General features: G+C 38.0%; 1 protein-coding gene across 3 annotated transcripts; it reads right to left on the reverse strand.

Moving 5' to 3' along the window:
• Positions 1 to 8,470: 8,470 nt before the first annotated feature.
• On the reverse strand, positions 8,471 to 49,323 carry LAMP2 (lysosomal associated membrane protein 2). 3 transcript variants are annotated; one of them, XM_019717660.2, is made up of 9 exons: positions 49,038 to 49,291; positions 37,928 to 38,046; positions 35,135 to 35,348; positions 31,392 to 31,550; positions 29,878 to 30,056; positions 28,970 to 29,092; positions 24,641 to 24,704; positions 23,916 to 24,080; positions 8,471 to 11,125 (listed from the first exon to the last, which is right to left on the reverse strand). In XM_019717660.2, the coding sequence occupies exons 1-9, from the start codon at positions 49,240 to 49,242 to the stop codon at positions 10,983 to 10,985; spliced, it is 1,371 nt and encodes a 456-aa protein (XP_019573219.2). In that variant the 5' UTR covers positions 49,243 to 49,291; the 3' UTR covers positions 8,471 to 10,982. The 3 variants fall into 3 exon arrangements, with proteins under 3 accessions (XP_019573219.2, XP_019573220.2, XP_019573221.2); XM_019717661.2 differs by lacking the exon at positions 8,471 to 11,125 and adding an exon at positions 13,484 to 14,003; XM_019717662.2 differs by lacking the exon at positions 8,471 to 11,125 and adding an exon at positions 19,013 to 21,417 and having other exon boundaries at positions 49,038 to 49,323.
• Between the last annotated feature and the right edge of the window lie 22,766 nt (positions 49,324 to 72,089).

A 72,089-nucleotide genomic window follows, 5' to 3' on the forward strand; every position in this document is an offset into this window, starting at 1 on the left:
TCTGCATCTTCCCTCCATCCCACTGAGGTGAAAGTGCTATCTCATTCTCTATTGAAGGGCCCCTCTTCTTCCCAAGAGTTACTCAAGAATGCCAGGGGGAGGTTCTGTTGGCCCTTCAATCCATTTCATCATTGTGCCTGCTAGCCTCGCTGTCCAAGTCCACATGATCTTTCAAAGGTGGGCGTGTCTGCTGCTCCTGGGCCTGTAAGGCATGAGAGGTGAGGTGGTGAGGGGGCTTCTGCCTAGGCTGGGAGACCTAATGCTTGGGGTCCAGCCTCCCTGTGTGCACCAAGAAGCCATTTCCTTGAAGCCCTGTCTCTCTGAGTAGAAATTTCCCTTCTGCGTGTCTGTTCTCCAAAGCACTGTCCCCTCCCTCCTGTGCATAATCCCATCAAGGTGCCCAGGATTCTGGAAAATAGCCAGGCTTAGACAGTCTGCTAACAAGACAAATGTTCCCTGAGGCAAAGTGGGGTGGCTGGCTACAAGCTTGGTATAGGGGCAGGGATGGGGCAGAGCACAGATGTGATCCTGCCCCACCAGCTTTCTCTCTTTCCTCAGAGGCCTGATTACTGGGAGGCCTTGGTTACTTGGGAGGACACTGAGAAGGAAGGGAACCATCAGGGACATCAAAGCATGGTTTTCTGGACTCGGGAGTTGGTTTTGTGATACTCTTGTGTGTGCTGCTGATAACACCCTGGAATTTTGGAAGGATGGGACACAAATGAGACTTGGGAATGTTGTAGTACATTTTAATCTGGTGGTTCTCAATGTGTGGTTTCTGGACCAGCACCATCAGGATCACCTGAGAACTTGTTACAATTGCAAATTTTCATGCTCCACCCCCGACCTGACTCTGGAAGTCCTGGGGGTTGGGCCTAACAGGTGTTTCTGATGTCCCCTGAAGTTCGAGAAACTTTGTTTATAATCCATAGTGTAATGTGAACAAATCACCCTAGATCATTATGGTTAGTTCATTTAGGGTTTCACAACACACTCTGATGTCCACTGGAATGTCTGTAGCTCTCTATGAAAGCAGACCCATCCCTGGGTATAGCTCTTCTATAGCGCAATATGATTACCCAATATTTCAGGGATGACTCTTTTCATAGCAACCTGCATGAATCTTTGGCCAGAATCATTGATGTTGGCTGTCAATTATCCCTTCATTCTGGGCTGGGCACATAGAGGTAAAGGCAGTAAAGTTATTTAAGAGAAGAGCCTGGGCTTTTGAGCCAGAGACCTGGGTTCATATTCCTGCTTTGCTATTCACCAGCTGTATGAACTTGAACAAGCTACTGAATTCCTCTGATCCTCCAAAAGTGTTGGCTCCTTTCCCCTACCCTCAGGTTTCTGCTTTGTGATGATTAGGTAATGGGTATAAAGGATACCCTTTGAGTGCCTACTTATACCACCGAGTCCCTTCTGTGTGACACTTTATGGCCATCATCCCATTGATGACTGTCGCAGATTTGTATAGATATAATAGATACCTCTATTAATAGTTATTTAAGAAGGATATTTTACTCCCATTTTACAGATGTGGCAACTCAATAACTTGCCCAAAGTCATTCAGGTGGGAGTTGGTGAAGCCTGGGTTCTAATCCCAATCTGCCTGGCACCAAACTCCATGCCCTTTCTGCTGTATCACAGTGCCTCAACCTCTTGCCCTTACCAATTAATAGCAGTTAACAGGGTCTATAAATACCTTGACTGATAGAATTGACTCTGAGTCAAGAGGCAGTCTGGGGGAGAGGGAAGTAGGTGGAAAAGGCAAAAGAGTCAGGTTTGGTAGCTGTGGAGCGTTGGTGCTAGAAAAGAAGGTGTTGGAATAAGAGGATTGTGGACATGACTTCTAGAGGTGTCAGCCAGTTGAAACCAGCAGAAATAGAGGAAATGGAGCAGCATGCTGTGATTGGTATGTTCCCTGCCCCACCTCCACAGAGCCCCTTGCCATCAACACCTTCCACTCCCATTCCTCTGGACTGCAGAAGTAGTGGCTCCAATCCAGACCTTTCTTGTGGCGGCCTCTGCAGGCAGCATGTGGAAAACTGTCCGGATGGGGAGAAGCACCTCTCAGGCGTCACAGGAGGCAACAACAGACTGATGGTAAGTGTGCCTCTGCATCTCTTTGGGGGTGAGAAAGCTGTGCATTATGCATGGTAAAGGCCAGGTGATGGGACTAATGAACAATGTAAGATACTTTTGCTTTAACAAAAACTTGTTTCAAATGAGGGGAGAGCCCTGATATCTATAGGAATGGAGGCTTCATCCTCATGGAGCGAGCTCTCATTTATGAGCAGAATGCAGGAGAGAGGCAAGGAAATTCAAAACCCACTCTCTTGGGAAATCATTTCCCTGAGGCCCTTTTTGATTATCAAAGTAAACTTGACTCACCAAACAGGAATATGAAAAGCAATTAGAACCACTCACAATCCCAAAACCTGGAGGTGACTGCTAATGCATTTACTTTATACACACACGCACACACACACACACACACACACACACACACACACACACACACACACATGCATATGTACCAAGACAGGATGAGGTCCATACTATTTTGTAGCCTCCTCAACTGTAGTAGTGGCTCCAATCTGGACTCCTCCTGTGGGGGGTGTAGGGACAGGGAGAAGCACCTCTTCGGTGGCAGAGAAGCAGTTATAGATATAGATATATCGATATAGATTTATTTACCAAAACAGAATAATGGTACATATTTCTTTCCAACATTCGTTTTTCACTTAACAGTAAGACACGAGCATAGTCTCATATTCGTGTTATTTGAGGATTTTAAGTGGCCATGTAACATTCTGTCATGTCAATGTTTCAATTTACTTAACTAGTTCTATTTTATTGGGCATTTAAATTGTTTTCAAATTTTTGTTTTCACTCTCAGCATTATGTTAGAATGCAGTTTTCTGTACCATGGCCAAGAATAAATATGATCATTTAAAATATCTTAACCAGTTTGAAGGATATCTTGTTTTAATTTATATTTCTTTGCTTACTAGGAAGGTGGAATATTTTTTCAAGGTGACCTTTATCCATCTGGATTTCTTCTATCATGATTCAGCTATTCATGTCCTTATTCAAGTTTACTCACGGAATATTCATCTTGTTTTGTATTTGATAGTAAGGATATTAACCTAACCTGTGTTACTCTTAAGATTGCAAGTATTTATCCTTGTTTGTACTTTATCTTTAACTTTGCGTCTCGTGCCATTTTGATGGTCAAAAGCATTGTTTTTATATATTGAGATTTTTCATCTTCCACTGTCATTTTTTCTTTTTCTTTTATTAATAATGAAAGGACTTTGTTTTGAGATAAGATATATAACCATTTATATTTGATTCTATATCTCATATAGTTTTAAAAATTTGAACTTTTTAATCATCCCTGAGTTTATTTTGGTACGTATTGTGACATAGGTATCTAAATGTATTTTCCCCCAAAATAATTAACCTTGTATCTCAGCATAACTTTTCTTTTTTTTTTTAATTAAAGTATATTGGGGTGACAATTGTTAGTAGTTACATAGACTTCAGGTGTACAATTCTGTATTACATCATCTATAAATCCCATTGTGTGTTCATCACCCAGAGTCAGTTCTCCTTCCATCACCATATATTTGATCCCCTTTACCCTCATCTCCCACCCCCCACCCCCTTACCCTCTGGTAACCACTAAACCATTGTCTGTGTCTATGAGTTTCTGTTTCTCACTTGTTTGTGTTGTTCTTTTGTTGTTTTTGGTTCATATACCACATATCAGCAAACTCATATGGTTCTCTGCTTTTTCTGTCTGACTTATTGTGCTTAGCATTATAATCTCAAGATCCATCCATGTTGTCACAAATGGTACTATTTCATCTTTTCTTATGGCCGAATAGTATTCCATTGTGTATATATACCACAACTTCTTTATCCATTCATCTATCGAAGGACATTTTGGTTGTTTCCATGCCTTGGCCACCGTAAATAAAGCTGCAGTGAACATTGGAGCACACGTGTCTTTATGGATAAATGTTTTCACATTTTTTGGGTAGATACCCAGGAGAGAGATTGCTGGGTCATATGGTAATTCTATTCATAATTTTTTGAGGAACATCCACACTGCCTTCCATAGCGGCTGCACCAGTCTGCATTCCCACCAACAGTGTATGAGGGTTCCTTTTTCTCCACAGCCTCTCCAACACTTGTTACTACTTGTCTTGTTGATGATAGCCATTCTGACTGGGGTGAGGGGATATCTCATTGTGGTTTTTATTTCTATTTCTCTGATGATTAGTGATGTTGAGGATTTTTTTATATGTCTATTTGCCATTTGTATGTCCTCTTTGGAGAAATGTCTCTTCAGGTCCTCTGCCCATTTTTCAATTGGGTTGTTTGCTTTTTTGTTGTTGAGGTGCATGAGTTCCTTGTATATTTTGGATATTAGCCCCTTATTGGAGGCACTGTTTGCAAAAATCTTCTCCCATTCAGTTGGTGGCCTCTTTATTTTGTCAATGGTTTCTTTTGCTGTGCAGAAGCTTTTAAGTTTCATATAGTCCCATTCATTTATTTTAGCTTTTACTTCCCTTGCCTTTGGAGTCAAATTCATAAAATGCTCTTTGAATCCAAGGCCCATAAGGTTAGTACGTATGTTTTCTTCTATGCAGTTTCAGCATAATTTTTCAATGTCCTATTCCCCCCCCATTTATATGAAAAGAACGTCTTTATCAAATATCAAATACACAACTGTGTGTGTGTGTGTGTGTGTGTGTGTGTGTGTGTCTTGTCCGTAAACTTTTGGTCTATTCTTATATCCATCTAACATTTGATTCTGGCTTTGTAGCATATTTTAGTAAATGCAGTACAAGATATCACTCATTATTCATCTTTTTCTAAACTTTCCTGTCATCACCTGTTTATTCTCTAAGTTAAAGCTTTATAATTTAACTCTATTCTTTAGAGTCCCGGATGTCCTTCCTTCAACTGGATTCTGTGAGACTTACTCTATAACTTCATAATTCATTCCTCTTTTTAAAAACTAGGTTGAGTTGATTTCTTCTCCTTAAGATTTTATCTCAGCCCTATTCTTGCTCTTCACTTCCTCCTTCCGTGATCTTGTCTAAACATTCGACTGTTGTCTTTAGGATAAAGATCCCAATCTATATCACTAAAAGAGCTCTAGTTTATTGCTTACTATGTATTTGGTGGCATTATGTTATTTAATTCTCTTTAAAACACTACAAGATGGGTAGTAGTATCATCTCCATTTTACAGATATAGAAACCTAGGCTTAGAGAGGTTAACAACTTGTCTAAGCTCACACTGCTACTGTGTAGTAAGATCCAGGATTCAAGTTCTGTTCTGACACACCTGCCATGCTATACTATATAGCATTTAAAAGAAGGAAAAATGAATACTAAAAATTCTGTCTGCTTTAAAGTTGAAAATTATAGCAACTAGTGACACAGACTTCTGTTTTGGAATTGAAACTAACACCAGAACCAATATGTCATAGTAAAGGGAGTCTGTAATGGCAGAGTGCTTAAAGACATCACCTCCAACTGCTGGGCTCTGAATCCCAGATACATTCAGTGGGTTAATAGCACTCTCCATGTACAGCACTCTCTACAGTGCCTGGCACACATCGATTCTAAGATGTACATTTTTTCACATTTTAACACCTTTGAAACCTGCAGGCCTCTCACAACCACATTTTAATCGGCAGTATTTATCTTACAGTTGATGGCATCTGAGATTTGATGAAACAAGGTATTAAGAGCTTAATAACAGTTTAGCTCTCTAACACATGATGACCACTCATCCATTCAGCAAATATTTATTCAGTGTGAACTATGTGCCAGGCACTGTTCTAGGGACTGGAACAGAGTAGTAAACAGCAAAAATGCCTGCTCTCATGAAGTTTACCTTCTAGTGGGAGAGATACATGAAACACAGATTAAGTAAAATATACAGTGCGTCAGAGAGGTGATAAGAAGTGAAACAGAGCAAGGGTAATGGACAGTGGTGGGGGCGGTGAGTGCAATTTTAAATAGAGTGGTCAGGGAATGCTTCACTGACTGGGTGACATTTGAAAAGACAAGTGAATGGAATGAGAGAGTGAGCCATGATTGTTACAGGAAGATCTTTCTAGGTAGAAGACAGGGCAAGTGCAAGAGCCTTAAAATGAGAGCACCCTCGGGATCGTTGAGGGGTAGCTAGAGGGCCAGTATGGCTGGAGTGGCGTGAGTACAGCAGAGCAGTAGATGAGGTGGGGAGGGGAACGCTGCAGATTAGGGCTAGACATTTGAAGTTTGTGGGTAAGGATTCTTTTAAATCCTTTAAAAAAGGATTTAGATCTGAATAGGAACTGCATATTGGGGCACAAAACCACCTAGCAAGAACTGCTGAGTGTCGTGGCTATACTGTACTTAAAACCAGGGGATAGCTCAGGGTAGGGATGGTGTTAATTTATGGAAAGTGAAGAAACAGTTCCATTGTGTATATATACCACAACTTCTTTATCCATACACAATGGAATACTATTCGGCAGTAAGAAAAGATGATATAGGAACATTTGTGACAACATGGATGGATCTTGAGAGAGTAATGCTGAGCAAAACAAGTCAGACAGAAAAAGCAGAGAACCATGTGATTTCACTGATATGTGGTATATAAACCAAAAACAACAAAAGAACAAGACAAACAAATGAGAAACAGAAACTCATAGACACAGACAATAGTTTAGTGGTTGCCAGAGGTTAAGGGGGGTGGGGTGTGGGGGGTGGGAGATGAGGGTAAGGGGGATCGAATATATGGTGATGGAAGGAGAACTGACTCTGGGTGATGAACACACAATGGGATTTATAGATGATGTAATACAGAATTGTACACCTGAAATCTATGTAATTTTACTAACAATTGTCACCCCAATAAATTTAATTAAAAAAAAATTAAAAAAAAAGAAACAGTTCCATTTAGTCTCTTAAACACATTAATGCAGTCAAAATGATTCATGGTGCAGAACAGTTTGAGGGCAGAATGATAATGATACGTGATCAGAATAACTAAATGAGAATACTCTGAAAAAAGTGACATTCAGGGCTTAAACATCACTGATGAGGTACAGCACAAACTGGCCTTGGTTTGATCTTTCAAAAGGCATGCTGCCACAGCATCCATCCACCCCTCAAGTGGGCTGGACAAAACTCAAGTTATTTTAAGACTATTGAAGAACATTTGCAGAGTGATTACATACAGAAGAGTACAGAAATCAGATTTCTATAACTACTTAATGTAAGGCGTGTCTTTTAAAAAAAATTCTGTCTTAGAAACCAGGATGCATAGTGGTTAAGAGCACAGTCTTTAAAGGCAGACAGAACTAGGCTCAAATGTCAGTGTTGTCACTTACTCCCTTGTGACTCTGGCTAAGTAACCAATTCAAGCCTCAGTTACTTCATCTGTAAACTAAGAATGATACCGCCCAAACTCAGTTGCTATGATTAAATGAAATAATTTATGTAAAGTTTATAGCACTGTAACTGCTCGATAAAACTACAGCTGCTTTTTCCTACTAAAAATGCATTGTATGCCAAGATTTCTCCTGTTCATTATGCATAGCTCTTGAAACAAAGGGACTCAAATTTACAGTCATCGAAATACAGACAGTACATAAGTCATTGGGATGTAACATACAGCATAGGGAATATAGTCAGTAATATTGTGATAGAGTGCTACAGTGTCAGATGGTTGCTGGACTTATCATAGTGATCAATTCTTTAGGTATATAAATGTTGAATAACTATTGTGTACACCTGAAACTAATATATTGTATGCTAACTATATTTTAATAAAAATCTTTTAAAATACAGATAGTAAAAGCGAAGAGAAAATAAAACATTTCTTCAGGATTCTAAAGACATTTCTAGCATTCAGAGTATACACTGAACTTAAAAAAGGCGAACCACCAAAATGACTTTTTAGATACACAGTAACCCTTACAGCAACATAAAGAACCACTCCTCTTGCTATCAGTAATCTTAAAGTGCTTCATTCAGAAGCCCTGTGAAGTGCAGAGTTGTGAAGTATATTCAATGAATTAGCTGAGACAATAAAAATAGGTTATATTGTGAACCCCCTCCTCAGTCCCACAAATGCAAGGTAAGGCCATTTTCCCCCCTTAACTAAAAGCTATTAAATGTCTAACAATCAGAATATGAAATCCTAGTACTCAGAAACTATAGAGAGATCCACTGTTTAATTCCTTCTGCCACCAAAAATCCCCCCCTATGTAAAATGGAGTGTTGTCATTTAATCCAATCATATAACAACTGAGCATCAAACTTTGTAAGGAATATGATGGAATTTTCAGAAAATGGATAGCTCCTCCTGTGCCCTGCAATATTGCTGAGGTGTATCTTGCTCAGAATGGCATGAACTTCAGTGAGTACAGTTCATTAATGCAGACAGACAGATGTATGCTAAAAGTACATTTATTAAGAAGCTCGTACATTTATTAAGAAGCTCTTACATTTGTTAGATCTCCATATTTTATTCACAATGTTTTCTTGGAATTTTCATGAACAGATAGGCCCCCACATATTTGAAGTGTCTGAACTTATGGTTCTAATGCCTTCATAACACACTTGGTTAATTTGCAGACCTATGAGATCATACGATTCCTATTGACAATTCAAGAGACTAGAATTTGAGGAACTTAGATTATACAAATCAATCCAAGCTCTTAAGGCTGAGCACATGGAATAAAAATGAAATTACCCATGGTGATATGGATTGTATGATCTTTATTACTTTTAATCCATTGATCTAAAAATCATACATATCAGATCAGATCAAACAGGAGTACCACAGTATGCTTTATTTTGCAGGTATTACTTAGTTCATTAAATTGATATATCCAAAACTTTAGTTAGCAGCAAGCATCAGTTCTTTCAAAGCTTAGGTAAAAAACAATTGTCTTTATTCATGAGCTCAAAGTCCTACTGTCTGATCCACTGTTGTACTAACATAAAAATGAATTCAGTGGGCAAAGCTAATTGAACACTCACTTCATAAATTTGGGGCTTCCTGTATTTTAGTGGAGTTGAAGCAGTGTTTGTTTTAACCCTCTGTTAGTATTTTGTATTTTAATCTTAATTCTCAAAGAAGATTAAGCACACATTTGCTAATTATCTAAGATAATGCCATGATACCTAATGAAGAATGTGATATTAGTCTCATACTTAAAAGGTAGAAGACTTTTAAATGAATCTGTAATTTTTAATGCATCTCAATTTCTAATTCATATACTTAGCAAGGTCACAACTGATATAAATAATCTAGCTTCTAGACAATCACCTCAAAAATATTTATTGAAATGAAGCCACTGTTCTTTATGGTGCCATCATTTTGACCAAATAATAAACAAGCAATTGTTTTCACAGGAGAACATTTAAAAAGAAAACATTTTTTATACACTTAGCAAATAGAGGAGAGCTTGAATCTGCAAGTCAGAACTAGAGTGTTCTAAGGGAGAAGTAATTGAGCAACCTGACTTTCTACTCATTTGGAATATGTGCTTTTGAGATGCATATATAGGTGAAATAGTTGATAAATTTTCTTTCTTTTTAACAAAATGTTCTAGTTCCAGTTATTGGCAAAGACTTCTGGCATCAGTTGATGGCAACAATACAGTGGTGAACATCTGCATTGTGCTGAGAGGTAGATGGGGACTTGATCCTTGCATTTAATAACAAACTAACTTAATCCTATGGAACATTTTTGAAGTGAAGGTAGATATTTGGAAACTTTTGTTTTTAGTTATATGGGGATAAAATTGCTTGATATAATAAACATCTGCTTTATGCTAATAACAGGTGTACAAAGCAGCCATTTGAGCCCTAGAGAAATACAACACTGTACTTCCAAATCAAAGGGCAATTCAACAGCCTAGCCAACCAATAAGATACTGGGATGAGTGGTCTCTAGTACCTTACTCCAAAAGCCAGAGCCACTAGACTATATATAGGTCTCTACCAGGATATGTCTATATTGAGATCAACACAAATAATCATAGTCCAGTTTTGGCTAGGCAGCCATCTGACAGATGACACTTCAGGGCCCACTAGAAGCTTTGAGAAGAAAGAAATCAATACTTAAAAATATCAGTTAGAACTTATTCATATAGGGAATGGGAGAGTGCAGGAGGTACACAAAGTATAGAAGTTTTGTTTTGTTTTTTAATGGAGGATGAATTAACTTTCTGTACAAGTTAAGGCTCTAAGGGGGAAAAAACACATTGTAAATCATAACCCTAAAAAACCATAACCTACCTACTCTATATCAATACCTTTTGAAAAAGCTGAAGATCTTACTTCATCCTGTCAAGTCTGAGATAATCAAAATATTCCAAACTCCAGAGGGAAAAAAATACATCTTTGTTAAGATATAGTAGCCACTCACAGTAATGAAGGAAACAGCCAGACTTTTGCTATTAAACACAGTATCATGAAGCCATTTCTTTCCTTCTTTTTTTAACTAACAGAAAAACACAGATTTAAATAATCCTGATCAGGAGGTTAGGAAAGTAAGTCTTATTATGAACCAAATTTTATGTTTGCCTCCATAACAGCTTTAATTTTGCAAATATCAAACAAAGTAGCAAAATACAAGTAATTGCAACATAAAATTATACTTCAAGTAGAAATACTTTCATAATTGGATCCAAAGGCTTAAAATTATTACTAAAAAACATATTCTAAGCCACAATTTTTTTCAATTACACTTTAACAAAGGAAGGAAAATAGAAAAACAAAAGAAACTGGTCCTAATACATTTTTTCTTAAGTAAGTGCTACTCATGCCCAAGTTAGCTAGCAATTCACTGAGGTTAGTCTGCATATCAAACAATCGATTGCGCAGCATTTCCTGGCTTTTAGCCAATGGAAACCTGATGGCAGATAACAAGAAGCACTCACTAAATTTAATTGACTACACAGACTGATATCCAGTACGACTTTTCCTTCTTCCAATCATATAAGAGATAAAGACAACAATTATAAGGAAGCCCAAGGCCACACCCACTGCAACAGGAATAAGAAAGCTGAGGTCAGAGTCACCAGAACATTCTTCAGCTGTTAGAAAAGAATAAACAGAAAGCAAGAAAATTAGTAAGGAATGCTATTAAGCAGAAACAAGCAACAAGAAACAAGCATTTTGAAAGTATACATAGGTTAGTTTTTTAGAGCATTACCCGGATTTTCTTATTTTCTCTATATCTACCGAAATATTTCTAAGCAACCGATCCTCTTACAGCTCTCATTATCACTTCATCTCAAATCACACCAAATTCCTCAGTGCAAAAAGCAGAAGTTAAGGGAAGAAAGGGAAAAGGTCCAAAACACAGAATTGTGCTTACCTAATATGGGTATTTTTTTATGTTTAAATGTCACTGGGGGAAAGAACTATCATCTACACTTAAGACCATTGCCTGCGTATTTCCACACTCCCTTTTTCCCTTGCCACAACTACTATTAAAATACAAATAAGAATTCTGTATGAGTAATAAAATTTAAGTTGATTGAAAAGAACTTAAGATCAAGAAAATGCAGTATAATTTTTTCACACAGGCAATAGGTTAACCATTGGGTTATACATAATTATTTTTAGCTGAGCAGTAGCCTGGAAGAATAATAGCAGAATCCAATATACATTGCAGTCCATTCCACTGGAGCACCAGGAAGGCAATGTTTGCAACATTGATTTTTAACTCTGGATTCAGACAGAACTGAGTTTGCATCTTGACTCCATCAGTTACTAGCTAACGGACCTTGGTCGTTATATAAACTGGGCTTCACTTTCCTCATCTGTAAAAGGGGGTAATAATATCTATATTATAATGTACTTGAGGATTAAATACAATTGTATTTCTAAAGCATCGGATACAAATCAGATGGTCAACAAGTGTTCATTCCCTTCTATTCTCCTCCCATGTTTGTGATCCTATCCAAGGAGGTTTAGGTTTTCAAGTAGCAAATAGAGATAAAAATAGGAATGTTTCAGTACATTATTATTGCAAAAGCCAATATTCAGTACTTTAAAAAATACTTAAACAAAATTGAGATCATGTGTTATTTATTGAAAGTAGTTAGTACAGAAGCTCATACTGCCACATTCTGATCTCATAATTTCAAGGTTAAATGAGTTTTATAATTGAGTGACTAGATTTCATTAGGACAATTTTTATCAAAATGCTAATAATGGTTTTGTTGCCCACTAGGTATGTAACCTTGGTGAAGTCACTTCCCTTTCTGTAAAGCTTTGGGTTAGAGTAAATAATCTTTAAGGTCCTTTCCAGTATAAGCCTAATGCAATTAACAAAATGTGATATTTGGTGTGATTTATAATTAAGTAATAATGTATTTTCCTCTAATTTTATCTTTTCTTCCTCTTGCACTTTTGTCATTCATAAAAAAAGAAAGCCAGCTGCTATGGTTCTAAGTATATGAATTTCGGTAATTACAGCAGCCTGTGTTGAAAGGCTTTACTGTATTTTACTGAAAGCCTTCAGAGACTGATAACTGGGTACCAAAATTCTGTAATCAGTGAGTTACAGAAATTCTGAACAATTAAGTTCTTAAGTTCTTTTCAAATTCTGAACAAGCCCATATAATATATATATATATATATATATATATATATATATATATATATATTTAATAAAATAATCATTTCAATGTAAAAGTCTTCTCAAGTCTACCGATTAAGCTTCCTTCTTATCTATCTATACATTCAATAACTGTGCTGCATGTATAACAAGGAGTATGCTTCAATAGGGACTGATTATCTAGCACATTTTAATGCCAACAGCTACTCTCTACCCCCTCATCTATGATCTGGCCCACAAGGGCTGTCTTGAAGAAGCAAGAGCCCAGTTGCTATACTTCACTGCATCCCTTCTGAGATCGCTATTAGCTTACATTTCATGAGTACCGACCTGATGACAACACTAAATACATTTTAATGCTCTAGAGATCAAGATGAGGTAGAAAAACACAACACATTCTGCCCTAATTAGTTCATAGAATATTTCTATCTTTCAATGCTAATTAGGCATCCAAAGAAGAGAATAACACAAGAAAAAAAAGTGGTTAAATATGCTTGAATCATTTCAGTCTCTATTGCTGAAAAAGAAACAATTTTTTAAAAACAAATTCTGAAGCCAGTTTACGTTCTGTTGTGGCCTTTTGGGTCTGTTATGTACCTAGGGAAAACAATCACAAGCCTGAGATACTGGCTTTATCCTTAACTCAAAGAAATCAGCAAAAAAATAACCTAAAAAATGCTGATGGTCCTGAGGACATTCAACTGAAAACCAAGTTTGAGCATATCTGATGGGCATTTATGCCACATCAATATTTATTTAATGGAACTATATGCAAAGGCATTGTGATGAATTTAAATCAGGATAGTTCTTATACATTGAAACAGAATACCAGTAGTGAAATAATATTTATTAATTCCATTAAGAGACAGCTACATATTTTATTTGTATAATTGCCATATTAATAAGTTTAAGGCATCTTAGGTTAGGATCAATTTTGGCCAAGGCTTCTTAAGATAGAACTTAATACATTGCACACCAATGTTTTCTTTAACAAGTTTGTCTTCAGGACCAGTAAACGCAACATTTTTTTATTTTAAGTTGATCAAAGAGAACAGTTTTTATTAATAAAAATTTATCTCAAAATGCTGGGACTGATTTAAGAATAGTTTCAACACATCATGTTTAAGAAGCAAAGTGTTTCAAAACTAAGACAAGAAAATCCTGTTATGTGCATGTATTTTTATATAACCAATCAGACTGCAGGTTCTAAAATTGCTCATATCCAGCATGATGGCGCTTGAGACCAATAAAGTAAGACAGCAACACTACAATAAGTACTCCTGCCAAGGCTGCTCCCACCGCTATGGGCACAAGGAAGTTGTCATCATCTGCACTGCAGTCTTGAGCTAGATGTGGAGAAAGGACAATTGAGAACAGAAACAGCGACAAAATTTCAACTCTGTACATTTTAAGTTAAAATGGCAGGACTTCCCAATATACATATTTGTTTTTTACACCAAGGTAACAAGTCATTGACATTCATTACCAGCAAATGAGATATTCCACAAAAGTGATTTTCCAAATAATCAAACCATACACTTTTAAGTAAACCCCCCAAATGCAGTCATTTTGGATAAAAGATATATAAAATGATCACATAATTCCCAGATTTCTTAAGCAGAAGATAATGGATAAATATAATTAGCCTTTCCTTGATGATCAGGCTGTGAGCTTCCAGAGGCAAACTGTTATGTTACAGAAGCACAGTGCCTGGAACATTGCAAATGTGAAGTATTAATGAAATGAACCAAATGAGCTATACAGTGCAGACCTAAGTACACAATGCATAGCAAGCTGGGGTCACCTAGTAGTGGGGAAAGATAAAAACTGGCCTTGATGGCATAACTGTTTGTCTCAAGATGTTCAGTCTAGTGTGAGAATCAGACAAGAAAATTGGCAGTTGTAATTTCAAAATGGGCTATAATAGGGGCAGGCAACAGACAAAGAGGCATGTTTCAGAGGTGCACTCAACTCAGTCATGTTATACAAGACATACTTTGAAAGAACTGACACTGGAGCTGGGTTTTTAAGGATGAGTAGGAATTAACCATACAGGTAATGGGGAAAAGGAATTCCAGATATAGGAAACAGCACAAAAATAAGGAGGGTAGGAAAATATGGCACAGGGGAAATGCAAGTAGGTTCAAATAGCTAGAACAATGGATCAAGAGGTACTCTTGGGTGGAAAAGCAGCAGGAGAAGGGTACTAGGACCAGCTCACAAAGGCATTGTATGCTGTAGGTAGTTTGGCCTTATACTGATGGCAAAAAACAAAAAAACAAAAAAACAGTGTAGCAAGATTTTAAGCAGGGTATTTGTTTCAGAAGTTATGCCAGATGTAAGACTGGTGGTATTGCTAGCGCCCACATGTCCAATAATACCGTTTCCCTAAAAATAAGACCTACCTGAACAATCAGCTCTAATGCGTCTTTTGGAGCAAAAATTAATATAAGACCCGGTCTTATTTTACTACAAGACCTGGTATAATGTAATATAATACCGGGTCTTATATTAATTTTTGCTCCAAAAGACACATTAGAGCTGATTTCCAGCTAGGTCTTATTTTCGGGGAAACACAGTATGGTTCTGAAATGGGTTAACAAAGTGCAGATGCATAAGGCAAGACTAGAGATCCACTTAGAAGGCAGAATTGACCAAATGGATGTTGGGGGTGTGGTAGAAGATAACTGAATGGTTTCCAATTCCATGCTTGAATGATTATGTAGATGCCAGTGCCATTCATCATGATAGGAATATAAGAGGAAGAATATATGCATTTCAGTTTTATTTGTAGTCGTTTTTGTATGAGGGATTTTTTGGGGTTTTTTTGGCATGTGTGGGGAGGGTGGAGAGGGATATGTGGAAGAGGGGGACATTCAGAGATCTGCTGAGTTTAAGATACCTGTGTCCCAACCAACTGGTTGAGGAACCTAAGTAGTAAAAACCATAGACAAAGATATTTCTCAGTGAGGGCAAGTAATAAAAAGAGGACCAGACACAAAACCCTTGGGAACATCAATATTTGAGGGAGAAGGAAAAAGTAGAAAAGGCAGGTAGAAAATGGTGCTACAGAAGCCAAGGAAAAACAGTTTCAAGTAGCATGGGAGAATAGTGTAAAATATTAGAAAAGTCTGAGAAATGCCCATTGGATCTAGCAATATGGAGGGTGGGGGTTATGAGTCAAATTGCTGTAGGTTTAGGAGTGAATGGGAAGTGACCAGTAGGAGCTCAAGAACTTGGGATGGGGAACATACTCTTCATTTTCAAGAAGTTTAGAAGGCCATAGGGAGGTAATTACAAGTGGGACATAGGGTCAAGAAAGGCTATCTTCAGGGTGGAAGAGACTTAAATGTATTTAGAGGATGAGGGAAAGAGCCATTAGCATCTGACAGGTTGAAGATGCTGAATGGTACAAGGTCTCCTAGGAGGTAGGATTCCAAGAGCACTAACTAGGAAAACAAAACCTACTGAGACTGGAGAGGAGGAAAGGATGAATGGTGCAGATGGAGATCCGTTTGCAGAGTGAAGAAGGCTAGGATGCTGAATCACCACTTCTCACTATTTTCTATTTCCTTGCCTCTTATTGCCCTAGTTTTCCTCCTGGCTTGCAACCTACCAAGGATGGATAAATCAGATAATTAAGCTTATTAGAATTGTGCCAAAAATAAGAATTTTTTCTGATTGTGCTTGCATTTAAGAAATGTGCCATTCTAGCCTCTGGAGCAACAACTCAGAACAAGATGTAGTCCTGAAGTTTATGGACTTTATGACATCGATGGCTCAGTGATCTTTTTTATTTGCTTCTCGGTTCTGTTAAAAATCCAGGTATCTGAGGTTGCCAGATGTGACTTGTGAATATATGATGTTAAGAATACCCAGTTAGGGAGGCGGCCGGATGGCTCAGTTGGTTAGAGCGTGAGCTCTGAACAACAGGGTTGCCGGTTCAATTCCCACATGGGCCCTGAGCTGCACCCTCCACAACTAGATTGAGGACAACAAGCTGCCGCTGAGCTTCCCGAGGGGCAGCCGGATGACTCAGTTGGTTAGAGCGTGAGCTCTCAACAAGGTTGATGGTTTAATTCCTGCATGGGATGGTGGGCTGCACCCCCTGCAACTAAAGATTGAAAACGGCGACTGGACTTCGAGCTGAGCTGCATCCTCCACAACTAGTTTGAAGGACAACTGCCTGGAGAAACACACTGTTCCCCAATAAAATTTATATATATACTGGAAAGAAATATATATGTATGTATATATAGAGTACCCAGTTAGCTCCTCACCTTCAATTTCCCAAAGTATACCACCCAGCAGATAAACTATTAGGGGCCATGTACCATAAAGTATTATACCTTGGATTTAATATAACTTGATTTTTTTAAAAAATCATTAGATTAATTTCTTATTCTGGTAATGGATTCTTTCCCAAATTGGGTATTTGACCTAGTACTGAAATGACTTTCATAAATACCGCCAATAAGGCTTTCATGTAAGACAAATATCCCCAGAGTAGAGCAAAAAGGCAATTCCACTAATACAAGGATCTTTCTAGATGTTGTCACTTACTTAAAATGCTCTCAATTAGCATGTGAAGTATTAATTTATAATAACTACTGATTTTATGAATTCTGCCTTTAAGAATTCTGTAGGTAATGGAAAGAAATTTTGGTAAAGCAGTAATATTAATAGGATCACATCCTGAAGAAAAAAACCTCATTCTGTAAGAAGTCATTTTGATCTGATCTATTTGCCTAATGTACACTTGAAAAGTTATTCACTAAAGAGTTTAATAGTCACAGAAGCAGTGAAGATTTTTAAAGATAAAAAAGTCATAGACATTGAAATTTCAACGAAAAGTTTTATGTAGATTAAAAATACTGCTATCTTCAATTCTGTTAGTTCAGAAATCTTTCAAATACAATTTTCAGCATGAATTTGAAAGCTGAGATATACATTTATTACAAAACATAAAACAAAAATTACCCTTAAAAACCAATTGTGTCAAATTTCTCTTTGGAAAAATCAGCATTAAGAATCACATTCTTGGAAGGAGAACTGACTCTGGGTGATGAACACACAATGGGATTTATAGATGATGTAATACAGAATTGTACACCTGAAATCTATGTAATTTTACTAACAATTGTCACCCCAATAAATTTAATTAAAAAAAAGAATCACATTCTTTTGTGACACCTTATTTGTTATATGCCTTTGAGATCTATAATCAAACTGAAGTATACATGAATCTTGAAGATACTTGAAGCTACTCAGTATCACCCAAACATGTCTATACTATTTTCAAAAACAAGATATGGCAATTATTGATGAAGAAAGTTAGCTACCAAGGTAAAAGATAAGGAGATGGGTGGAAGAGAGATGAGCCCAATTTAACATTATCTACTTAAAGAGAGATGAAATGCTATAATCTTAAAATATCAGAATCTTGTGAGAATTCCTCCTAAAGAATACAAGGAAACTTCAGATGGTGCTTTTTTACACTGTATGTAAAGTATGTACTTGATACCTAACAAGGAACTTCTTATCAGATCCTTCTAAAATTACTCAAATCTTCACTGAAATGGAAACTACCACTCAAAAAAAAAATAGAGCAACAGGATTTTAAAGCCCTCAGCCCCTAGATGAAGAAGCTGAGACTCCAGAAGTTAAGGAGCTTGGCCCAAGTCACATGGAAGTTAGTAGCAGAGATGGGAGTTGTAATGATTAATGGCAGTCACATGGCTTAACTGGGTAATCCAGAGGAAATTTACCAGCCAGATTGCTAAAGTTTTTGTGCGTGATATACTAAAGTTCAAGTATTTTAGGGTATCTAAGAGAGAGAGATTACACACAATCCTATTTTGGTTCGGATCAATAGCTTGGATTATTTGGCTGCAATGTACAGCTGCTATGTATAGATATTAAATATCAGCCTCAATTAAGGAGTTGAACAAGGTTCACAATGAAATAATCTGAAGCTTTTATAAATATTTTTGATCACTGGTTCCCCAATTGGCTACCATATTCAGCTGGGGAGCTTACACACACACACACACACACACACACACACACTCACAAAAACACACACACATGCCTCATCCCTGACCTGCTAAATTAAATCCTCTAGGGATGGAGGCTGGAATCTGAATTTTTATAACAAGCTTCCCAAGTGATTCTTATTCTGTAGCCATCCCAGCATGAAAGCACTCTTCCAGATAGTAGTAATACAACAGAACAGTTTGGAAATAATTTAGTTCTACTTCTAAGCACTTGAAAAATTTTTCCTTTTGGAAGCAATTGCCATTATTGTGGTGTACAAAATCTTGACTTTAACCAATGGGAAAAAAATGTGAGCAAATTTCCTTAAGAAATAAAAGAATCTTTATTGTTTGTTTTAAAAGCAATATGTTGAGCAAATGGACAAGCAAATATCTAAAGAATACCATACATCAACTAGTGGTTTAAACATTTGAGGAAAAAAACATGAGAAGTATTTACATGGACCAGTTTCTTAATACAAATGATAAAACATGAGAACACCCAGAACCATATAGAGTATTAGACCATCAAGGTGTAAACCCAGTACAGCAAATGAAACTACGAAAGGTAAAAAAACATGTGCCTTTAGGAAATGATAATGTCAATAACCATATATAAAACTGGCCCATGTAAAATACAGAAATATTCAATGAAGTCAAATTTTCTAGAAAACAGTGCTGATTAGAGGTATTTTAATATGAATCAGGTATATAATCTAATTGTAGAAACATTAATAGCGATAAACCAGTGCCACCCACTTGTGCTTCCAATTTTTTTTTAAAAGCTGCTTTGTTTTGACTCATGAGAAATATCTAAGGCCTACATTCTTATAAGCATTATCCATTCTTCTAAGGTTAACAGTCTTGCATTAAGACATTATTTAAATAAAAATAATTTTTAAAAATCAGATTTATATTTAGTCTTTCAAAAGTGCCTTAAAATGGTAATACAGCTCAATGTAGCTTTAAGAGAGGGGCTGGTGAAGAATCTAATTCTGAGCCAGTAAGACTTTCAGGCTACTCTAAACAGAGAGCAAATTTAAGTGGGAGAAAATATTTAGCACTCCACTGTAACTCGAACGAGTTACAGACATACACATGCTAAGATGCAATTGCTCGTGTGTGTGTGTGTGTGTGTGTGTGTGTGTGTAGCTAGATTACCAAATTAATTCAATATCATATTTTCAAACCCAGATATCTCATTTTCTACAGATATCTTATAATCTCCCACCCAAAAAATCTCAGGAACCTTCGATATATGGCTGCATATTAACAAATTTTTAATATTTGCTCAGCCATTCCAATAAAAAAAATCCTAGAAACAGCAAGAATACTCGATGTGTTAACTATCAAGTTGAAATGTTTTGCTTTCTCATATAAACATTAGGTGGTGCAAGGTAAATGGACAATTGGTACATCTCCCCAGATGACAAAACTGAACACAAAATACATGAATTAATAATGATTCTACCATAATGAACAATAATAATCTAGGTTTTGATTTGCATAAAACCATTTAAATGGGAAAGCCAAATTAGTAAATGTTATAGCAATCAATGTAAGCTGGAACAAAGACCAACTTTTTAATGGACTAAGAAGACCAAGACTTTTGTGTTAGGTACGAGTTACTTTATAAGTGTAAATGCACTTCCTTATCTAGGTTCTAGGACATACTGACATTTCTTCTTCAAGGAAAAGACAAGAAAGGAATAAAACACAGTACCACCACCAAGGATATTGGAAGGCTAAAGAGAAGTCTACATTAACTTTAGCACTGCATGTAAAGGCCAATTTATAAGTACAAAGGACTAATGTCCAAAATTGGCACTGCCTAGCAATTATCTCTAAAGCACCTAGAAAATGGACTGAAATGCCCAGTTGGAATAGTCTTATAACTTGCAATTTAAAAGACTGAAATATCCAGTTCTTTAAAAAAGGATTAAACAATAACCTTAACACTTCTTCTAAAATTTAAAAAGCTTTTGAATCTTTTGTTATTATAGTCACATTACATAAAAATGTATTCAAACAGCATTCATTGCTAAGAACATAAAAATACTAAACTCTGTCCAAATCTACTGGCATATCTCTCATAGGTCAAATACGCAGCAATGTCAAAGCAGCTAAATTAACCTGCAAACAAAATCACAGAAAAAAATGCAAAAGGAGCAAGTACAAATCCACTGTATAATGTGTTGTCTCAATTTAACTACATGCAGGAAAAAAAATCTCTTTTTAAAACTGTTTTTCCTAAACTGTATATTTGTAGTCAGAATAGCTAAAGAAAACAATGAAACACTATTTCAAGACAGTAAAATACAACCTATAATCCAGGTGATTTTGCACATGCCTTTTGCTATAGAAATAATAGTTTTAAATCCTTTGGTTGGGGAAATCAAAATCATGTGACTAATTTGTAATTTATAGTTTTTGGAGTGTTTGTATTTATTTAAGCATAAAATCCCCCATATTACTAGTTCTATGATCAGAACTACAACTAAATATACCTTAAATTGAACAGTATTGCATGTTGGAACTTGTACTTGCTTTATTATTTTGTAACAGAGATCACATATGGATTAGTATTACAGAGTCTGATATCCAGCATAACTTTTTCTTCTGCCAATTAGGTAAGCAATCACTATAACGATAATCAAGCCTGAAAGACCAGCACCAACTATAATTGGTATTAGAATGGTGTCATCATCCAGCGAACACTCCTGGGCTGTAGGTGAGAAAAATTGTGTAACAAATAATGAGTATAATCAAAAAAGAATGTCCAACAGTAAAAGATGTTGATTCAAAAGTCAGAAATGCTCTTACAAGTTCAACTTTAAGTAATTAAGACATGTATATTTAATGATAAAACTACAGAAAATTATGGATTGTTCTAGAATTAAAAACCTAAAACATATTTGTCCTTCCATTTGTGTGTGTATATATAGATATTCATATCTATATATATATATATAGATATGAATACATATATAATTATATCTATAAGTAAACACATACGTGTGTGTGTTTCTTTGTTTATATTTCAAGTCCTTTCCAAAATAGTAATATTACTTTATCAAAAATGAAGACAGCTAATATAGTCCATTTCACATAGCCAAATTAGCATCTTAGTGGTAGAGTGAATGTCTTTTGGGACCAGATCAGGAAGGTTTAATCATGAGATTAGAATGACCAGGCTTGCTCTGGAATCCTTTAGAACAGAGATGGGCAAGTTATACATAGCCTGTGGGCCAAATCTGGCCCAAGAGCTAAAAGTGGCTTTTAAACATTTTTAAATGGTTGGAAAAAAACAAAAGAATATTTTGTGAGACATGAGGATCATAAGAAATTCAAATTTCACTGTTCACAAATAAAGTTTTATTGGAACACAGTCATTCATTTGTTTATTGACTATGGCTGTTTTCCTGCTACAATAGCAGAATTGAATAGTTGTGACAGAGACCACGTGGCCTCCAAACCTAACTTACTGTCTGGGCCTTTACAGAAAAATTATGCAGATCCCTAACTTAGAGTACATGATTTTAGTGGCTACAAAAGTCAAGAAACTAGGACTTCTTACTAATTTGTGTGTGTTTATTACACTTATCAATCTGGTCAGGACAGACAGCCCACAGGCTATTTTTTCTATGTCTAGGGAGTAGTCTGATCCAGTAAAATCCAATCAACACTCTTTTACCTTACTGCAAGTCTATTTCCCCCTCCTGAAGTATTACCAATGTGTTGTATTTATAGATACCCACAGTCAAGAACCTAGCTCCACAAATAGATTATGCATTCATTATCAATATTAAATATTGTATGTTCCTTTGGGTGACATTTTTAATTCTATGAACATAAAAAAACACAGTTTCAAATTAGACAAAGGACAGAGCTAATCTCTATTACAGCTGACTAAACAGGGTTGAAATGATTTTAAATTTTAAACACAAATCTGAACCTAAATTTAGAGTAACAATGTAGGGGAGCTAGATAAACACTCAAAAATAAAACTATAAAAGGATCAAAAAAATTGACGTAAAAAGAAAAACAGACAAAAGGGAAAATGAGTTTTTGAAAAAAATTTTGAAGTGTGATTAACCTCTCTAGTCACAAGAATGGTAGGTTGAAGAGCCTACCATTTTGGCCTAACCAAGTCAGGCTAGGTATTCAGCACTACTGCAAAAATACTTCAATGGCTCACTGCATTCACCCTTCCTTCCTCCCTCCCTCCCTCCCTCCCTCCCTCCCTCCCTCCCTCCCTCCCTCCCTCCCTCCTTCCTTCCTAGGGCGCAGCTCAGTGGCCCATGTGGGGATCGAACCAGCAACCTTGTTGCTACCAGCACCGCGTTCTAACCAAGTGAGCTAACTGGCCACCCTAGCACATTCACTTTTAAACACAGCTTCCACATTTCCTTCTAAACCATGGAATTACTTGTTAAAAATGCTGTAGATGACTGGGATAGCTGTGCTCAGCAGAACTGCAATCCACAAACCCCAATTCTAAATAATCAGCTTAAAAGGACAAGTCAATTAAGAAATTTTATGCACTTTTTTCTTCATGTAAATTTTAATCTTGTAATCTCAAATGCATCTTTCATATTTGTATAAACACACTGTAATGAGCACTTCACAAAGTTTGCATTAAAAATCTGATAAACACTACCATCAAGCCCGAGTAGATATGCAAAAAACCTCATTCACATGCTTTTAAAATTCTCAAGACCATTCTGGCTGGCCAAAATATAGTTCACGGTATTTGAAGTTTTGCTACTACAATCTTTTATCTCAACAAAATAAGAAGAAAATGCTTTTATTCGAGTATGAAAATGTTTCCAGTGAACAGATGGCCTCAAGAAAGCAGATGCAAGATACCCAAAGCTGCTGCTCCTAAATGCCACCCTTCCCACAAACTAAAACCTAGGGAGAGTGTTCCTACGTTAAGTAAAGCTCACTTAAAGCTTCTATTGGGCGGGAAAAAGCTGCTATCCATTTTTAAGTTAGCTTTAAGAACTTTGTTGCAAATAGTTTTCAGATCACAAAAAAATCTAGCTTGAGCAAAATAATGAGCCAAATATAGAGTGATATAACTTGGTCAAGGCTATAAGAACTCTACAACAGAGTCGAGTGGTGAATTCACATTTCTGTTTCAATGCTTAAATTTCCAAGACCCAAAGTTAAGGTCAACGTAAGAACATAAATTATTAATAAAACTTGCTTGATTCTTACCTGTAGAATACTTTCCTTCTACCACATTGAAAGGCTGAACCCTAAGATCAAAGGTATTTATCTGAAATGCTCCAGACACTGAAACCGTCTGCTCTTTATTGCACATATAAGAACTTCCCAGGGGGGCATCCCAGTAGGTAAGATTGTTATTTGCAATGCTGAAAACTTTAAAGAAAAAAATACGTTAGTAATTTCTTATCCTATCAACATAAAAAGTAGGGCAGTCTTTGGATTTTTCAGTGAAGTATGGGAGCTTGGGGTACAGGGTCTACCTACAAAAAACAATTCTTCTGATCACTGGGGTTCCCTACCTTTTTTTTAAAAAAAAAAATTAAGTATAGTTTGATACAATATTATGTTAGTTATATTAGTTTCAGGTAAACAATATACTGATTCGACATTTATATACCTTACAATGTGATCACCTTACTAATTCTAGTAAACATCTGTCACTGTTCCCTATCTTTCTATAGATGTTTCTATAATCTAAAATTCAGTCACACTCTTAACTATTAACCACCATGCTTTGAAAATACGAGACACTGTAAAAGATAGAATGCTCTAGTTCTAAGTTACTGATTTTTAAGTTGTGGTCAAAGTCAATTTTCACATGAAATCTTCTGTCCCATTAAATAAGGCACTATTTGGTAACAAGACAATTATGGTTTCTATTCCTTCCGTGTAACAACCCACACTCTTTTCCCCAAGGCCAATGCTTTGCTTACCAGAGCCATTAACCAAATACATGCTGACATTCACTTCCTTCAAATAGAATCGGTTTTCATTTTCCTGTTTGAAAAAGAGCTTCCAGTTAATCAACACATATCAATTGTCTGCAGGTACAGTTACTATCTACAGAAAGAAAGCAATCTAATACTATCACCCAAAAAATAAAACTCTAGATTAGACCTGGGCCAGCAGAATAAACTGCAACTAAGTAAAGAGAACTCAAAATGTGACAGGAACCCTTTTCCTTTGCATTTGGTTTCCAATTTTTGGACCAGAGGTATAGTCATGTGGTTCTCAGATACTCAACAATTCATTGCCTCCATTTTATCCCTCCTATCACTTGCTGAGCCCTCATCACCTCTCACCTGGATCACAATAGCTCCCTGCTTTTCAGCCTCTCCAGCTCAATCTTTCCTTCACTGTTATTATCTTTCTGAAGCACTCATCTCATCTGCCAGTCATTCCAGTTATTTCAGTGCTTAGTATGTACAAGGTAACATATCAAAGTGCTCCAGGAAGCCAGCAAAATGAACCAGACTTGGATCCTGCCCCCACCATGTTTGCAATCTGCCAGAGAAGATAAGCTAAATACAACAGCACCCCCCTTATCTGCGGTTTCGCTTTCTGCAGTTTCAGTTATCCACTGCCAACCAGAGTTCAAAAATATTAAATGGAAAATTCCACGTATTTTGAGAGACCACATTCACATAACTATTATTATGGTATATTGTTATAATTGTTCTATTTTTTCATTATTATTGTTAATATCTTACAATGCCTAATTTATAAATTAAACTTTATCGTAGGTATGTATGTATGTATAGGAAAAAACATAGTATATATAGGGTTATGAAAATGAAAATTACTTCCAACTAGGGAATGAGCAAAAGTAATGGAAGTTTAGGGATGGGCCATTTGAATTGGGTAGGATTCAATTAGGAAACAAGCAGAAAAGGGTATTTGAGAAGGCAACAGCATGAATAAAGGTAGAAAATAAGCATAATCACAAGCACACTAGCATCTGAGAACTTACTAAGTGCCAAGCACTGTTCTTAAAACATTACACATGAAGCATCATTAAATAATTACAACACCCCTTTCTGAGATGGGGTAATCGAAGTACAGAGATTATTAAGTAACTTCCCAGAGGCTATATGGTTAGTAGTCAGTGAACTGGGATTTGAACTCAGGAAGTCTGGTTGCAGAGCCTGTGTGCTGGTTACCACTGTGTTTCCCCAAAAATAAGACCGGTCTTATACTAATTTTTGGTCCAAAAGACACATTAGGGCTTATGTTCAGGGGATGTCATCCTGTAAAATCATGCTAGGGCTTATTTTCCGGTTAGGTCTTATTTTCGGGGAAACATGGTACTGTGCTCTCCTACCTCACTGGATGTGCACAGGAAACAGGGTGAGGGAACCACGAGACTCATGCAGGGGGAAGGAAGGAAACAAAGATGGATATGCAGATTACATTGCATGGTCTGTGGGAGGGAGGCTAGAACTACTCTGCTACGGAACTTAGATGTTATGATGGCAAAATAAAACCACTGAAGGTTTCTGAGGAACAGCTATGCTTCAAGCAGATTAAGCTCATCACAAGTACACTAGCAGAACACTGAGGGAATGGAGGAAGTGGAGGGACTAGTTACAAGGCTGAATAGTCCAGGTAAGAGGTAATGCAGGCTGGAATCAGGGTAAAGGCAGTGGGGAATGAAAACAAGGTGATAGACTCAGAGGAATTTCAGGAGGAAGTATAAAGGAGGACTTGATCACCTCATCACATCTCTCCTCCACTTAGGATATGTCTCGGCTCAGCGTTCAAGGCTTTCCACAATTTGTCCCAACTACTTTTCCATACTTATCTTTCACTAAACATGCTTCATTCTCCTGGTTGGTGTTGACTGTGTTCCTTTATTCAGGGGTAACCCACACTTTTGCACTTATTCCCCCTATGTACAAATCTGACCCATCCTTGAAGTTCTAGCTTAATATCATCTCTTCCATTAAACCTTCTCCACTCGCCGCCAGCCAGAATTAACCTCTCCCTCCTCTATACTCCCACAGCACCTTGTATTTTCCTCTGGTCTAGCACTCATCCTACTTTGTATACGCCTTCCTCAGTACTCTATGGCCCACAGAACCAAGTTCAAAAGCCTTAGCATGACATTCAAGGCCTTCCACAAAAATGGTAATAATTTGTGTATTTCTATCTTTACCACTAAAGTGTGGCCACCTTAAGAATATAGGCCTTCTTTGTATCCCACCATAGCATTCTATAAATAACACACTCAAATTCAATAAATTCTATTTAGAAACATCTATCATGACAGGGTTGAAGGTGAGATGGGCCCCAGTGAACCCTGGTGACATTGCAGGTGTTTCCTGAGTTTTCAAAGTGCCTGTAGCATGGTTAAAATGTCACTATTATGGATTACATTTTAAAATAGTCTGCTGGGTAAATTAAATATCACAATTACTAAATGTTAAATATTTCTCCATGAGAGTCAGAAGACATCATGGTCCTTTAAGGATCTTACCATAGCTAGAAAGATCTCTGGGAAGGCCTGCTCTCATCACATTGGAAAGGACAAGCTTAACTAGACATTTTTAATAGTAATTCACTGGTGACACATGTACTATAACAGAGGGATGATTTGAATGTTAGAAAAGGGAAGATTTTTGTAAACCTTTCTAAAACATAATTGTTTACTATAATCCTCAATTACTTGGCATATATTCCATAAGGAAAAAATGCTATAGACTCAAAAAACCAAGTTCGTATATGAAACAAGTAACACAGACCTAACTTTTTCTATATCAGATGTTGAGACTCTTTCCCCATCCCTACATACAATAATTTGATTTAAAAGCAGAACTGTTTTTTTATCCACTTATACAGTAACTCTTAGTTTGAGAACTGTTGGTGGTTCAACAGTTTCCCTCACCGATAGCTATCCCCTCTTTTCTATTCCCATTTGCTATAGCATGTCTACACACGCACATCCCTCAAAAAACTGTGGAGAGGGGCCGGCCCGGTGGCTCAGGCAGTTGGAGCTCCATGCTCCTGACTCCGAAGGCTGCGGGTTCGATTCCCAAATGGGCCAGTGGGCTCTCAACCACAAGGTTGCCGGTTCAATTCCTCAAGTCCCGCAAGGGATGGTGGGCTCCGCCCCCTGCAACTAAGATTGAACATGGCACCTTGAGTTGAACTGCCGCTGAGCTCCCAGATGGCTCAGTTGGTTGGAGCGCAGGCTCTCAACTACAAGGTTGCCAGTTCGATTCCTCGAGTCCTACAAGGGATGGTGGACAGTGCCCCCTGCAACTAAGATTGAACATGGCACCTTGAGCTGAGCTGCCGCTGAGCTCCCGGATGGCTCAGTTGGTTAGAGCGCGGCCTCTGAACCACAAGGTTGCCGGTTTGACTCCCGCAAGGGATGGTGGGCTGCGCCCCCTGCAACTAGCAATGGCAACTGAACCTGGAGCTGACCTGCGCCCTCCACAACTAAGACTGAAAGGACAACAACTTGACTTGGAAAAAAGTCCTGGAAGTATACACTGTTCGCCAATAAAGTCCTGTTTCCCTTCTCCAATAAAATCTTTAAAAAAAACCACAAAACTGTGGAGCTAATAACTGCTTCTGAGAAGGTGAAAAGAAAGGTCCCCAATGACTAATTTATGCTAGCACGAATTAGAGAATGTATACTTAACATGGAACTTTCTGCTTAAGGTTCAGCCCTTGATACAAGCATGAACAACAAAAACCTGAATGCTGCCATTATAAACTGGCGTGATTTAATGAATTAATGCATGTAAAGTACTTACACAGAGCCTTGTACATACCAAGTACTCAAAAAATGTTAGTATTATTACTGATACTATTACAAATAGTATAGCCCCCCAAAAACCTAAATTATTATAGTAGACAAACATGAGTTTCCTAACCAATAATAGAGAAAAATATTATGGAAATTACTTTATATCTTTTATATATATACTTTATATATATGGATAGGTTAGACAGTTTTTTTGATGTGGGTTAATTCTTGCTCCTACCTTAAGGTCTATATAATAGCAGAGTAGACGCTTTTGGTAATGATTAATATAAAAGCCCAGCCCACAAACCACTGAAGTGACCTTGAGGGATTAACAGGGATTAATGGACTATACTCTATAATTAAGCAGTGTTGAAATGGAAAATAGAGCTAAATAACCCCCCACAACACACACACACACACACACACACACACACACACACCACCTACTTAGACTTTCAGATGTGTTTCTAAGAGAATGAACCTAATGTTAGAAAAACCTATTACTCACCACAGCAAAAACAAAGTCAAGATATTTAATGTTGCTGCTGTTCAGCCTAAGTAGAGCAGTTTGAGAATGGCAGCTGCCAGTGAAGTCAGTTGTATTGGGATTGATATTAATAATTGAAGCAACCTTTAAGGGAAGAAGAGGGGGAGAAAGGTACAGATTAACCATAAATGTCTACAGCAAAACCTTATATTCTAATAAGACCAACTTCAGTGGAGAACAAAAAAATCCTTTTGCCTGGATACTTAAGTTTATGGAGTCTTACTTTCAAACAAAGTTGGCACAGGCCTTCAAACTATGACTCAGACAACTTTACAAAAAAGAAAAACAAGAGGAAAGCTTCCTAACTAATGAACCAAATGAAAATTCACATATTTTATGAAGCATAAGAGTCATCTGTCTAGCTTGTTTAAGTCATGGGACTCTGGAAATGGGATTTGCTCATTGGCACACCCTCTGTAGCCTCAGTGGAACATTGCAACCAGAAGTGCCATCCTGTACTGGAGCATATCTATATGATTTGAGTCATCACATAGCTGGAGAAACAGCTGCACTGTTTCTATACATCAACCTAAAGTGTGTTTCAGACAAAACTGTGAAGAAGTTATATTTAAACTGACTAAAATAATTATCAACTGATTATACACTGATCTACTGATGGCAAATAGAATCTAAACCCAAAGAGTCCCTTAAACTGTTGTTTCCTCCTGGCCAAAATAACAACACCTTGACAGTAACATTAACTCTTCAGGGTTATAGTAACTGCAAACTAATCAAAACTCAATGAGTCAATATCAAATCTCCAATTAAAACAGCATCATTCTAGTAACACTACTCTTGGGCTGAATGTAGAAAACATTATTTGAAAAGAGATGCAAATAGAATGTATCCATAAAAATAGACAACTATACCTTATCTTGAGTTATGTTCAGTTGCAGCCCCATGGTAGCCAGAAGACAAGTACCATTGCCATTATTAACCGAATAGGATCCAATCTCTGGTTTTTCCTTTGGAGTAGGTGTTGTAGTAGGAGATGGCACAGTAGTGGGCACCACTGTGGTTGAAGTTTTATCTTTATCACACAGAAACTCTAAAACAAAGGACAAAATAAACTAAAGTAGACATTTTCTTAATTCATTAAGGTCAGGGAAGAGCAAAATATTTCTCACAATAGAAGTCCAAAAGGATTACATTAGGGGAAGAGAATACCTTGACAGGATATTTTAAATTAAATGAGGTACAGTTCTTAAACTGCTGCTTCATATGCAGATAATCTCTAAGAGTTATGAGACAGCAGACAGGTTCCAGACACATCCAAATGCTTTATCTACTCACACATGGCCACACATCCATTTTTTTCAGACCTTTAAGTCCCTTTATTCCCAAAGAACTTTACCTGCCTCTGATGTGAAAACCAGAGATTTAAGTTTGAAAACATTTTGCACCAACCTAGGCCTGCCCTCTTCTCTCCCACATACAACAACTGTAAGAAAGGATAGTGTTTACCAGAAAAAAGTTTACAAATCATCGAAGGATTTAAATACAAATGGACCTTTTATTCATGTTACCCCTACAACAAATCACAGGCATTTCAACCTCTTTTTAGGAAGTGTTGGTAGTTTCCCAGGACTGGTGAATGAGAAACTATTACATTTCCATAAAGTCATATAAAAATTGAAAAATGTTTTATAAAATTCAAGATTAGAATCCAGAAATCTAAATTCTATGCTTTTGTCTTGGATCATCAATCGCTAAGGAGCTGATGATCAAATACTATTTGAGAGTCTCTTCAAAGACTAGGTTTCATCAGCTGAAAATACTATGGGTAGAGCATTTTAAAAGACCATTTCACAACATGTACATCATAAACTTAAAACTGCAAGTTCCACAAGAGTAACAATTGCTATTATTTATAAAAACTTCACAGTCCAGTGTAAACTATAAGTCTTAACTCTTTCACTGTGTTAACTGATTTCAAGTTTTTTTTCCAAAATGTGTCAAAAATCCACAAAAAATAAAATGTTGATATTTTGACTATTTTATGCATTTAATAACATTTTGAGCTGCTTTGTACATAAACGACATTATTTTTATTTGAAACTGTTCTTATACGGTAATAAATTTACCGCTATATTGAATTTTAGAAAAAAAATACTCAAAACATACTAAGTGGCATCAATTAGATTTAAGTATAGATAAATTAGAATTATCTTTTTACAAAAAAAAATTACAAAATGTTACACAATATGGCATACAAAACACCTTTGTTGTTGATAGTGCAAACCACAGGAAAACATACCCAAACGTCACAGCAAAAGAGTTAATATATAAATGCTTGCAGGTAACGACTTCAACTAAAGCTACCTGATATACTCTAATCTTAAATTAAGACCCAAGTATAGAAATATATACTTTAAGCAGTCACCTTTTGTGCTCACTGTGCCATTTTGGACAAAAGCTTGTACATGAACATCCCAATAGTGTTGGACTACACAATTCTTTTCTAAAGTTGATATACTATTGCATCTAAAGATGTCATTCAATGGAATTTCAAATGCCACAGTGTCATAAACAGTAAACCGTCCTGTAAAACAAGATTAACAATAGCTGTTTTCAAGAAGGTAGGGAAAATGTGACAATATAAATATACATTAGACTCTTCTCTTTTGTCTGCCTGTCCCACCCCAACCCCTAAGTGACAAAGGACATGGCATATTTAGGGAATGGCAAATTCGCCGTGGCTGAAACAGGGAGTAAGAAGATGTGATGGGGGTTAGGAAGGGAAGACGAGTTGCAGGTGGTCACACACTTTGAAGCATCTTATACGATCTATGGATAGGTTAGTTGGGCTTTATTTTGTTAGCAATGGAAGGTCAGCTTCAGTTTTTGAAGCCGGAAATAAATAACATGCATACAATTTATTTTAAGAAAGACTGCAAAATTGTAGAAGATAGGCAGGGGAGAAAAATTTTAAGGAAAGTCATTTAAGAGGGAAACCAGTTAGAATGCTGATGACTTAGTTAAGGTGAAAAGCAAGGGGGGGGGGGCTAGCCTAAATAATACTTCGTGACGAAACAAAGAAGAGAGATGGATTAATCAAGGATTTTATTTTTGTGCTACTAATCCAAAGTAAGTTATAGTAACTAAAATGAGCTTTTGAAACGTCTTCCTGGATAGAATTTAAAGACTATTCCATTTCATGAAATCCTCAGAATATAAAAGCAGTAAGTTACAGCCATTCTGTAGACTTTTTACTACAATTACTATAGTAAAATTTCAAAAGACTATGATCACACTTATCTACCCAAATGACTTAGCTTCTTTTGAAGAAGCAGCAAGGAAGGAGGGCATTCAAGGTCCTTAATATAGGCTGCCTTTTGTGCCTCTCCAACGTGTAGCACAAGGCAGCCAATTAATGCTGCCTTGGCACCCCCTAACGGCCAAAGGAAAAATTCTTTTAACTAATGAACTAGAACATTTTTTTCCCAAAACTGTTTCTCACTATTAATATAAGTGAACAGATAGATACATGAACTCATTGTACATAGATAGACCTCAAAAACAAATGAGTGTAAAAAACAAGTAGATATATTGGAGTTGCACTATAAAACTGTATCAATTTTAAACTATGTATTGCTTATGAACGTATAATATTGACATATTTATTCGTCAAATATAAACACATAGACAGGAAGGCTACACTCCAAATTCATGAGAGTGGTTGTCTCTCAGGAGGCAGGGAGGAAAATGGCTCTGGGGAGTGGGTACAAAGGAAACCTCATGTGTATCTGTAAGGTTTTCTTTTAAAAGATGAGGCAAATATGGAAAAAAAAAAGGCATTTACTAATTCTGAGTAATGGGTGCAGATGGGTCTGTTATATTATTCTCTGTACTTTTCTGTATTTTAATCATGAAAAAATTTTTAAAAAGAAAACAGTTTCAAAGTCACTTCAATTACCAGATGCCTAAAAATAAAATACTAAATTATTTCAAAAACCATTAACAGTCCATTTAAAGAAGCCCTTTTAAATTCTAAATAGTTTCAAATCAAATATTACACAGATGCCAGTAATAAAAAATTGCACTCTGACTTCTTTAAAATAAAAGGGGGCAGCGATAGGTGTTAACATTTTAGGAGTCTACCAAATCTGTCATATTAAACCCCACCTCCTTTCCCTGCTACCTCCTTGGTCCAGGCACTCATCCCTTAATTACTTATAACAGCCTCCTAAACTGGTCTCTGCCTGTAGTCTCCTTACTTCCAAATTAATCCTGCAGAACATTCTTTATAAACTACTGTCTCTACTTTTGTGATATCATTCTCATGCTTAAAAACCTAAAATGGTTCCCCCAGTGCTTACCCCATCAAGCTAAGTGTCTTGCCTTTGTTTCCAAGGGCCCCTATAATTTAGACCAACTGCCACCTAGCCAAACTGATTTTCCTTCTGCTACACACACAGCCTCTATTTTAATCAGATCGCTCTCCAATTACTGCTGCACATATCATGCCTCCCCTTGCTGGAAATACTCTGCTCAAAATTATCTGCTTCCTCAAATTCTACCATTAGCTGAGTTTCAGCTCAGGTCCTACTTCTATACCCAGCTTTTCACTCCTCCAATGCATGCTAACCTCTCCTTCTCTCTGTTCCTAATCAGGACTCCTTGTGACAATACTTTGAATCTGGCCTCTTAATCACAGGCATGCACAGATGGGCTCAGGGATTATGTACCATATACAAAGTTCACTCTATACTTTGACAGAGAGGGTCCAGAACTTCCCTCACATTATCAGAAAACATTAATGAACCCTCAGTGCCCCCACTCCCTGCAAACACAAACAACAACAAGTTCACACGGATCTCAATGCTTTCTGATTTTTCCATACAACTTGGGAAAACAATTTCGCTTTGTCTCTCCAACTAGTCTTTAAGCTCCTTGAAAGTGAGACGCAAATCTTATGCTCGTTCTGAAAGACAGTGTGGGGCACAAACCTAAATATCTAAGGTATCCCATAACAAACTTGCTTTAGCTATCCTCTCAATCTAAGAGATTAGTAAAAAGAAAACTAGGATTTAATTTCTAAGTCTCAGTCTGTGATACCTCCCAAGTTTTATATGAACTCATTCACTTCTGGGTCTTTAAAATATGATCTTTTGATATCCATATATCCAAATGAGTCATTTACCCCCAGGTCTAGGCAACTGAAGCCCACCTACCTGTTTCTGGAGTCAGAATGAAATACTAATCGGTGAGAAATGCTAAGGTACTATAACACAAACACCATGTTAACTCAATCTCAATGGAGGGGGAAGAAAGGAGAGAAATATATGCCTAACAGAATGGAAATCTCCATTATTCATGCCTTCAAAATATTTTAATACACATTTCAGTTTCTAGTAGTTACAAGAGTGACATAATTGCCAATGCTTTTACAAGTCCATTTTGACCTGAAACTATCTCATAATAGCAGCAAATGTTACCTTCAGTCATTTTACTTTTAATTAATTGTCATTTACTTTTCAGTCAAAATCTTATCTATTAGGTTGGTGCAAAAGTAAATGCAGCTTTGCAATTATTTTTAACCTTCTAAACCGCAATTACTTTTGCACCAACCTAATAAATGGCAAAATGATTTGAAGATGAAACAGTCTGCTGGTCTCAGGTTACTAAACTTGTACACATTTAAAATAATTATTAGTAAAGGATTTGCTCATTGATTCAACATTTGTTGAGTACCCACTACGGAATGAAATAAATAGTAATAGTTACGTTCATGAACTTTGTAGCTCAAAACTAGCTCACCTACTTACGAGTAGCTTCTGTGACCTTTGGGGAAGTCATTTAATCTCATTAAGCCTCATTCTTTTTACCTGTAAAGTCGGGATAATATTTACTTCCCAGGCTTACTGGTAAAGATTAAGTGAGATGCTGCTGGTGATGCACTTCGGGTACTATCTGGTACAAAGTAAAGCACTCATGCAATGACAGCAAATACCATTGCTGTATCGAACACTATGCTGCATATGGGGTGAGGAGGATAGAAAGACATGAATTTTCTACTCTAGTTAGGAAGACAGACATACATAAGGATGATTTTTAAATTATTTACATTTCTTATTATTAATAAAGAGCAAGAGAACATAACACAAATCCAATTCTTAAAGTTACCTTTCTCTTTAGCATCAGGGAATGTTGTGTTATCACTAGTGTCATAGGTAAATGAAATGCTGTCAATTGAATAAGTAGACACTTCCTTTGTAAAATTCACAATCCAGGAAAAACCAGATTCAAATTGCACCGCAATTTTGGAACCATTCTGATAATCCCCACAGACGCTTCCACTGTATGTTGCATTGCCAAGGTCTGAAATGTTTACAGTTATCTAAAAGAAAAAGAAGTTTGGTTTGCAGGTGATTAGATAAAGAAGACGTGGTATACATACGAGGACTAACAATTAAGTTCACGAACTTGTTGCAACGGTGTTGCTAACCTATTTTGATGTCAGATGGATTATTCATTATGAATTTGTACCAACTGGACAAACAGTTAACCAAGTTTACTATTTGGAAGTGCTGAAAGGTTGCATGAAACAGTTAGACAACCTGAACTTCTCTCCAACAATTCATGGCTCTTGCATCATGACACTGCACCACCTCACATGGCACTGTCTTGTGAGGGAGGTTTCGGCCACTAAACAAATAACTGTATGGAACACCCTCCCTACTCACCTGATCTGGCCCCCAATGACTTCTTTCTTTACCCAAAGATAAAGGAAATATTGAAAGGACGACATTTTGATGACATTCAGGACATCAAGGGTAATACCACAACAGCTCTGATTGCCATTCCAGAAAAAGAGTTCCAAAATTGCTTTGAAGGGTGGACTAGGCACTGGCGTCAGTGCATAGCTTCCTAAGGGGAGTACTTTGAAGGTGACCATAGTGATATTCAGCAATGAGGTACATAGCACTTTTTCTAGTATGAGTTCGCAAACTTAATTGTCCAACCTCGTATACAATGGAACACTACTCAGCCATAAAAAAAATGAAATATTGTCATTTGCAACAACATAGATGAATCATGAGAGCTAAGTGAAATAAATCAGACAGAAAAGGACAAAAACCATAAAATTTCACTCATATGTGGAATATAAAACAAAAAGTAACAAACTAACAAAACAAACAAAAACAAGCTCATAGATACAAACAACAGAATGGTGGGTTACCAGAGGGGAAAAAGGGTGGGGGGAGGGCAAAGTGGGTAATTCCATTACCGTATATTATACATATGGAAGGAAACTAGACTTTGGGTGGTAGGCACACAGTAGAGTATACAAATATAGTATTATAACCTTGTATACCTGAAAATTATATAATGTTATTAACCAATGTTATCCCAATAAATCTAATAATAATATAATTAAGTAATAATAAAAGAGATGAAGTTTAAAAAGAAAAAGAAGTTTCTGGATAAGGAACAAACAGGCAGTAATGAACACCAAGCATTTCTGAAGGATGTGCCACTTCAGTCTACATCACACATCCCCCATGGCCAAGCTGCCCTTTGCCTGGTTTGCTGTGTAAACCAGTCTCAGATTCTTCAACTACACACCAGTCCTCTGGACAAATTCATGTACTGTCTAAAAGGAAAAGGAAAACTGGCCTGAACTTCTGTTCTTCAGTTAATTTTTTAAAAGACTTTTATTAAAATATAGCTAACATATAGTATTATATTAGTTTCATGTATATATCATAGTTATTCAACAATACCCACCTAGCACTATACAGTTATTCACACATTATTGATTATGTTCCCTATGCTAAAGAAGTGATCACCATAAGTCCAGCAACCATCTGACACTGTATCTTCAGTTTATTTTTAAAGAAATCAGGTTGTAAGTAGGCAGGACCTTAACTAAGGAAGTTAAGAAGGCAAAAGGATTGTGAGGATACCATCAAAAAAGATTTTAATAACAAGCTTTTCAAAAGGGGGCAAGCTTTGGGCCGGCCCGGTGGCTCAGGCGGTTTGAGCTCCACACTCCTAACTCTGAAGGCTGCCAGTTCGATTCCCACATGGGCCAGTGAGCTCTCAGCCACAAGGTTGCCGGTTCAACTCCTAGAGTCCCGCAAGGGATGGTGGGCTCCGCCCCCTGCAACTAAGATTGAACATGGCACCTTGAGCTGAGCTGCCGCTGAGCTCCCGGATGGCTCAGTTGTTGGTTGGAGCACAGGCTCTCAACCACAAGGTTGCCAGTTCAATTCCTCGAGTCCCGCAAGGGATGGTGGGCAGCACCCCCTGCAACTAAAATTAAACACCGCACCTTAAGTTGACCTGCCACTGAGCTCCGGGATGGCTCAGTTGGTTGGAATGCGACCTCTCAACCACACGGTTGCAGGTTCGACTCCCGCAAGGGATGGTGGGCTGTGACCCCTGCAACTAGAAAATGGCAACTGGACCTGGAGCTGAGCTGCGCCCTCCACAACTAAGACTGAAAAGACAACAACTTGAAGCTGAACGACACCCTCCACAACTAGGATTGAAAGGACAACAACTTGACTTGGAAAAAAGGCCTGGAAGTACACACTGTTCCCCAATAAAGTCCTGTTCCCCTTCCCCAATAAAATCTTAAAAAAATAAAAAATAAAAATAAAAAGGGGGCAAGCTTTGATGTTAGTACATGATAAAAACATTACAGAAGTAGTTAGACCTGAATATCATATAGTCTTCAGATCATTTGCCCTTAAGCAACTCCAAGAAAAACTCCAAAGAACCAATTAATTAAAATATTGTTTCCAACACTAATTAGAATACCTTTAAGTATACGTGTTAAAAAAACACACAGAATTTAAGTGTTAAGTCAGTTAACATACGAAATCTTATTTGTATAAATGTACATAGAGGATAAAAAAGAGAAGAATTAAATTCCTGCTATAAAATTCAGAGAAAAATAAAAATACTTACATAATTTTTGCTTGTAGTCTCATAGCATATTGTGAAATTCATCTGCCATTTTGCATAGAGGCAAGTGGCTTTTTCTGAATCTGTCAAATTAAGCTCTAATGTATAAGATGAGACAGCTCCTAGATTAAAAAGACTAAAATTTTAAAATTGTACTACAAAAACACATACAAAATAAAAACAAGTTCCACCCACCACCAAAGTTCAGCCAGCTCTAAAGTGAAACAGTATTTTTAATAGATATGGTATCTTGATGATTGTTTTTCTTTGTATTTTTAGTGGAATTCTATTGATAAAGTTAGCATTACCCCTTCCCGAAAGAATGGTTACTCAACCTAGGATGCTTAGGTAATGACACAGACTGGTGACATTTCCCTTTTGCCTCCTAATAATAATTTCCATATTCATCTGTGCCTTGCTAGTTTTGTTTTAGGAAATTATAGTTTGCCTGTTAGTACTTTTGTCTTTTAAGGTAAATAAGGTAAGGGGAAGCTTGGAAGGGGTGTTAAACTCCTACTTCTCTCAAACCAGCTCATGGAACTTTCTCTGCAAAAATAACAATAGATCTGATGTTCTATGGCTTTGTTGCTTTAAAGCCTGTCACAAACTACATGACATGACATGACAGACAGATGTCTTGGTAAACTATTCTCTTTTGATGTGAAGAGGTGGGCATGTGTACCATGTGACCAAAGGAACAGAGTTGCAAAGGTTGTTATATCCATAAGCAAAAGGTTAATTTTTATAAATGTAATACTGGTTCACCCCTTTGTTTCACTTTAAAATCCAATTGATTAGAAAGGCTGATGGATCCTTTGACATGGACTCAAAGTCACTTCCTGCATTCTCAACCTACTGCCTCTTTAGGCAGAAAAACCTTACAGAGAGAAAAGCCTTAGGACTTTTCAGCTAACTTGAGTCAGATCTACTATACTAGGTTAAACATAGGGAGGACATTACCTATTATACTGTAAACTGAAGAGCCTGAGGACTCAAAGTACTATATGCCAGCAAACACACCAGCAACATAAATGATAGACAACCATCTAAGGATTTTCTTCAGTCTCACACATTACCCAAGGAGTGAGCTCAGAGTGAGCTGCTTTCTGTTAAGATGCTGCAGATCCTTTAATGATATCTGAGCAATCCAACATCATCTAGCAAGTAGGGACATGCTATAGACTACAGAGAATAAAGTCCTAAGAGGAATACCAAGAAGGCATGCCTGAGCAACAGCTTTCAAGCCATATACAAAAGCCTACTGTCAGGCTCCAGAGTCTGGGCTGCCTTGCCAAGCCTGAGTATTATGTTAAAGCTTGTGGTTACTGGCAGTGCCTAAATGTATTGGCTAAGGCTCGAAAAGCCCTTGTGAGGCCTAAGTAAGTTTTACAGCCATTCTTTTCTAAGTAAAATATGGAATGGAAGTGTCATCACTGATTCAAGGCTACCCTGTAGTGGTGCTGAGAACTCCAGCTTATAATTTTTCTAATCAACTGGAGGCCTACTTTTTATATGCTGTCTCTCTTGGTCTTGTTTAAAGCCCCAAGCTTTAACATATTCTCCTTATATTCAAAGCATTCAAAATTATTAGAAATAACCAAGAGAAGCTTCACATGTATTACTTTCCAAAGACATTAGAGTAACAGAAAGAAAACAGCATAAAATAATAATAGTTATCAATGTGGGCTGAGGTGAAAGAAGTGAAGCTTTATGAAGCAGAAGGTGCAGGTTATGGTTCAAATTTACCACTACAAGATCTGACAATTAAGTTCACAAACTTGTTTGCAATGATGTTGCTAACTTTTTTGGTATCAGAGGGATTATTCTTTATGAATTTGTACCAACTGGACAAACAGTTAAACAAGTTTACTATGTGTAAGTGTGGAAAAGGCTGCATGAAAAAGTTAGACGACCTGAACTTGTTGCCAACAATTCATGGCTCTTGCATCACGACAATGCGCTAGCTCACTGTCTGTGAGGGAGTTTTTAGCCAGTAAACAAATAACTGTATTGGAACACCCTCCCTACTCACCTGATCTGGCCCCCAATGATTTCTTTCTTTACCCGAAGATAAAGGAAATATTGAAAAAAAGACATTTTGATGACATTCAGGACATCAAGGGTAATATGACGACAGCTCTGATGGCCATTCCAGAAAAAGAGTTCCAAAATTGCTCTGAAGAGCAGACTAGGCTCTGGCATCGGGGCATAGCTTCCCAAGGGCAGTACTTCAAAGGTGACCATAGTGATAATCAGCAGTGAGGTATGTAGCATTTTTTCTAGGATGAGTTCGCAAACTTAATTGGCACACCTTCATATATTAAATTCAAGATGCCTACCTACCAATTTATGAGATCTGAGAAATGCCCTGAGGGCTCCAGCACATTCTGTTCCAGTCCCTTCACAGCCTCTCTCCCTGTGAGAGCTATTTCTTCCACAGAGCTTACTTCACTTTCTGGTCTATATCTCCAACTGTACAGGGACAGCTGTTACTCAAAAACCTATCACCTCAACAATTCCAAAATTAAAATTAATTTTTCTGCTTCCTCCAAATTGGTCCCCTTCTCAGCATCTCTAACTCTGAATGAAAGGCAGCACCACATACTCAAGCTCAAAAGTTTGAGAATTAAATTAGCTTCTACTTCATTCTCTGCATGAAGTCCTACTTATTTTTCTCCTTCAAATTCTCTCTTAAATCCAATCTTTGCCTTTTATTTCTATTTCCGATCCACCTCCCCATCCCTAAATTACTACAGATGCCTCGTAGCTGCTCCTAGAAATACTGCCCGATTAATGGTCCTTAAACACCTTTTCCTCTCAGGACACTTTCTTGTTCAAAAACTTTTCCTGGCTCCAAAATTCCCATATTAAATTTAAATTCCTCTGCTTGGCTTTCAAAGTAATCCTTAATCTTTCCTACCCTATTCTTTCAACTTCTCTCAAACCATTTTCCCAGAACACACCCTTTGATACCAGTTAAACTTGTTCCACTGGACCCAAATTCCATGCTGTATTCAACCGCTACCTCTAGGTTTCTATTGTACATAACATTTGGATGTTTTTTTCTTCTACTTACCTAAATGTTCATCTCAGGAATAATTTCACTCTAAAACACCTCCCCAGGCTGCCTTTTGGGTTTTTTTTTTTTTTTTTTTTTTTTTTACAATTTCTGGAAGATACTACTGTCCACTATAAAAGCTGAAAATGTCAGGTATTTGCTTTCCCAGGCTCCCTTACAGAGAGGATGGGATGGATCCTGTGCGAGGCTCCACCTAACAAAGGTACCCACACCAGATTTTGTATAGAGGGGCCACAGAATAGAGCCAGGAATGGAACTATCACCCTCAGGTGGAAGTAGCTATAGCAGGATCAAGCTCCCAGGGAACAAGGCAAGCAGAACTGGTAGTGGCAGTGGCCAGTGGTACAAGCTGCAATTTAATCATTGGCAGTGGAACTACAATTCAGCATGATTTGGGGCACTGAACCAGGCTTTGGGATATATAGAGCTTGGAGCTCCAGTAATTCCAAATTACCTAGTATACATATTTTATAACGTAAAATTTTATTGATGTGCAACATGAATATGGAAAAGTACACAGCATAACATACGGAAGGGAAACGTGCACATAACATTAAGCATATTGCCAAAAGAATATTAATATTCACAAACTGAACCCATTTGTGTCAAGAAACAGAACATTCCAAGTACTCCTGAAGACCACCTGGTTCCCCCTTCCAGTTACCATTTCCCTCCCATGGGCAACCATTATCCATTATCCTGACTTCTAACATGATAGATTAGTTTTGCCTGTTTTCAACTTGATATAAGTGGATCATTCACTGTGCTGTCTTTTGTGCCTGGCTATTTTCATTCAATATCATGTTTGTAAGATTCACCCCGGTTGCTCTGTGTAACTGCAGTTTGTCCATTCTCACTCTGTATGTATAGCATTCTATTATTGAGTGACCATTCCACTATTCATCTATGCTATTGTTGATGGGCATTTGGATAATTTCCAGTTTGGCTCTAATACAAATAGACACATCAGTGCACACATGTGTATGTGCATCCGTTGGGCCTAGGAATGAAACTGGGGGGTCAAAGGGTATGCACATGCCCTGGTATCTTTTATAATAAATTATTTTTCTGCTTAAAATTAATCAGATTTTATTTGTGTTACTTATAATTAAGAACCTGGACTGATATGCTATCCATTTTTCAGCAGCCATTTTCTCCACAAAGATTTCCTTGACTATGGAAGGAGAATTGACTCTGGGTGGTGAACACACAATGTGATATGTAGATGATGTATTATAGAATTATACACTTGAAACCTATGTAACTTTACTAATCACTGTCACCCCAATAAACTTTAATTTTAAAAAAGCCCTCAAGGAGTAGTCATAGTACACATCCCCACATTTCAGTATACCTTATACTATTCTGAATTATTCAGTTATTTTATGCCTGTAAATACTGCCCTCCCTATTGTCATATGCTCCAAAACAGCAGTTTTAAACTGTCACTTCACAACAAACTGATGTGCCATGGCATATTATAGCATAGTAAGTTGTTAACTAATAAAAAAAGTACCAAAGTCTGTGAATGAATTATATATATGGATAGATTCAAGATTCCCTTTTGATAATGCCTCTACCACTTATTTGAATTTCAATAAGCTCCTTTAAACAGATGATCTTATCTATGCCACAGCCCCTAAGAAGTGTGTCTTTCATATGAATGCCATCCATCATGGATATCATGGTGATTGGAGACTATGTCTATTACGGTTTCCTCTATCTCCTATCATTACTACCATAGTAGTGCTGAATACATTATTAGATTCTCAATAAATACTGATTGATTGTATCAAGGTAAAAAACACCCTGCAACTGGTGCAGCTGTTATGGAAGGCAGTGTGGAGGTTCCTCAAAAAATTACGAATAGAATTACCGTATGACCCAGCAATCCCTCTCCTGGGTATCTACCCAAAAAATCTGAAAACATTTATACATAAAGACACATGTGCTCCAATGTTCATTGCAGCTTTGTTTACGGTGGCCAAGACATGGAAACAACCAAAATGTCCTTCGATAGATGAATGGATAAAGAAGTTGTGGTATATATACACAATGGAATACTATTCGGCGGTAAGAAAAGATGATATAGGAACATTTGTGACAACATGGATGGATCTTGAGAGTGTAATGCTGAGCGAAACAAGTCAGACAGAAAAAGCAGAGAACCATGTGATTTCACTGATATGTGGTATATAAACCAAAAACAACAAAAGAACAAGACAAACAAATGAGAAACAGAAACTCATAGACACAGACAATAGTTTAGTGGTTACCAGAGGGTAAGGGGGGTGGGGGTGGGAGATGAAGGTAAGGGGGATCAAATATATGGTGATGGAAGGAGAACTGACTCTGGGTGGTGAACACACAATGGGATTTATAGATGATGTAACACAGAATTGTACACCTAAAATCTATGTAATTTTACTAACAATTGTCACCCCAATAAATTTAAAGAAATAGAAATAAAATAAAAAACACCCTGCAATAAGGACCTGAAATATAGCTTAATTTATTTATAGGAAGGCCAATCTTTTACCTCTTCCAAATCATGAACCCAACCTATCAGTCTTCTGGATACTCCTTCAACCCCCATGTCAGTTTTTTCAATAAATTTTGACATGGATTCCAAGCTAGGAATAATACCTTTCTCATAAGGTAAGTTTATAGTTGAAACATTTACACTTCAGTAAAAAATCTCCAGCAAGCCATTTCCATCCTTATTCCTGTGTTTGACTTTAGAACAACCAAAAAATTTTTGTTTAAAGGCTTTATGACATTAAAAAAACAGTTTATGAATCTATCGTAGAGTATGTAATTATAGAGCTGAGAGTTCATTCTCCAAAGGAAAAAAAGGCATACCTCAAAATGAACTTTTTCAAATTCAAATATCCTCTCAATCTTATTTCCAAAGAGATCATTTATAGGTTATTTTAGAATTTAAAACTTATTTCTCCAAGTATAAGTCACTGCAAAAAAATGGCTGTTTTACAAGTCTATTTGACCCAATGAAGCTGAAAAATATACATTTGTAAACAAGATGGGGGGTAGGGTGGGAACCTAATACTAGTAGCAAAACAAAATCAATAAAAAACAACCACAATGATCTAAAAAGCAATATTATGAGGTGATTAAAGGCCTCATCCCTGGAATTGAAGAGCTAGAATTCAAATCAGGCTGTCCAATTTACTAGCTGTGAGACTTTGGGCAAATTAACCTTGCAAAGAATTGTAGTGTGCATATTTCTCTAATAGGTTCTTCGAAAGCATGTAAACCCTTCAGAGCTAAGAGAACTTTGCCAAGCAAGTTAGAGATTCCAGCTTACAAGCTTCCCTTCTAGTAAACACAGCAACTAAAGGATGCTTCCCAACTTTTAGGTATGTTTACTTTCATCATATTAAGTTATGTTGTCCTCAAACTCATCAATCCAGAATGATGTTGAGCAAAGGGTCTTTAAAAAGAAAAAAGAAAAAACAGGACATAGGTGTACAATACTTAACTCTTTCTTTTCTATTGATAGGTTTGTTATGTGAGATTAACTGTTCCTCATTTACAATTCCTCATTTACAATCCCTAATATAGGTACAATCATCACATTCATTTGCTGATACTCTTGATTTCTGGTAAATCTCTTAAAACGGAAAAGTAATGATTGTAAGCTACAAAATAATTTAATATTTTAAGGTCAGAGGGTGGGTAAGGAAATAAGATTTAACACTATTCAACTAATGGAAAGAACTTATTGCTGAGTGGTATCTGGCAGACCTCCAGAACTCTTTTGCAACGCACAGCAGGACACCAACAAGTACTTACAAAGTATACTTTCGGATCAGAGGAGATCTCTGATCACTTTAATACAAAATTATGATCGGAATGCTTTTGTCACTATAGGAGGAAGATCACTTAAGCCAGCCACAGTGCTGTGAAATAATCCTTGATCACAAATTCCACCCAAGGATAGAGGAAGAAAGCTGCACTCATGGGAAATATTTGAATATCTATAATCTTATCAAGTCTGATAACCAATGACTCATGAAAGAATAATAAGCCTATCCCTTCAAGTATCTCTATTATAGCTAGAATAATTTTAGGAGAACCTTGAAATCAGTTTAACCAAATGTGGTAAGCTACAGAAAAATCTCTGTGTTTACATTCTCTTTTAAATCATCTCCAAAAGGAGAGAGGTTGATTATTTGTGAAAACCTTATTCTCCTTCTCATCAAGGACTTCCTAGTTCTTCATGTTAACCTTCACTATGTAGGTATATCTAGAGGGGTACAGGTAAGATACTAGCATTATTATATGAGATTACACTTTAGTAAATAGGTTTATAATTATCTGTACTTCTTAGCACTGATCTTGAAGTTCTCAATCCAAAGACACACAAAAAACTTGCAAAACATAATTTAAGGTTCAAGAAGAATAAGGAGATCAAGTTGGTCTAGTTCACCATTGTATACCCAGTGCCTACCAATGAATACCCTCAACAAAAATTTATGGAGGATTAACCATGTACGAGGCCCTGTGCTAGGTAGGCACAGGGAATTAACAGTACATAAGATGGTCTCCGTTCTCAGGTTCTCAGAAACTAACACCATAGGAGACACTTGACTGGTACTGGAAGAAAAGAAGAGTAGAAAATAGGCTAGCCTAATAACTTAAGAGTTTGGGAAAGACAAGATTTACTCCTATTCCTCCAGATACTCACCTGGCTGACCTCCTTCCAACACTCAGTTCTCTGCTCAAATGTCACACAACAATCCTAGGCCTTCTGAACCCATCCCCACTCCTATCATCTGCTCATTCTTCTTCCGAATTACCTTTCGCATTTTCTCCAGTGCTTATCACTATCTGAAATTATGTTATTTATCTGTTTGGGATGTCTTCTGACACTGCACCATGAGAGCAGGGACCTCATCTGTCTTTCCCATTGCTCTATCTACCCCTTTCACCTAGTATAGTGGCTGGTACACAATAGGCATTCCATAAACATTTGTGAGACGGAGGGGCTCCAAACAGTGAAATACAAACTCAGGATATTTCTGTGAGGTTTTTCCCTGACCAGAAAAGCCTCAACCCTATAAAAACCAGCAGTCACTAGTTGTAAGAATCAATAACACAGAAGAGTTCTGAAATCTATAATGTCACAAAAAGGGAACAGTTAGACATTGATGCTAGGAAAGGATTTTCATCCACTACTCTCTTCCTAATGCCTATATATAGCTCTTCTCCAGAAAGTTCTCTAGTCAGTTACAATTCATTCAAATAAATATCAGCAATAAAGTAATCTCTATGAAAAACACCAATATGTAGACTCTAAGAATTATTTCTATACTTACTCTAAAGCAGCAATTTTTAAAAAGTAGAGTTACCAGTGGAGCTGGGATAGAATTATAGTCACAAAGTGAAAGTGGCACAGCTAGAGCACTAACGTTAATGAGACTATAAATTCAGTACAGATCCTCCTTCATGGGTACTCTCTGCAGTACCCAGGAACAGCATGACATTCATAACAGATACTTTGCAAATATTTATTGAGTTTTCAAAAACCCATTCTTGCCATTTTGAAATATAAAAGCAACGTGCAAAATGCACCAAGCAACTGAAGACCTGCTAAATTCTCAAGAGACAAAACCACATGGAAGGAGTTTGAGCATCACACTGAACCCACCAGCTGTCAGAAAAAAGCACTGTATAGAAGAGATGATTTCTATTCCATCCTGGTACTTTTTAAAAATTTGATCTGGGTATATCATTAACTTGTACTCTTCCAAATCCTGTTCTGAACTTGGAAGTGAAGGTAATCAATCTTGGAAATCTTCCAAGAGGATGAATCTAGTTAGTCCCAATCAATAATTGGCAAACTAGCAGATGAGCTGATGGGTTCTTTTATGTGCTTCTTTTTGCCTGTTTATTTTCTGCAATGAGAAGCATTGCTTTATAAAAACAAAACAAAAGCTTTCATTAAAAAATTAATGACATGAAAATCAACAAGTAGAACAGCTATTTTTTTTCACTTTCTCTAAATAAGTGCTGTATTTGTGCAGATTCAATTAGCAATGAATTACTGGTTAACATGCCTTGTTCGGATATGTTCTAGACACTGATAAGGTGCTTTTTTGGAAAACATGCCTCTCTTAGGGTTGCTGGGCCCTCAGTAGGTGCTTCATAGTGATGTTAAAGCTTTGAATTGTGCTTGAACAGAGCCTCCACAGCCCCTTTTCAGGGCTACAGAAGAGTTTCCTGCACTGTGTGGACAGCTGACTAGATCAGGATTCGCAAATGTTTAGGGTGTCAGGACCCCCTTTACCCTCTTATTCACTGAAGACCTCAAAAAGCTTTGGTTTATGTCAGTTATATCTATTGGTATTTGCCGTATACCATTATCAGAGCCAACAGAATGGTGATGTCATCACTCATTATGTAGTCTATGGAAAAAAACTCCACTCTGCGCCGGTGAGAGGATGAGAGTGAAAAAGACAAATAACTTTTTAGTATTCTTCTGGAAATCGTTTTTTGATCTGACAGGCCCCCAGCAAATATCCTTTAGAATTAGTAGACCAGATCACCAAGAACCCTTCCAATGCTATGACTGAAGCAAGATTTCTCATCTTTGGCACTACTGACATTTTGAGATGGATACTTCTTTGTTGGGGGGAGGGTGCTGTCCTGTACATTGTAGGATATTTAGAAGCATCCCTGGCCTCTACCCACTAGATTCCAAAAACAATCACCAGTTGTGACAACTAAAGATGTCTCCAGGTATTGCTAAATGTTCCGATTGAGAACCCACTGTTTAAGGGTGTTGGTTTTATTCTACTGAAATGTGAATTACAATATGTGTACCTCTCACTGTCTTCTCAGGTCCCTAACATATCTATTTCTTCTCCACTCCCATCTGGGTCTATTCCTTCTGGGTTTTGTTTGTTTTTGTTTTGTTTTGTTTTAATTAGGTCACAAATAGCAACAATCAGTGGGTAGTGACAAATAGGATGAATCAGGTCAGGAAGAGACATTCTAGTCAAAGTTCACCTTTCAGGCATTAAAGCTAGCAGGGACCCACTGCTTATAGAGGAAAGGTGTCACAGCACCATCAGCCAACGTTCACCCAGCCATTCTGAGGACCTGGTAACAACCCAAATCTTAGGAAGTTACCTACCCTCCTCCTCCCAAAACCAGGTAATAGATCAGTTTGTAAGATAGGGAAGAAGAAAATGAGCTTCTGAAGGCAGAGAGGCAGCATACAAGATTCAGATACACCATCTCTAAAATCTCGCATCTAGGAGGTCCTCCCAATTGAAACATCTGGGGATTTTCTGGCTGGGAGGAAGTAGCAAAACTGTAGAAAACCGACAACTCCAAGTCAAATATTCACTCCCCACTAAAGTTTCCACTCATCACTTTAGTCTCCAGAGGTTGCGGCCGAGTTTTCTTGCCTGGAAATTGCCCCTGCCACCTTTGATTCCCTTCCCCCTCAAAACCCCAACTACCAAACTCAAATCCAGCATCATTCTTCATCTCTTTAACCACCCTTCCTCCACAGCCTCAAATTCTTACCCACAAAAGCCCCAACCCTCTCACTGTCCCTCAAACTCTACTATCATATCTGCCACCCTTCCCCCAAGCAGGCACAGTGTCTTTCCTCCCCCAGTTTTCCACCATCAAAACTCTTCCCTGATCTTAGGAAACCAGGACTCTCCTAATTGTCTTTGCCACCCCAAAATCTGCGCGTACCACCCTCCTACGCTCACTCCTTAATATCTTCCCCAAGTTACTCTTCTTACTCCTTCGGCGTCCACGCCACCCCCCCTTACCTGCCCCTTCTTACTCTGATGGGCCCTTCTTCCCCCACCATCCCTCGGTCAGGCCTTCTCTAGGTCACTGCTCCCCACCCCAGGGCAAGCGCCACCGCCCAGTGTCAGTCGTTCAGCCTCCCAAACCCCTCCCCCTAGGACCAGTCTTGCCAGTTGTGGCCTTTGAACTGGGCGCCCAGGGCCCAGGCGGAGAGACTGAGCAGGAGGGCCCAACAACTCACCCAGGACGAGGCAGAGCAGAACGAGCCCCGAGCCTGGAACCGGGGAGAGGCGGAAGCACACCATGTTCCCGCAGAGTAGGCGGTGGCGGCGGTGACGAGAGCAGCAACACCACGGAAAAGGCTCGGGAGAAACGGGAAAAGACAGCCACCGACCACCGACTACAGTACTGCAAAAGCCAGGACTAGGCGCTTCAGCGCGAGTCATAAGACTAGGGGCGGGGTTCTTCCTTGTCTTTAGCCTATCTCTGCGCTTAAAAGCGGCGAAAGGGGTGGTGATGATGTAGGGGCGGGTGGCTAAGTCGACCACGCCCTGGCTTTTTGGTTCACAATCTTACGCTTCTAAGAGATATGCGCGGACGGCCTTATTTGAGGCTAAAGGGAGCGGATGAACTTTCAGGGGGTGTAGATAGTAGAGATTATTTCAGTTCCGACTCCTTGAGGAAGAAGATAATAATTTTGCTGGAGTTAAAACGGTTGCTAGGCATCACAACGTAATACATACAAAAATCATACATGATGCTTCTTTAAACACTGTTGTTACCTATGCAGTTCATGCTGTTAAATGGGCAAGGGAGCTAGGGGGTAGTATGGAGTCACTGACCACCAGAGCAAGAGGTGGCTTTGAAGTTCACTAAGTTACAACACACTGTTTTTCAGATGGGGAAATTGAACTCAAAAAAAAAGGAAGTCTTCTTTAAATACAGAAAGAAGGAAAATGAGATAAAGAAAAATGAAATAGAAAGATAAGGAGAAAAAAAAGAATCATCCATATTTGTACTACCCAGAGAGGCACTGTTTATCTGTCTATCCATCCATTCATCCATCCTTCCTTCCTTCCTTCCAGTTGTTTCTCCTATGCATATACACATGTAAATATTCTTTAATGAATTCATACTAAACATACTATTTGGTATACTTAACAGTTGAACAGATGAAACCTAAAATATTCAACAAATGAAAGCATTCAAAAACTATAAAAAATCTCAAATTGGGATAAAGCACTGCTTCTCTTTTTTTAAATTTGTTTTTGTTTTTGTTTTGTTGTTGTTTTTAGTTTTTGCACTGCTCTCAAATGTTAGTTTCTGGGAATTTTTAATAACATACAGATTCCTGTACCTCATTCCCCAGAGATTCTGAAACAGTAGATCTGTGGAAGTCCTAGGAATCTGTTTGCTTAACAAGAGCTGTTTCTCAATCCTGGCTGCATGTTTTAATCACTTGTGGGGATGTAAAACTAGAGATGCCCCCTTGGTCCCACATCCTGAGATTCAGATTAGCATGGCCTGGGGCCTGGACATTGTATTTTTCTCAAAACTCCCGAAGGCAATATTAGTGGGTCAGAGATGATCTCTAAAGTGGCTCCAGCTTTACAATTCTAGGGTTCTATAAGAGTAAATGCTCACTTGTGTAAAACATAAGGAAACAAAGTGTCCCAATGATTCGAATAACTGGTTTAATAAATTTTTGCCCTTAACCTTTTATAGATGTCATCAAGTAAAAAAAAATGGAACGCGGGGCCAGCAGGTGGCTCAGGTGGTTGGAGCTCCGTGCTCCTAACACGGAAGGCTGCCAGTTTGATTCCCACATGGGCCAGTGGGCTCTCAACCACAAGGTTACCTGTTCAACTCCTCGACTCCTGCAGGGGATGGTGGGCTGTGCCCCCGGTAACTAAGACTGAACACAGCACCTTGAGTTGAGCTGCCGCTGAGCTCCCGGATGGCTCAGTTGGTTAGAGCACTGCCTCTCAATCACAAGGTTGCTGGTTGTACTCCTGCAAGGGATGGTGGGCTGCGTGCCCTGCAACTAACAACGGCAACCAGATCTGGAGCTGAGCTGCGTCCTCCACAACTAAGATTGAAAGGACAACGACTTGACTTGGAAAAGTTCCAGAAGTACACACTGTTCCCCAATAAAGTCCTGCTCCTCTTCCCCAATAAAATCTTTAAAAAAATGGAACGCAGTAAGATAGAGCAGCCTTAAATGCTAAATCCCCCCATCACAATCTTTCCCCCTGACAAAACAAATGCTGGTTCTTTGACTGGGACAGGCACCCATGAGACAGAACAATGTTTTGGAAGTAGCAGGGAAATTGTGGGTATTTAATCAGAAAAATTAGGCTAAAAATACTCAAAGCTTTGTTTGATCTGAGTTTCACAGTCACACCTGTTTAATGTTTTCCCCTAAGCTTTACAAGAACTACTCCCTAAAAAAAATAAAAAATAAATAAAACAAACAAACAAACAACAACAAAAACAAACAAACAAGAACTACTCCCTTTTGTACGCAATTTCTCCCATTTTCCCTGCCTAGTTGAAAGAGCTTGCCCCAGGCTCTTCTGCAGTGGAGGCAAGCCTGTGGGACTAGGAGAGTGTTTCCCCGAAAATAAGACCTAGCCGGACAATCAGCTCTAATGAATCTTTTGGAGCAGAAATTAATATAAGACCTGGTCTTATTTTACTATAATAATATAATATAATATAATATAATATAATATAATATAATATAATATAATATAATACCGGGTCTTATATTAATTTTTGCTCCAAAAGACACAACAGAGCTGATTGTCCAGCTCGGTCTTATTTTCGGGGAAACAGGGGACTATATTTGAGGAACACAAGGAGATCCCCTTCCATCTCAGCTTCACATCTGTTGACTTGATTGTTAATACTGCTGCATCCAAAGTGCTTTTATGTGTACTTCCTCTCTTACCATACCTCATACCTCCCCACTGGGCAAAAGTCTTCAACAAATACACACACACACACACACACACACACACACACAGCTCTCTACTAGCATAGGTAGATTATGGCTGTTTTCAGCAGCGCTGAGAACTCATGATATTTTGGCCAGGAAGCAGGGATCGCTGGCAAACACTTCCCTAATGTGAGGACACTGATAGTGTAAGAAATAATGACACTATCACATTTCGTAAATGATAGACAATGAAATGTGTGGATCAGAGGAAGGCAATGAACATAAAAGCACAGATTTAAAATGAAAAATTGTAAATGTTTATTAAATCAATGAATGAGTGGCCCTGAGATATTAGTGTCATCTACTTGCCAAATTATGATTTTTTAAAATCTGCATTCTCTCTGCCATTTTTTCCTTTCCTGACTCATCCTCCTGTTAATTTCTCCTACATTCTTTTTTCCTTTCTCCCTTTAGCATGCTCCTCTTTTCTAGATAATGCCTCCAAACTGTGACAGTATGGTCAATGGCTCAACCCCAACATAGAGGTCACAGTGGGCTCAAAGGCTGCCTGATGGGTGAATGGGGAGATGCCATTTTGAGTTATTAGTTTTCTTCAGCAGGGTTCTTCTCTACCTCCCCCCGCCAAAAGAAAAATCTGGTCTAACCTGCTTAAACAAAATGGTTCTCAACTTTGAGCATTTATCAAAATTATCAAAAGAACTTTTTAAAACACAGGTTACTGCGCCCCACAATGGAATTTGAGCAGGTCTGAGGTGGGGCATGAGAATCTGCATTTCTAGCAACTTCCCAGATGATCCTGATGCTGTTGGTCTGGAAACCACACTCTGAGTAACACAGTCCCAAACTCATATCCAGGGTCACCCATCCTCTGGGATGGACTACGAGGTGGGGCAGAAGGGACTTTTATTAACTTCTGCAGTATTTAAATTTTTTCAGCGATTGGATTATTTTTGTACTAATTATTTTAAAATTAATGAATGCAAATCATTTAAAAATCAAATAATTTTAAAAGGTATAAAATAAAAAAGAAACACACTTTCCCTTCCTCTGGACCCTACTCCCACTTTTCAAGGTAATAACTGTTAACAGTCTCTTTTTATATACTATCAGGAAAAAATTATGCATGTACCTGCATATGTATTTATATTCTTTTTTTTTAATTAGACAAATGCAAGCATGCTCTTCATATTGCTTAGTGATTTTTTTTTCTCACTTAATGGAATATCTTGAGTATGTTCCTTTAAAGTCATATGGCTTTACCTCATTCTTTTAAATGGCTGCATAACCTTTAATTGTGTGGCTGTACTATAATTTATAAAAATACTACAAATATTCTTAAACCCCTTGGCCCCAAGAAATCCCTAGATCTGTCTGCAGCATCACCATGTGGTTAACGTAGGAATTGCATCACAGAACAACACCATTAATATAAGGAATTTTAATAAACCATTTAGGCTTATGTTGCTGTTTTGAAAACTGGAAACTTCCCACAAGATAAACTTTACTGTTGTGGCCAGAGCAAAGTGGGGTCCAGCAGTTGAGATGCTGAAGTGGATTTCTGGAGCCCATTCAGTCATCAGATTATCGTGCAACCTTAGCAAGTCACTTCATGCTTTTTGTGCATCTGATCTCCCTCTCCATACACATATAAAGACTCTCCCTTGACCCACACCCCTCCCTGTATCCCCCGACTTGGAGGAGACAGGGATATAGTCAGCTGATGGCAAGAAGTGGCTTCTTAGAAGAGAGCAAAGTTAAAACACTAGTTTGTCTCTTCTGTGTATTGCTTTGATCATGTAAAGAGGGGCAGTATAGTGTAGTAGTTAAGAGCCAGGGCTCTGCCATTGGACTGTCTGGATTTTATTTCTGCCTCTACCACTTACTAATTGTGTGACCTCTGGGCATCAGTTTCCTCAGCTAAAATGGGGATGATATAATAACAGTACCTATCATGCACGATTATTGTAAGGATTACTTGAGGTGCCTGGAAAACACCAACATGTAGTAAGTACTCAACAAATATTTCCATTACTGTTATTATTCGTAGTAATTGCAGTGTTCCCTTCTCTCCCTGTCAGTGTGTCACGGACCTGAGGAAGTTCTCATTGGTGCTCACTGGTAAAGGGATGGTCATAGCTATCCTTCATGTTTTAAAATTCTTTCTATATAAATGTGATATATATCCAATGAAGAACATTTGTAAAACACTGCTAAACACAAAGAAGAAAATAAAAATAACCTGTAGTTCTACTTCTACTTAGAACATTCCTTCTCCTCCCACCTCTTCCAACACCAGGCTGGCTTCTGCTTCTCCTGAGGTGACATGATTTTCTCCAAAGAAACCTTCTTTAATAAACCAAGGCTGAATTAAGCAGTTTCACCATTGTGCTCCCCTACTACCCTGGACTTCCCTCATCACGGCATTCATCACAGTCTGTTCACTGGTCCAGACCCCATAGCAGCCTGTGAGCTTCTTTAGGGCAGAGAACATGGCCATGTTTTTCATTAATCTATTCTCATAGTAAGTGCTCAGTAAATGTTTATTGAATTAATTAATGAATGGCAGATCTAAGAATAGGTTCTGGCGACTATGTGACCTTACTGCTGAACTGGTGCAATGGTCTTCCCAGCAGAATTTTTCCCAGGTTTTTTCCATCTGTGTCACATTAGGGAAAGTGGCAGGATATATGCCTTCTTTCCATTAGACTAGCCAGCTAACTGTTGACAAGCTTCTGACTACCACTTTCACTGCTTTCTCCCTCTCTCTCTCTCTCTCTCTCTCTCTCTCTCTCTCTCTCTCTCTCTCTTTCTCTCACACACACACACACACACACACTCACTTGCATGCCAGCCTTACTTGTCTCTCCATTGTAATCTTCACCTTCTTCAACTCATTAGATTATGAAGGAAACTGATCCCAGGACATTATGACCCATGAAACTGTGAAGTGATGTGTTGCTTAGGAAATAATTTCGTATTGTTCTCTTCCTTTGCAATAGGGGTTTGGAGGAGAGGGTTCAGATTTAGAAATTCTTACCTCCCCTTTATGACATTGTTGATGATGACAATGACCTGACTCTTCAAGTGTAACTGAGAAGGCTGCAGCCAGCTCTTTGGCCTAAGATGGCAGCCATTTGTTACAGACTCGTGATATGGAATGATAGAAATTTTAAAATCAGAGGAGCTCTTGTCTGCTTCAACCTCTGCATGTTGCCCAGGGAGGTCAAGTTACTTGCCCAAGTAGGCAGTAGAGCTGACAATAGAACTCTTACCTCTATATTTCTTGTCTGGTACTCTATTCTCAATTGGCTCAAACACTGTGCTCTAAAAAGCCCACTTCACTAAAGTTTCATGTCAGTGAGAAAGACCAGGAAAACACTGAGGGCCCTGTTTAGTTCTTGTACAGAACTTATTAAATGGAGACCTTAGTATGCTTATGAATTGAAATGCATAAGTTTCCTAGCAACTTCACTCTTCCAGATATTATTCATTCCCTTTACCGGCTAACTATTCAGGAAAGTACTTGCTGGCTTTACAGTGGGCTTTCAGGAAGACAGCCCATCCCACCATTGGGGATTTACTAGAAGTTAAGAAAAGTATACTTCACTGGATTCTATCCCTTTCTTTCCATCCATATTTCTCCATCTTTTCTCCCCAGATGTAGTGATTTCTGAGAGCCAGGGTGGCTTTTGGTGGCAGACATATCAAACTGAAGACCAGTAAACCACGCTAGAGATACCAACTACCTAGATAAAACCTAAATGATGGGTGTCACAGGGCCCCACTGAGGCTTCCCTATATACTGCCACATCTAGCACAATGCATGTACTTAACAGTCGCTCACTCTCCTCAGCATAAAAACCAGGAAAGCTGGTTTCTGATCTCAGATTGGCCACCACTCACTCTGTGGCTTGTTGAAGCCATGTAATCTCTTTGGCCATTTAATCACACTTCATTCTACCGTCTAAGTGCTTGAACTCCATCAGTGTTTCTCAAAATGTGTTCCATGGAGTCCTTGGGTTCAGAGGAGGTATCTAATAGCGGGTAAGGAAGAGATTGGGTGGGCATGACAGTCTGCCAACCAGAATGGCTCCAGTTTTCTTTGTTTTAGATCATGGGTTTTTGTTTGAAACTTTGTTTGAACAGGGCTCCATGACTAAAAAAATTTACACAAAACATTGGTCGAGAAAATCCCCATGATCACTTTCAGCTATAACAATCTGAAATTCTAGGTTCTTTTTGGGTTTCCAAGATGGGCCTGTCTTATAATGAAAGAGTATGGTATATTTTGCTCTAAAAATAGTAGCTCAAATGAGAACACTCAAAGAGCACATCCATAGCAGGCCTCTAGGCACCTCTAAGCTGGTGACACTCAAAAAGTAATAATAGCTAAAACATCCTATATGTTATAAGCCTTTTACAGGTACTGTCTCGTAATTCTCACACCGACGCTATAAAGTAAGTATCATTATCTCTGTTTTACAGATGAGGAACTGAAGCACAGAAAGGTGAAATAACTTGTTTGCTTTTGTCAGTTCGAACTGCTATGACAAATTACCATAGATTGGGTGGCTTAAACAACAAACGTTTATTTCTCATAATTCTGGAGGCTGGGAAGTCCAAGATCAAAGTATCAGCAAATTTGGTGCCTGGTGAGAGCACGCTTCCTGGTTCACAGACAGCTACCTTATTGCTGTGTCCTCACAAGGTGGAGAGATAATTCTTTGGAGTGCCAGAAAAAGAACAGGAAGATTAGTTTGAAGATACAAGAAGCCGTGATTCAGTTCAGTAGGAAGGAAGAGTTTCTAACAATAAGACCTTAAAAAGGAGTAATTCATAATGACTTGTTCCAAGTCACTGGAAGTGTTTAAAGAGAAGGTGAAGGAGCATTTGTCCAGACAATGTAGAATGAGTTTCAGCACTGAGGAAAAGTTAGATAAGATGACTTCTAAGCACTCTATCAACTTGAATCGTACAGCTTTCTGACATTCCTTGTGCCTCAGTATTTGTTAGAAGAAGGAATTTACAGTGAATGAAAATACAAAGGACAGTGGTATTATGCAAAGAAAGGGACCATGAAATAAGGAATGTGGGGAGCCTCTATAAACTAGAAAAGGCAAGGAAACGAATTCTCCTCTAAAGCCCCCAGAAGGAATGCAGCCCTGCTGACACTTTGATTTCAGGACTTCTGACTTCCAAAACTATAAGATAATAAACCTGTGTTGTTTTAAGCCACCAAGTTTGTGGTGATCTGTTAAAGTAGCAGTAGAAAACTAATACACTATTATTCAATATGTTCCCCTTCACTTTTTTTTACCCATATCTCCACTTGCCTTCCTACTGGCAATCATCATTTTGTTTGTTTCTATGAGTTTGTTTTTGTTGTTTATTTATTTGTTTTTTAATTCCACATGTAAGTGAAATAGTTAATAATATTGTAATAACTTTGCATGGTGACAGATGGTTACTAGACTTGGTGTGGTGATCACATCATAAGATATATAAACGTTGAATCACTATGTTGTACACCTGAAACTAACATAATATTGTATGCCAAATATACTTTAATAAAAAATTAAATAAAAAGAAAACTAATACAACAACCCCTGTATGAAAGACTAGCACACTTTAGGGAAGAAGAGGTGCGTCTGTGAGCATTTTGTCCCTGGCATTGGTATTTATAAGATTTTGATGGAAAACATAGTTTGTTGTTTTTAGTTTTGATTGGTTTGTTTGCTTCCTTTGACACCAAAAGTCCCAGAATAAGAGCATATGGCAGTTTTCAATCATCTCAAGACAGGTTTCTCATCTAGCCCTCTAGAAATCTACACAAGTCGGGATAATGATTGTGAAGCTATTTGAGGCCTTGGCTCCATTTTATAGGCCCTCTCCACCTTTTCCTCCCTTCCACCATTCAAGTTCCAGGAAGTCTACCTAGAACCATCTTTATCTGATAATTTCTTTCCAACTCAGCAGCTGCTCAAGCACTCATACTTTCAATTTGCAGTACGGATAGAGTTTTTTTTTCATACTTGCTAACATCTTACTTTGTAATCACGTATCTAGCCATTTAATCATTTAAGCAACAAGCTTTGCTCTTCTCCAATTATGCTAGCTGCCTTGCTGTTGTTCAGGTACAGCCCCACTGCAGGGCCTTTACACTGGCTGTTTTCTCTGCTTGCAACATTCTTTCCTCAGATATCCAGATGGCTAACTCTCTCACTTCCTCCAAGTTTTTGCTTACCTGTTACTTTCTTAATGAGGCCTACCCTGACTACCCAATTTAATACTGAAACACACACACACACACACACACACACACACACACACACACAATCAAACTCCCTTTTCATGGCTTTTTTTCACAGCTTTTATCTCCTCCTAAGATGAAATACAGTTTATGTTTATTATTTAGGATTTGTCTTCCCCCATTAAAATGCTAATAACACAAAGTACAGGGATTTGTGTCTTATGTTCTCTCATATACTCGTGTCCTGAGCACCAAGAACAGTGCCTGGTACATAGTAGATACTGTGTTTCCCCAAATATAAGACCTAGCCGGACAATCAGCTCTAATGCGTCTTTTGGAGCAAAAATTAATATAAGACCCGGTCTTATTTTACTATAATATAGGACTGGGTCTTATCTAACATAATATAATATAAGACCAGCTCTTATATTAATTTTTGCTCCAAAAGACGCATTAGAGCTGATTGTCCGGCTAGGTCTTATTTTGGGGGAAACAAAGTACTCAGTAACTATTGTTGAATGAATGAATTTATTCTCTTCTCTGTGCTAATTTTAGGCAAGATCCTGAGGTAAAGCTATAAAAGAATAAGACATTGTGTGCTTTAGAATCTCTCTGCCCCGTATTGCACATGGATTTGATTTCATTTTGACTGGCTGAGCTGTAAACATCTGGAGGCACAAACACTCTTACTTTCCTCTAGTCCCCTGGTCCTCAGTCCCTTTCTCCCCCTCCTTTCTGACACTAATTGCTGTTCTAGTGGTTGCCCATTCTCTCCAAGTTTCCTCTACTCAGTGGAAAAGAATGAGTGGGAAGGGAGTTAAATCACTCTTTTCACTGATCGAGGTACTTATGGATATGGTGTGTGGACAGATTCCCAGAGAGCAGTTTCCAGGCTCTTGGCCTCATGTGGAAAGGTACTGGCTTGGATAGTAGATGGCTGTCAGCTGTAACTAGATGACCATCAGCTGTAACCAGTTAGCCACTGGCCGCTGACATAACTGCCACGGCTAAGCTAGCAAGCGCAGATTGCAGTTAGCAAGGGGTTGGTTGGTTGGTAGGCAGAAAAACAGATGGTAGACTGCGGATCATGTGGCTCCTGCTTCCTGTGTCTCACCGGGCCTCCAGCGAGACTGGGGGGCAGGAAGACCCCTTGTTGGGGTACTGGCAGATATTTGCTCCCTGTGTCTCCAACCCAGCAGCCAATGAGAATATAGTGGTATGACCCCCCCTACCTATGGCTCCGTGGGTGTTCCTGTTTGGCCTTACCATATGCTGCGTTCTTATGTGGGGAACCGGAGCTGAGAACCCGCATGACACCTTCCATGACATATGGTGTTGAAGCGCTTTGGAAAAAAACACAAAAGATGGTTAGAACAATAGTTTTGGGGGGTTTTCAAACATAAACAAAGGGTGCCAAAAACATGTATACACATTTTAAGAAAGGAAAAACTGTATGAAAATTGTAATACACAATGTACAAAAACTTGTATATAAAAATTGTAATGCTCAATAACAAAAGATGACTACAAGTCACGTGTATACATTTTTTTTTTTTTGGCATCCTCTGTGTTTGTAGGCACACCTCTGTGGAGACAGAGCCCCAGAGAGCAGTTTCCAGGCTCTCGACCTCATGTGGAAAGGTGCTGGCTCGCGTAGTAGATGGTCATCAGCTGTGACTAGTTGGCCATCAGCTGTAACCGGTTAGCCATTAGCCACTGATATAACTGCCGTGGCTAAGCTACTAGGTGGCAGAGTGTGGATTGTGGATTGCAGAGAAGTGGATGGCGGATTGCAGATAGTGTGGCTCCTGCTTCCTGTGTCGCCAACCCAGCCGCCAGCGAGAGTATAGTGGTATGACTCCCCTATCTATAGTTCCGTGGGTGTTCCTTTTTGGCTTCACCATATCCTGCGTTCTTATGTGGGGAGCGGGAGCTGAGACCCTGCGTGACACCCTGCATGACACATGGCGCAGCGAGCAGGGTACGGTGCCGGCCAAAGCTCTCAGAAGGGCAGTGGAACAGCTTGTGCATACGAACACTCAGCCTCAGGAAGATGAGGAGAAGCAGTTGGCAGAGAGCTGTACCCCCGTGGAGGGGTGGGAAGACGTGGATGGTTCCCCAACCAGCATAGGCCTGAGAAAGTGAAGGTCGTTGTGGCCCTGTGGGCTGGGAAGTGCTTGCTGAGGCCTTCACCTCTAGTTGGGGAGGGCCCAGTATCAAACCAAATGGTGTCTGTTTTGTGCTGCACACCAATAGCTGTCCAAATGGCTTCAGCTACTCAGCTAGAACCATCAGTAAACCAGGCATCCTCAGGTACTGGGGGCTGTCCTTCTCCGTAGGGCGAGGGCTCCAAGTCCTCCCTCTAGGCAGAGCGCTTGGCTGGGTATAGGAAACAGCTTTTACCGCCACAGTCTTTCTTCCATAGCCATCAATGCAGATTGTTGGTCCGCCGAACAGTTCTGGGTTCTCATTAACAAGACTGCAGTCTGCGCCAGTGTCAACTAGGGCCAAAACCCTCTGCACATTAGAAGGGGACCAATGTATGGACAGTTCCACGTGGGGCCTCCAGTCCGTGTTCGTCTCCTCTGACCGGGTAACTTGGCCCCACCCCTAATCAAGCTGGAAGGAGTTGGCCTCAAGCAGGAGCGTGAAGTCCTGGAGAGAAACGGATCACACTTTCCCAGAACCTCAAACAACTCCCAGACTTAAAGAAAAAAAATTCAGGTGTGCTTTACCTTAAGCAAACCCAATAAATGAGAACTCAAAAACTTCTGCAGGGGAGCAGAATATGACACCCAAAAATGTGCTGCTTTGGCATGTGGATTCTTTTGAGCTCAAGGCAATTAAAACCCAGCAGACTCAGGAAAAGCATTTTAACTCCCCCTTAACTGCCTAAAATCATCTAGATAGAGGGCCTATACCAGGAAGAGAGCTCGCTATTACCATAGCTAACTTTTTATATCAGAATGACTTACCTAAATGGCATGGCAAACATTTGTTTACCAAACATTTGCTCTTCTCATCTAACTGTAAATTATCTTCCTCCCCTTTGAAGCCCATTTTTCCTTAGCTCGGGATAGCACATAAGCCTCAATTGCCTCACTGCCTGTGGGTCTCATAATCTTATGGGTCCCCTACTATGAAATAAAATATGTTTTTCTCCTGTTAATCTGTTTTATGTCAATTTGATTATTAGGACTGTGAAAGAACCTAGAAGGAAAGAAGGGGAAACTCTTCCACTCTACATTTATAAAAATAAATTGGGTCCGGAATTGGCAATTTCCATTTCAAAGGATGCCTTTACAGAAAGAATTTACCACAGGCTTATTTTAAATAGTTTGCTCAATTGAAAATATTGAACCTGAATGTCCCAAAATGGAGGATTAAGTGATGAATGTTACATTCATACAATGGACTATTAAACAATCATTAAAAGTTATGCTCTAATACAATGAGAAAATGCTAACATTGTAATGAGGGAAAAGAAGTTGGAAACACTGCCTAGCCTAGGATGTGGAGAACAGGGAACCCTTGTACACTGTTGGTGAGATTGTAAATTGGGGCAGTCACTATGGAAAATAGTATGGAGATTCCACAAAAAATTAAAAATAGAACTACCATACAACCCAGCAATACCACTTCTGGGTATTTATCTGAAGAAAGCAAAAACACGAATTCAAAAAGACATGTGCATCCCTATATTTGTTGCAGCATTACTTACAATGGCCAAGATATGGAAGCAACCTAGGTGTCCACCGATAGACAAATGGGTAAAGAAGATGTGGTACATATATACAATGGAATATACTCGGCCATAAAAAAGAATGAAATCTTACCATTTGCGAAAACACGGATGGACCTAGAGGGTATTATGCTAAGTGAATAAGTCAGATTGAGAAAGACAAATACCATATGACCTCACTTATATGTGAAATCCAAAACAAAACAAAACAAGGGAACAAACTAAACAAAACAGAAACAGATCCATAAATACAGAGAACAAGCTGATGGTTGCTAAAGAGGAAGGGGTGGTGAATGGGAGAAAAAAAAGATATAAAGAAGTTGGAAACAAAATCGTACAATTACAATGTTTTTGAAAAATCTACAGTAAAAAGACTGGAAAGCAAGATACCAAGTATTTAACAGAGATAGTTTCCAAGTGTAGACATTGTAAATAATTTCCTTTTTGTCTTTTGAATTGTCTGATTATCCACATTTTCTAAAATGAAAATGAGCTAGGACAATTAAGTTCGCAAACTCATCCTACAAAAAGTGTTACATATCTCATTGCTGAATATCACTATGGTCCCTTCAAAGTACTCCCCTTGGGAAGCTATGAATCAATGCCAGCGCCTAGTCCACCCTTCAAATAATTTTGGAACTCTTTTTCTGGAATGGCCATCAGAGCTGTCATCATATTACCCTTGATGTCCTGAATATCATCAAAATGTTTTCCTTTCAATATTTCCTTTATCTCTGGGTAAAGAAAGAAGTCATTGGGAGCCAGATCAGGTGAGTAAGGAGGGTGTTCCAATACAGTTGTTTGTTTACTCACTAAAAACTCCTTCATAGACAGCGCCGCATGAGCTGGTGCATTGTCATGAAGCAAAAACCATGAATTGCTGGCGAAAAGTTCAGGTCATTTTCATCTAACTTTTTCATGCAGCCTTTTCAGCACTTCCAAATAGTAAACTTGGTGAACTGTCCAGTTATTACAAATACATAATGAGTAATCCCTCTGATATCAAAAAATGTTAGCAACATTGTTGCAACATGTTCACGAACTTGTCAGACATAATATTGTCTGACAATATTTTTATTTTAAAGATTAAAATAAACTTTTTTTATTAGTTTCAGGCGTACCAAACAATGTAATAGACATTTCACCCTTCACAAAGTGATAACCCCCTCCCCTAATCTATTGCCCCTCTGACATCATATATATCTATTACAATTCCATTTTCTTTATTCCCTATGCTGTACTCCATATCCCGTGACTACATATACATTAAACTATAGTTGACATACAATATTATTCAGCTTCAGCTTCAGGTGTACAGCACAGTGGTCAGGCATCTACACCGTTCATGAAGTGGTCTCCTTAATAAGACATGAGCCCTAAAATAAACTTTTAAAAACAAAAATCAAGGTTTTAGTTCTAAAAAATCAATTTGCACAAAACGTTTTTTTAATTTTTAAAAATTTATTTTTCAATTACTTTTGACATACAGTATTATATTAGTTTCAGGTATACAAAACAACTTAGTGATTAGACATTTATATACTTCACAAAGTGATAACTCTAGTATTACTTATCTGACACTGTACATAATTATTATATTATTGACTATATTCACTATGCTGTACTTTATATCCTCGTGACTGTTTTTTTTCAATTATAGTTGACATTCAACATTATTTTATATTAATATCAGGTGTACAGTGTAATGGTTAGACATTTATATGGTTAATGAAGTGATCCCCCTGGTAAGTCTAGTGCCCACCTGACACTATACATAGTTTTTACAATATTACTGACTATATTCCCCATACTGTACATCCCCGTGACTATTTTGTAACTACTAAATTGTACTTCTCAATCCCTTCCTCTTTCTCACCCAGTCTCCCAACGCCCCTCCCATCTAGTAACCATCAGTTTGTTCTCTTTATCAATGAGTCTATTTCTGTTTTTTGTTCATTTATTTTGTCCTTTATATTCCACATATAAGTGAGATCATATGGTATGCACAAAACTTTTCAGAATTATCACTATTGGGGTGTACCTGTGGGGGAGGGAAAAAAATTCCAGGACAGCTGTTTATCAAGTCTTTGTCTAATTCTTTCATTTGCTTAATCCAGAATTCAGGTAGAAGAGTGAAAAAAAATCCTGATGATCCTTTTAAGAAAATGTGTGGCACTTGCTTCCCTGGAGATTGTGTCAAGTGATTATTTAAAACCCCTATATCATTCTGTGGGCTTGAAATGAAGTTAACAGATCATTTATTTGTTCTTTGTATCTAATGGGAGAATTACGCTTAAATGTTCAAAACTGGTAGGTATGACTATACAAGAAAAGGTGAAGGCGGTGACGACAAACCAATAAATTAAAGGAGGCTGTTAGGAGAAATTGCTGAGTCAAGAGTCGGGCCATCACGTGAAATTTTTAATAAAAACGAAACTTAGCCAGAAGTGGTTGACTTTCCCTCCCCTCCCTACTCCTCTTGGTATAGTTACAGGCGCCCGGAGGGTCGGTTTGATCCATCCTTTGGATTCTCGACTCGGCAGACCCGGGACAGGCAGGAGCGAAAGGGGTGGCAGAAGGAGGGGGAATCTGGGCCTCCTGGTGCGCTTTTGGACTAGCCGGTCAGCGTTTCAAGAACGCCAACATATCTATCTGGGCGAAACATTGGCTTTTGTGTGTCCTGCGTTTGTTACCTTTGGAGGGCGGCTGCAGCTGTGGGAGACTGCGCTTGCTTGCTAGCAGTCAAGGCAACCTTCCTCCGCAAAGCGACTATTGCTCTTTGAGCTAGTGACTCCGTAGGCTTTGCCACTGTTGAGGTATTCCTCCAGGAACTTTCTCCCCCTGGAGGTCTATCCTGTAAATGCAGTTTGTTTTTGCGTGTGATGCTTATTCTTGGCCTTGGCACCTAGAGTAGTATGTAATTCTTATCAGTTAATGATGGTCTTTTGGAGAAAAGAACAATATATGCTGTCCTTTATGTCTAAAGTTGGTGCTTCTGAGTTCACTGGCAGTAGTTGCTTTGAAGTTTTTCTCCAGCGTACTGACTCAACTGGTGTTCTTTATGACTGCAAGAACTTGCATCAAAGCCTCGGTGCTCTCTTGGGGTGGCTATAGATGACTTTGACATAAAGAGACACCACAACCATTCCATATATATATATATATATATATGTCAAAACTTATCAAATGGTGTACTGTAAATATGTGTCATTTATTAAATGTCAATTATACCTCAATAAGGCTGTTTATTTTTTACTGTGAATTACCTGTTCACATCTTTATTATTAATTTGTAAGACCTCTTTTTATGTTCTTAAAAGTAATAATTCCTCTGTAATAATTGTGGCAAATAGTGTATTTCAGACTATTATTTCATTTTTTGTTTATGATGTCTTTTGTAAAAACAGAAGTTTTGCATCTGAAAAATAGTCTGGCAATCTCTTTCTTTGTGACTTCTGGGCCAAAGAAATAGGTAAAGGTGTAAGGCTTCTTGATAACTAAAGACAAAAAATGTGCGTATTTATAACACACTTTTATTTTTCACCCATCCCCTCCCCCCCCTTTGGCAACCATCAGCTGTTCTCATAATGGTTCTGTTTCTGTATTGTTTTGTTTTTTAATTCCACATGTAAGTGAAATCATATGGTATTTGTCTTTCTCTGACTTATTTCACTTAGCATAATACCCTCAAGTTCCATCCATGTTGTCACAAATGGCAAGATTTCATTGTTTTTTACTGCTGAGTAATATTCCATTGTGTGTATTTGTGTGTGTGTGTGTGTGTATACATATCACATTTTCTTTATCCATTCATCTATTGAAAGACATCAATAATGCTGTTTAAAAGAAACACAGAGGATTAAGTAATAAATGATAAGTAACGGACAAGATACAAAAATATTTTTTTAATCTATGTCACTGAGAAATGAAAAAAAATCATATCTATTGCCCTTTATTGGTGAATTAACTGTGATTTACTTTAAAGCCTTAAATTTCTGAAAATATAGGCACATGGTTTTACTTGCAAGTTTTTTCCTAAATGAGTATATTTCATTAATATTATATTTACTATGGCTGTAAAACCTCAGAAAACACAAAGCGAACATGCCTCAAAAAAAGAAAACAAACAAAACATCACAGCACAGTAGGAGGCAACACCATACCAGAGTCAGAGGAACCCTGCTAAGTAGCTAGGCTGGCCTAGGTCTGAACTCAAACTCTGCCACTCGTTAGCTGTAGAAGCGGAGGTGAGTCCCTTATTTTCTCTGATCCTGACCTTGCTCCAAGAGTCCTGAGTAATCAGGGTCAGCAGAGGATGAGCAGAAAGAGACATCATTTGGCTGTAGCCTTGACTCTATGTGGGCCTCAAATCTGGGCTGCTGCCTGGTAGTAGTTTTGTGCAGAATTACTGGGCGAATGATTATCACAAAAGTTGATCCTAAGTGAAATCCATGGAACCCTGGTACTAGAAGGTGGAGGGTTTGTGAATGTCTTCAAAATTTGAAAGCTTCCCAGGCCTTGAAGACCTTTAAGGAATTAATGTGATAATAGTGAATTATATAAGCTCAGAACAGTACCTGATACGTAGTAAGTACTGCACCCAGTCAATGATACCTGTTTTTATTTTATTGTTATTATTGGTGGTGAAACTTTGTATGTCATAGTACCATGGGAAGAGCATTAATGAAATAAAACAAGTAAAGTTCCTGGCAGACAGCCTGAGACATGAGGTAATCAGTGGGGAAGTTCTCTTCCTCACTTCTTGTTCCTTACTTTGAAATGTTCATGTCAAATTCAGCCCACTCCATGAAGCTTTCCCTGCTTCATGTCCTCCACCTTAACACCTGTAGCCTTATTGTGGCCATGGAGCAGGATACAGGGAAGCATGGTGTCGGAGACCTGGGTTGAGTCAGCTGGTACTGAGCTGCAGGGAAACATGTAAGTTTGCACTGAGATTGCCCTGGACTTTGTAGGTTTTAGTTTTAGTCAATTATAAGGGCAGGAAATGGGGTGTCACAGGTTGGGTTTTCCAGAAGCAGATGCTGAGGTAGAATTTGGGGTACAAGATGTATAGAGATCAATATCTGTGAAAGGAATGGTTGTGAGGCAGGATTGAGCAGAAAAGTTGAACGGTGATGTCAGCCTAACAAAGCCTTGGCCAACCCCTCAGGGAGGTCTGGAGGGAGCATTGCCCTCCAGGGTGTTCCACAACAAGCTGACAAGGCCAGGCCTTATACACCCCCCCCCCCTCAATCATTGGACATGGGCTACCCCCGAAAGAGCATGACCTCATGACCTGAAGTGAAGGCAGATCCTGAAGTGGCACCTGGTAGCTGGTGTCTGAGCACAGTCTCCACAGCTGGGCAGCAGGTCCTTCTTTGAATGGGGATCAGGATGGCATAGTCTCTGTGTCCACCACCCTGGGGGGTAAACAAACAATGGAGCAACACATACCAAACTGTTGATTGTTTCGAACAGTGAATTCCAATCATATCTCAACATGTTAAGGAAGAGCATTCGTAGCCATCTCTTGATAGAGGATAGTTGGAAAACTGAGTTCAAATGTCTGCACTAGATAAATTTTCATGAGCAGTGAGGGAAGCTGTCACTGAGAAAACTTTGCTGTACTCAAGAAGGAAGGAGACCAGGCTATTGCCAAATGGATCATGTGCAATTGGTAGGATTTTATCTAGCATGGGAGCAGGGAGAAGTTAGGATGAGGAGAGGCAAGGGTTAGAGGTAGAGCAAATCTTAGCCCAGGGCTGTCCCAGAAATCTGTATGGCCTCACAACTTTTTTTTCATCACTTGGGATGCTTGCTAAATTCCCATACTCACCACCCCCACACCAGTCTACTCAATCAGAATCTCTGGGGTTAGATTCAAGAATCAGCATGTTTGATAGACATCCCCAGTGCTTCTTCTGCAAGTTACAGTTTGAGAACCCTGCAAAGGATGAATCAGCACCATGGATCACACTCCACAAGGCTGCACAGAGTACCCTCACTGTTACAGACTCTGTAAGAAGAGCACCCTAATTACAATACCCTAATGGCAGAGATGGCAAACCCAGTGGAAAAAGAACCAATGGCACAGGCCACACGGGCATATGTAAGATTCAGTTATTGAACTTATCAACCAATTATCATCATATAGAGTGAATCATCCATAAGCGCTGAGGAGATGTGATAAAGAAAGGGCAACCTCAGTGGGATCCTGAGTTACAGAAATAAACAGTGTGACCTCTCTCTAGTCATTGTCCTGACCTCCCTAGCTCTACGGCAGGAGTCTTTCAGCCAGGGTATATACACAGAGTTCAGAGGGGTTCATGAACTGGGATGGGGGGGGGAATGTAGCATCTTTAATGAACCAGCCTTTCATTGACATTTAGGATTTCCTTAAATCATGTATACAGGCAACAAACCACAGTAGAATTAACAATATGTATGGCTTGGTCACCAGTAGAAACCATGGATATGTTTTATTTCACATTACTATTATTGTCATGAAATATGGTTTATACTCATCAGTACTTCAACATTTTTAATTTTTAGAGCTCTAGATTTTGACATTTAGTGTGTTAACGAAGAAGTGCAAGTATTATTATGCCACATTTCTTATTACCATATCTTGCCGTGTATAATGCACACTTTTTTGCCCAAATTTGTGAGGGAAAAATGAGGATGTGCATTATACATGGGTAGTACTAATTCCATATCTATATAAATGTTTTTAATTCTTTTATTTATGCTTATGAGTTAAAAGTGTAACTCTAGAAATCAATAATCCATATGCAAAATAATACCCTGGACTATGATAATTGGTTTTGTTGAACTTATGACAAACTTGCAACGAGGAGGAGTTCTTGGCCTTCTATGATGCATAAATATCGTAAATTTGTTACCAGTACATAATATGGTGATGGAAGGAGAACTGACTCTGGGTGATGAACACACAATGGGATTTATAGATGATGTAATACAGAATTGTACACCTGAAATCTATGTAATTTTACTAACAATTGTCACCCCAATAAATTTAATAAAATAAAAATAAAAAAAAATTAAAACAAGATTTTTTTCCCTGAAAATTTAGTCCAAAAATGTGGGTGTGCATTATACATGGGAGCACATTATACACAGCAAAATACAGTAAATATTTTGATAATTGTATTTTGATATAATTGGTTTTCTTTGTAAATATATATATATATGTGTGTGTGTGTGTGTGTGTGTGTGTGTGTGTGTGTGTATATATATATATATATATATATATATATATATATATATATATATATACATATATATCACATTTAAACATTATTCTATGTAAGGGTCCATAGGGTTCATTAAATTCTTTAAGATGTTCATAGAACAAAAAAAAGTTAAGAACTATAGTTGAAAAATCTATGTGGCTAGTGATCATCTACATTATTAGGTCATTTGTACCCCAACCACCCCCAACCCATACAACAGAACTACTCCCAAAATTTCTCCCAGTTATTTTAAGTTGGGGCATGCATTTCATTCATTCATTCATTCATTCAATCATTCATTCACTCATTCAATTCAGCAAATATTTATCGAGCACCTATTTTGAACCAGGCACTAGTGTGGGTACTGAGGATACATTGATGAATAAGACAGATGTCTTTACTCTCAAGGCATTTAGGTTCTAGTAGGAGAGACTAGTGAGAAGCAAGTAAACAGACAAAATAATTTCAAGATTTATTGCTTTACGAATAAAACAAACCAGGGATTGAGATAATAGCCAACATTCACTGAGTGGAATGTTTACTATGTGACAAATATTGTTCTAAGGTTTACACTAACAAGTCTATAAGGTCCCATAGGTTTATTATTCCCATTTTAGAGATAAGCAAATTAAGACACATAGAAGTGACCAACACTACACAGTCAGTAAATGTCAGAGCCGGGATTCAAACTCAGACAACAGTTCCTTTTTAGACATGTTAAGTTTGAAATGTCTATAAAACATCCAAGTAAATATGTTGAGTAGGCAAGTGGAGATATGAGTCTGGGCATGAAGGAGAAACCTAAGCTGTAGGTATTGAACAGAAGCCATCAACATAGAATTGGTTTTTGTTTTTTTTAATTAATTTCAGGTGTACAAAACAACATAATAATTAGACATTTACACCTGTCACGAAGTGATAACCCCACCAAGTCTACTAACCATCTGACATTGTACATAGCTATGAAAATACCATTTACTATATTCCCTACGCTGTACTTTACATCCCGTGGCTATATATATATATAATTTTATATATATAATTATATATATAATTATATATATAATTATAGTTGACATTCAATAATTTATTAGTTTCAGGTGCACAATGCAGGGGTTAGGCATTTATATTATCTATGATGTGAACCCCTAAATAACTCCAGTACCCATCTGACACCATACAGTCTTTACAACATTATTGATTATATTCCCCATACTATATTTCACATCCCTGTGACTGTTTTCTGACTAGCAATTTGTACTTCCTAATCCCTTCACATTTCTCACGCATCCCCCAAATTCCCCTCCAATCTAGCAGCCATCAATTTGTTCTCTGTATTTATGAGTTTATTTCTGTTTTGTTTGCTCATTTATTCTGTTCTTCACATTCCATATATAAGTGAGATCATATGATATTTGTCGTTCTCAGTCAGACTTATTTCACTTAGCATAATATCCTCAAGGTTCATCTATGTTGTTGTAAATGGTAAGACTCCACTCTTTTTCATGGCAGAGTAATACTCCATTGTATAAGTGTACTACAACTTCTTTATTGAATCATCTATTCATGGGTACTTCAGTTGTTTCCATATCTTGGCTATTGTGAATAGTACTGCAGTAAACATAGGGGTGCACATACTTTTTTGAATTAGTGTTTTGGCTTTCTTTGGATAAATACCCAGGAGTGGAATTGCTGGGTCAGAAGGTAGTTCTATTTTTAATTATCTGAGGAACCTCCATACTGTTTTACATAGTGGCTGTACCAATTTACAATCCCAGCAATAGTGCATGAGGGTTCCCATTTCTCTACATCTTCACCAGCATTTATTGTTCTTGACCAACTGATGATAGCCATTCTGACCAAACTGAGGTGGTATCTCATTGTGGTATTTATTTGCATTTCTCTGATGATTAGTGATGTTGGACATTTCTTCATATGTCTATTGGCCGTCTCTACGTCCTCTTTGGAGAAATGTCTATTGAAGCCCTCTGCCCATTTTTCCATTGGATTGTTTGTTTTTTCGTTGTTGAGCTGTATGAGTTCCTTATATATTTTGGACATTAACCTCATATCGGAGGTGTTGTTTGCAAAAATCTTCTCCCATTCAGTGGGTTGCCTCTTTACTGTGTTGGTGGATACTTTTGCTGTGCAGAAGGTTTTTAGTTTGATATAGTCCCATTTATTTATTTTAGCTTTTACTTCCTTTGCCTTTGAAATTCATAATTCTTTGTGAACCCAAGGTACATAAATTTAGTACCTATGTTTTCTTCTATGCTGTTTATTGTTTCAGGTCTTAGGTCTTTGATCCATTTTGAGTTAATTTTGGTACACGACAACAAATAGCACTCTAGTTTCATTCTTCTGCATGTGACTTTCCAATTCTCCCACCACAATTTATTGAAGAGGCCGTCTGTTCTCCACTGTATGTTTTTGGCTTCTTTGTCGAAAATTATCTGTCCATATTTATGTGGGTTTATTTCTGGGTTCTCAATTCTATTCCATTGGTCTGGTGTCTGTTTTTCTGCCAATACAATACTGTTTAGATTACTGTTGCCCTGTAGTACAAGCTGAAATCAGGAAGTGTGATGCCTCCAGCATTGTTCTTTTTCCTCAGGATTGCTTTGCCTATTCAGGGTCTTTTGTGGTTCCGTAAAAATCTGATGATTTTTGTTCTATTTTTTTTTTAAATGCCATCGGGATTTTGATGGGGATTGCATTAAATTTGTGTATTGCTTTGGGTAATATGGCCATTTTAACTATTGTTGATTCTTCCAATCCATAAACATGGAATGCCTTTCCATTTTTTTGTGTCTTCAATTTCTTTTAAAAATGTCTTATACTTTTCAGTATATACTTCTTTCACATCCTTGGTTAAGTTTATTTCTAGGTATTTTATTCATTTTGCTGCAATTACAAAAGTAATTGTGTGTTTTTTTAATTTCTTTTTGTGAGATTTCATTGTTAGTATATAGGAATGCAATGGACTTTAGTACGTTGATTTTCTACCCAGCAACTTTACTGTATTCGTTTATTGTTTCTAATAGCTTTTTGGTGGAGTCTATAGGGTGTTCTATATATAGCATCATGT

The sequence above is a fragment of the Rhinolophus sinicus genome, chromosome X (assembly GCF_036562045.2).
Source record: "Rhinolophus sinicus isolate RSC01 chromosome X, ASM3656204v1, whole genome shotgun sequence".
NCBI lineage: Eukaryota > Metazoa > Chordata > Mammalia > Chiroptera > Rhinolophidae > Rhinolophus > Rhinolophus sinicus.

Excerpts from the sequence above, each read along its gene's own strand:
- LAMP2 (XM_019717660.2), bottom strand. The coding sequence starts at position 49,242 with ATGACTCGCGCTGAAGCGCCTAGTCCTGGCTTTTGCAGTACTGTAGTC. Across the intron at positions 31,551-35,134 it reads CCCTGATGCTAAAGAGAAAG|GACGGTTTACTGTTTATGAC; the intron begins GTAACTTTAAGA and ends CTTGTTTTACAG. Across the intron at positions 29,093-29,877 it reads TGAACATAACTCAAGATAAG|GTTGCTTCAATTATTAATAT; the intron begins GTATAGTTGTCT and ends CTTCCCTTAAAG.